This window comes from Carassius carassius, chromosome 37 (assembly GCF_963082965.1).
Source record: "Carassius carassius chromosome 37, fCarCar2.1, whole genome shotgun sequence".
Taxonomy (NCBI): Eukaryota; Metazoa; Chordata; class Actinopteri; order Cypriniformes; family Cyprinidae; genus Carassius; species Carassius carassius.
In genome coordinates, this window is record NC_081791.1 from 763,075 (window position 1) to 834,872 (window position 71,798).

General features: G+C 44.9%; 1 protein-coding gene, 3 non-coding genes and 4 pseudogenes across 4 annotated transcripts; 5 read left to right on the forward strand and 3 right to left on the reverse strand.

The window, feature by feature from the left end:
- Positions 1-22,727: 22,727 nt before the first annotated feature.
- Positions 22,728-22,891, reverse strand: LOC132118727 (U1 spliceosomal RNA). Its single transcript, XR_009425955.1, has one exon. It is a non-coding gene; the product is annotated as a U1 spliceosomal RNA (small nuclear RNA).
- A 352-nt stretch (positions 22,892-23,243) lies between these two features.
- Positions 23,244-23,414, reverse strand: LOC132118831 (U2 spliceosomal RNA; annotated as a pseudogene).
- Positions 23,415-33,723: 10,309 nt separating this feature from the next.
- LOC132118813 (U2 spliceosomal RNA) lies at positions 33,724-33,898 on the forward strand (annotated as a pseudogene).
- A 352-nt stretch (positions 33,899-34,250) lies between these two features.
- LOC132118760 (U1 spliceosomal RNA) lies at positions 34,251-34,376 on the forward strand (annotated as a pseudogene).
- A 3,152-nt stretch (positions 34,377-37,528) lies between these two features.
- Positions 37,529-40,128, reverse strand: LOC132118638 (uncharacterized). Its single transcript, XM_059528610.1, has 4 exons — positions 39,596-40,128; positions 39,329-39,498; positions 38,984-39,150; positions 37,529-38,248 (listed from the first exon to the last, which is right to left on the reverse strand). The coding sequence occupies exons 1-4, from the start codon at positions 40,126-40,128 to the stop codon at positions 37,529-37,531; spliced, it is 1,590 nt and encodes a 529-aa protein (XP_059384593.1).
- A 3,342-nt stretch (positions 40,129-43,470) lies between these two features.
- LOC132118766 (U1 spliceosomal RNA) lies at positions 43,471-43,635 on the forward strand. The gene has a single exon (XR_009425988.1). It is a non-coding gene; the product is annotated as a U1 spliceosomal RNA (small nuclear RNA).
- Positions 43,636-50,655: 7,020 nt separating this feature from the next.
- LOC132118856 (U2 spliceosomal RNA) lies at positions 50,656-50,828 on the forward strand (annotated as a pseudogene).
- Positions 50,829-51,180: 352 nt separating this feature from the next.
- On the forward strand, positions 51,181-51,344 carry LOC132118743 (U1 spliceosomal RNA). The gene has a single exon (XR_009425970.1). It is a non-coding gene; the product is annotated as a U1 spliceosomal RNA (small nuclear RNA).
- The last annotated feature ends 20,454 nt before the right edge of the window (positions 51,345-71,798 follow it).

The window sequence follows — 71,798 nt, forward strand, 5'->3', positions numbered from 1 at the left end:
AAAAAGTGGAAATTTCCATTCACCTTGGCGAGGGGATCTCAAAACGTGCCAAGGTGGTGTGGCCGAGGTGGCTCAAATGGCTATAACTCCAGGAAGGAGTGAGATCCCTTCACCCAAATCGGCACACCTGTGCAGGGGCTCAGTCAGCGGTCAGGTGTAAAAGGGCGCTGCGACAGGCCACTAGGTGGCGCTGTAAGCGGAAAAATAAGAAAAATGAAATGTAAAAGGACCATCAAACAAAGATGGAAACACCTGAAACGCTGTGTGATGGTAGTACCCTCCCCCGTCTGCAACGTCACCGGGCCTCGCCCCGATCGGCCTGACGCTGGCTCTGCAGCAACAGAGAGTACGGCATCGCTCGTAACTCCCAAACGGTTCGTCGCAAAGCCACGTGCCTTATGTCATCGGAATCCTTGGCTCGAGCCGAACGAAATGCAGGTCTCAGATTGGCTCGTCGCTCTGACGAAATTTTCGGGTATTTGGGATTTTGTCGAAAACCTTCTTTTGCAAACTAGCGGCAGGTATTTGGCCCAGTCCCACCCAGATCAGCACAGAATGCTTCTCTGGAGTCTGACTGTCAATAATCATCCAAAAAAAGTGGAAATTTCCATTCACCTTGGCGAGGGGACCTCAAAACGTGCCAAGGTGGTGTGGCCGAGGTGGCTCAAATGGCTATAACTCCAGGAAGGAGTGAGATCCCTTCACCCAAATCGGCACACCTGTGCAGGGGCTCAGTCAGCGGTCAGGTGTAAAAGGGCGCTGCGACAGGCCACTAGGTGGCGCTGTAAGCGGAAAAATAAGAAAAATGAAATGTAAAAGGACCATCAAACAAAGATGGAAACACCTGAAACGCTGTGTGATGGTAGTACCCTCCCCCGTCTGCAACGTCACCGGGCCTCGCCCCGATCGGCCTGACGCTGGCTCTGCAGCAACAGAGAGTACGGCATCGCTCGTAACTCCCAAACGGTTCGTCGCAAAGCCACGTGCCTTATGTCATCGGAATCCTTGGCTCGAGCCGAACGAGATGCAGGTCTCAGATTGGCTCGTCGCTCTGACGAAATTTTCGGGTATTTGGGATTTTGTTGAAAACCTTCTTTTGCAAACTAGCGGCAGGTATTTGGCCCAGTCCCACCCATATCAGCACAGAATGCTTCTCTGGAGTCTGACTGTCAATAATCATCCAAAAAAAGTGGAAATTTCCATTCACCTTGGCGAGGGGACCTCAAAACGTGCCAAGGTGGTGTGGCCGAGGTGGCTCAAATGGCTATAACTCCAGGAAGGAGTGAGATCCCTTCACCCAAATCGGCACACCTGTGCAGGGGCTCAGTCAGTGGTCAGGTGTAAAAGGGCGCTGCGACAGGCCACTAGGTGGCGCTGTAAGCGGAAAAATAAGAAAAATGAAATGTAAAAGGACCATCAAACAAAGATGGAAACACCTGAAACGCTGTGTGATGGTAGTACCCTCCCCCGTCTGCAACGTCACCGGGCCTCGCCCCGATCGGCCTGACGCTGGCTCTGCAGCAACAGAGAGTACGGCATCGCTCGTAACTCCCAAACGGTTCGTCGCAAAGCCACGTGCCTTATGTCATCGGAATCCTTGGCTCGAGCCGAACGAGATGCAGGTCTCAGATTGGCTCGTCGCTCTGACGAAATTTTCGGGTATTTGGGATTTTGTTGAAAACCTTCTTTTGCAAACTAGCGGCAGGTATTTGGCCCAGTCCCACCCAGATCAGCACAGAATGCTTCTCTGGAGTCTGACTGTCAATAATCATCCAAAAAAAGTGGAAATTTCCATTCACCTTGGCGAGGGGACCTCAAAACGTGCCAAGGTGGTGTGGCCGAGGTGGCTCAAATGGCTATAACTCCAGGAAGGAGTGAGATCCCTTCACCCAAATCGGCACACCTGTGCAGGGGCTCAGTCAGCGGTCAGGTGTAAAAGGGCGCTGCGACAGGCCACTAGGTGGCGCTGTAAGCGGAAAAATAAGAAAAATGAAATGTAAAAGGACCATCAAACAAAGATGGAAACACCTGAAACGCTGTGTGATGGTAGTACCCTCCCCCGTCTGCAACGTCACCGGGCCTCGCCCCGATCGGCCTGACGCTGGCTCTGCAGCAACAGAGAGTACGGCATCGCTTGTAACTCCCAAACGGTTCGTCGCAAAGCCACGTGCCTTATGTCATCGGAATCCTTGGCTCGAGCCGAACGAAATGCAGGTCTCAGATTGGCTCGTCGCTCTGACGAAATTTTCGGGTATTTGGGATTTTGTCGAAAACCTTCTTTTGCAAACTAGCGGCAGGTATTTGGCCCAGTCCCACCCAGATCAGCACAGAATGCTTCTCTGGAGTCTGACTGTCAATAATCATCCAAAAAAAGTGGAAATTTCCATTCACCTTGGCGAGGGGACCTCAAAACGTGCCAAGGTGGTGTGGCCGAGGTGGCTCAAATGGCTATAACTCCAGGAAGGAGTGAGATCCCTTCACCCAAATCGGCACACCTGTGCAGGGGCTCAGTCAGCGGTCAGGTGTAAAAGGGCGCTGCGACAGGCCACTAGGTGGCGCTGTAAGCGGAAAAATAAGAAAAATGAAATGTAAAAGGACCATCAAACAAAGATGGAAACACCTGAAACGCTGTGTGATGGTAGTACCCTCCCCCGTCTGCAACGTCACCGGGCCTCGCTCCGATCGGCCTGACGCTGGCTCTGCAGCAACAGAGAGTACGGCATCGCTCGTAACTCCCAAACGGTTCGTCGCAAAGCCACGTGCCTTATGTCATCGGAATCCTTGGCTCGAGCCGAACGAGATGCACGTCTCAGATTGGCTCGTCGCTCCGACGAAATTTTCGGGTACTTGGAATTGTGTCGAAAACCTTCTTTTGCAAACTAGCGGCAGGTATTTGGCCCAGTCCCACCCAGATCAGCACAGAATGCTTCTCTGGAGTCTGACTGTCAATAATCATCCAAAAAAAGTGGAAATTTCCATTCACCTTGGCGAGGGGACCTCAAAACGTGCCAAGGTGGTGTGGCCGAGGTGGCTCAAATGGCTATAACTCCAGGAAGGAGTGAGATCCCTTCACCCAAATCGGCACACCTGTGCAGGGGCTCAGTCAGCGGTCAGGTGTAAAAGGGCGCTGCGACAGGCCACTAGGTGGCGCTGTAAGCGGAAAAATAAGAAAAATGAAATGTAAAAGGACCATCAAACAAAGATGGAAACACCTGAAACGCTGTGTGATGGTAGTACCCTCCCCCGTCTGCAACGTCACCGGGCCTCGCCCCGATCGGCCTGACGCTGGCTCTGCAGCAACAGAGAGTACGGCATCGCTCGTAACTCCCAAACGGTTCGTCGCAAAGCCACGTGCCTTATGTCATCGGAATCCTTGGCTCGAGCCGAACGAGATGCAGGTCTCAGATTGGCTCGTCGCTCTGACGAAATTTTCGGGTATTTGGGATTTTGTCGAAAACCTTCTTTTGCAAACTAGCGGCAGGTATTTGGCCCAGTCCCACCCAGATCAGCACAGAATGCTTCTCTGGAGTCTGACTGTCAATAATCATCCAAAAAAAGTGGAAATTTCCATTCACCTTGGCGAGGGGACCTCAAAACGTGCCAAGGTGGTGTGGCCGAGGTGGCTCAAATGGCTATAACTCCAGGAAGGAGTGAGATCCCTTCACCCAAATCGGCACACCTGTGCAGGGGCTCAGTCAGCGGTCAGGTGTAAAAGGGCGCTGCGACAGGCCACTAGGTGGCGCTGTAAGCGGAAAAATAAGAAAAATGAAATGTAAAAGGACCATCAAACAAAGATGGAAACACCTGAAACGCTGTGTGATGGTAGTACCCTCCCCCGTCTGCAACGTCACCGGGCCTCGCCCCGATCGGCCTGACGCTGGCTCTGCAGCGACAGAGAGTACGGCATCGCTCGTAACTCCCAAACGGTTCGTCGCAAAGCCACGTGCCTTATGTCATCGGAATCCTTGGCTCGAGCCGAACGAGATGCAGGTCTCAGATTGGCTCGTCACTCTGACGAAATTTTCGGGTATTTGGGATTTTGTTGAAAACCTTCTTTTGCAAACTAGCGGCAGGTATTTGGCCCAGTCCCACCCAGATCAGCACAGAATGCTTCTCTGGAGTCTGACTGTCAATAATCATCCAAAAAAAGTGGAAATTTCCATTCACCTTGGCGAGGGGACCTCAAAACGTGCCAAGGTGGTGTGGCCGAGGTGGCTCAAATGGCTATAACTCCAGGAAGGAGTGAGATCCCTTCACCCAAATCGGCACACCTGTGCAGGGGCTCAGTCAGCGGTCAGGTGTAAAAGGGCGCTGCGACAGGCCACTAGGTGGCGCTGTAAGCGGAAAAATAAGAAAAATGAAATGTAAAAGGACCATCAAACAAAGATGGAAACACCTGAAACGCTGTGTGATGGTAGTACCCTCCCCCGTCTGCAACGTCACCGGGCCTCGCCCCGATCGGCCTGACGCTGGCTCTGCAGCGACAGAGAGTACGGCATCGCTCGTAACTCCCAAACGGTTCGTCGCAAAGCCACGTGCCTTATGTCATCGGAATCCTTGGCTCGAGCCGAACGAGATGCAGGTCTCAGATTGGCTCGTCACTCTGACGAAATTTTCGGGTATTTGGGATTTTGTTGAAAACCTTCTTTTGCAAACTAGCGGCAGGTATTTGGCCCAGTCCCACCCAGATCAGCACAGAATGCTTCTCTGGAGTCTGACTGTCAATAATCATCCAAAAAAAGTGGAAATTTCCATTCACCTTGGCGAGGGGACCTCAAAACGTGCCAAGGTGGTGTGGCCGAGGTGGCTCAAATGGCTATAACTCCAGGAAGGAGTGAGATCCCTTCACCCAAATCGGCACACCTGTGCAGGGGCTCAGTCAGCGGTCAGGTGTAAAAGGGCGCTGCGACAGGCCACTAGGTGGCGCTGTAAGCGGAAAAATAAGAAAAATGAAATGTAAAAGGACCATCAAACAAAGATGGAAACACCTGAAACGCTGTGTGATGGTAGTACCCTCCCCCGTCTGCAACGTCACCGGGCCTCGCCCCGATCGGCCTGACGCTGGCTCTGCAGCAACAGAGAGTACGGCATCGCTTGTAACTCCCAAACGGTTCGTCGCAAAGCCACGTGCCTTATGTCATCGGAATCCTTGGCTCGAGCCGAACGAAATGCAGGTCTCAGATTGGCTCGTCGCTCTGACGAAATTTTCGGGTATTTGGGATTTTGTCGAAAACCTTCTTTTGCAAACTAGCGGCAGGTATTTGGCCCAGTCCCACCCAGATCAGCACAGAATGCTTCTCTGGAGTCTGACTGTCAATAATCATCCAAAAAAAGTGGAAATTTCCATTCACCTTGGCGAGGGGACCTCAAAACGTGCCAAGGTGGTGTGGCCGAGGTGGCTCAAATGGCTATAACTCCAGGAAGGAGTGAGATCCCTTCACCCAAATCGGCACACCTGTGCAGGGGCTCAGTCAGCGGTCAGGTGTAAAAGGGCGCTGCGACAGGCCACTAGGTGGCGCTGTAAGCGGAAAAATAAGAAAAATGAAATGTAAAAGGACCATCAAACAAAGATGGAAACACCTGAAACGCTGTGTGATGGTAGTACCCTCCCCCGTCTGCAACGTCACCGGGCCTCGCCCCGATCGGCCTGACGCTGGCTCTGCAGCAACAGAGAGTACGGCATCGCTCGTAACTCCCAAACGGTTCGTCGCAAAGCCACGTGCCTTATGTCATCGGAATCCTTGGCTCGAGCCGAACGAGATGCAGGTCTCAGATTGGCTCGTCGCTCTGACGAAATTTTCGGGTATTTGGGATTTTGTTGAAAACCTTCTTTTGCAAACTAGCGGCAGGTATTTGGCCCAGTCCCACCCAGATCAGCACAGAATGCTTCTCTGGAGTCTGACTGTCAATAATCATCCAAAAAAAGTGGAAATTTCCATTCACCTTGGCGAGGGGACCTCAAAACGTGCCAAGGTGGTGTGGCCGAGGTGGCTCAAATGGCTATAACTCCAGGAAGGAGTGAGATCCCTTCACCCAAATCGGCACACCTGTGCAGGGGCTCAGTCAGCGGTCAGGTGTAAAAGGGCGCTGCGACAGGCCACTAGGTGGCGCTGTAAGCGGAAAAATAAGAAAAATGAAATGTAAAAGGACCATCAAATAAAGATGGAAACACCTGAAACGCTGTGTGATGGTAGTACCCTCCCCCGTCTGCAACGTCACCGGGCCTCGCTCCGATCGGCCTGACGCTGGCTCTGCAGCAACAGAGAGTACGGCATCGCTCGTAACTCCCAAACGGTTCGTCGCAAAGCCACGTGCCTTATGTCATCGGAATCCTTGGCTCGAGCCGAACGAGATGCACGTCTCAGATTGGCTCGTCGCTCCGACGAAATTTTCGGGTACTTGGAATTGTGTCGAAAACCTTCTTTTGCAAACTAGCGGCAGGTATTTGGCCCAGTCCCACCCAGATCAGCACAGAATGCTTCTCTGGAGTCTGACTGTCAATAATCATCCAAAAAAAGTGGAAATTTCCATTCACCTTGGCGAGGGGACCTCAAAACGTGCCAAGGTGGTGTGGCCGAGGTGGCTCAAATGGCTATAACTCCAGGAAGGAGTGAGATCCCTTCACCCAAATCGGCACACCTGTGCAGGGACGCAGTCAGCGGTCAGGTGTAAAAGGGCGCTGCGACAGGCCACTAGGTGGCGCTGTAAGCGGAAAAATAAGAAAAATGAAATGTAAAAGGACCATCAAACAAAGATGGAAACACCTGAAACGCTGTGTGATGGTAGTACCCTCCCCCGTCTGCAACGTCACCGGGCCTCGCCCCGATCGGCCTGACGCTGGCTCTGCAGCAACAGAGAGTACGGCATCGCTTGTAACTCCCAAACGGTTCGTCGCAAAGCCACGTGCCTTATGTCATCGGAATCCTTGGCTCGAGCCGAACGAAATGCAGGTCTCAGATTGGCTCGTCGCTCTGACGAAATTTTCGGGTATTTGGGATTTTGTCGAAAACCTTCTTTTGCAAACTAGCGGCAGGTATTTGGCCCAGTCCCACCCAGATCAGCACAGAATGCTTCTCTGGAGTCTGACTGTCAATAATCATCCAAAAAAAGTGGAAATTTCCATTCACCTTGGCGAGGGGACCTCAAAACGTGCCAAGGTGGTGTGGCCGAGGTGGCTCAAATGGCTATAACTCCAGGAAGGAGTGAGATCCCTTCACCCAAATCGGCACACCTGTGCAGGGGCTCAGTCAGCGGTCAGGTGTAAAAGGGCGCTGCGACAGGCCACTAGGTGGCGCTGTAAGCGGAAAAATAAGAAAAATGAAATGTAAAAGGACCATCAAACAAAGATGGAAACACCTGAAACGCTGTGTGATGGTAGTACCCTCCCCCGTCTGCAACGTCACCGGGCCTCGCCCCGATCGGCCTGACGCTGGCTCTGCAGCAACAGAGAGTACGGCATCGCTTGTAACTCCCAAACGGTTCGTCGCAAAGCCACGTGCCTTATGTCATCGGAATCCTTGGCTCGAGCCGAACGAAATGCAGGTCTCAGATTGGCTCGTCGCTCTGACGAAATTTTCGGGTATTTGGGATTTTGTCGAAAACCTTCTTTTGCAAACTAGCGGCAGGTATTTGGCCCAGTCCCACCCAGATCAGCACAGAATGCTTCTCTGGAGTCTGACTGTCAATAATCATCCAAAAAAAGTGGAAATTTCCATTCACCTTGGCGAGGGGACCTCAAAACGTGCCAAGGTGGTGTGGCCGAGGTGGCTCAAATGGCTATAACTCCAGGAAGGAGTGAGATCCCTTCACCCAAATCGGCACACCTGTGCAGGGGCTCAGTCAGCGGTCAGGTGTAAAAGGGCGCTGCGACAGGCCACTAGGTGGCGCTGTAAGCGGAAAAATAAGAAAAATGAAATGTAAAAGGACCATCAAACAAAGATGGAAACACCTGAAACGCTGTGTGATGGTAGTACCCTCCCCCGTCTGCAACGTCACCGGGCCTCGCCCCGATCGGCCTGACGCTGGCTCTGCAGCAACAGAGAGTACGGCATCGCTTGTAACTCCCAAACGGTTCGTCGCAAAGCCACGTGCCTTATGTCATCGGAATCCTTGGCTCGAGCCGAACGAAATGCAGGTCTCAGATTGGCTCGTCGCTCTGACGAAATTTTCGGGTATTTGGGATTTTGTCGAAAACCTTCTTTTGCAAACTAGCGGCAGGTATTTGGCCCAGTCCCACCCAGATCAGCACAGAATGCTTCTCTGGAGTCTGCCTGTCAATAATCATCCAAAAAAAGTGGAAATTTCCATTCACCTTGGCGAGGGGACCTCAAAACGTGCCAAGGTGGTGTGGCCGAGGTGGCTCAAATGGCTATAACTCCAGGAAGGAGTGAGATCCCTTCACCCAAATCGGCACACCTGTGCAGGGGCTCAGTCAGCGGTCAGGTGTAAAAGGGCGCTGCGACAGGCCACTAGGTGGCGCTGTAAGCGGAAAAATAAGAAAAATGAAATGTAAAAGGACCATCAAACAAAGATGGAAACACCTGAAACGCTGTGTGATGGTAGTACCCTCCCCCGTCTGCAACGTCACCGGGCCTCGCCCCGATCGGCCTGACGCTGGCTCTGCAGCAACAGAGAGTACGGCATCGCTTGTAACTCCCAAACGGTTCGTCGCAAAGCCACGTGCCTTATGTCATCGGAATCCTTGGCTCGAGCCGAACGAAATGCAGGTCTCAGATTGGCTCGTCGCTCTGACGAAATTTTCGGGTATTTGGGATTTTGTCGAAAACCTTCTTTTGCAAACTAGCGGCAGGTATTTGGCCCAGTCCCACCCAGATCAGCACAGAATGCTTCTCTGGAGTCTGACTGTCAATAATCATCCAAAAAAAGTGGAAATTTCCATTCACCTTGGCGAGGGGACCTCAAAACGTGCCAAGGTGGTGTGGCCGAGGTGGCTCAAATGGCTATAACTCCAGGAAGGAGTGAGATCCCTTCACCCAAATCGGCACACCTGTGCAGGGGCTCAGTCAGCGGTCAGGTGTAAAAGGGCGCTGCGACAGGCCACTAGGTGGCGCTGTAAGCGGAAAAATAAGAAAAATGAAATGTAAAAGGACCATCAAACAAAGATGGAAACACCTGAAACGCTGTGTGATGGTAGTACCCTCCCCCGTCTGCAACGTCACCGGGCCTCGCTCCGATCGGCCTGACGCTGGCTCTGCAGCAACAGAGAGTACGGCATCGCTCGTAACTCCCAAACGGTTCGTCGCAAAGCCACGTGCCTTATGTCATCGGAATCCTTGGCTCGAGCCGAACGAGATGCACGTCTCAGATTGGCTCGTCGCTCCGACGAAATTTTCGGGTACTTGGAATTGTGTCGAAAACCTTCTTTTGCAAACTAGCGGCAGGTATTTGGCCCAGTCCCACCCAGATCAGCACAGAATGCTTCTCTGGAGTCTGACTGTCAATAATCATCCAAAAAAAGTGGAAATTTCCATTCACCTTGGCGAGGGGACCTCAAAACGTGCCAAGGTGGTGTGGCCGAGGTGGCTCAAATGGCTATAACTCCAGGAAGGAGTGAGATCCCTTCACCCAAATCGGCACACCTGTGCAGGGACGCAGTCAGCGGTCAGGTGTAAAAGGGCGCTGCGACAGGCCACTAGGTGGCGCTGTAAGCGGAAAAATAAGAAAAATGAAATGTAAAAGGACCATCAAACAAAGATGGAAACACCTGAAACGCTGTGTGATGGTAGTACCCTCCCCCGTCTGCAACGTCACCGGGCCTCGCCCCGATCGGCCTGACGCTGGCTCTGCAGCGACAGAGAGTACGGCATCGCTCGTAACTCCCAAACGGTTCGTCGCAAAGCCACGTGCCTTATGTCATCGGAATCCTTGGCTCGAGCCGAACGAGATGCAGGTCTCAGATTGGCTCGTCGCTCTGAGGAAATTTTCGGGTATTTGGGATTTTGTCGAAAACCTTCTTTTGCAAACTAGCGGCAGGTATTTGGCCCAGTCCCACCCAGATCAGCACAGAATGCTTCTCTGGAGTCTGACTGTCAATAATCATCCAAAAAAAAAGTGGAAATTTCCATTCACCTTGGCGAGGGCACCTCAAAACGTGCCAAGGTGGTGTGGCCGAGGTGGCTCAAATGGCTATAACTCCAGGAAGGAGTGAGATCCCTTCACCCAAATCGGCACACCTGTGCAGGGGCTCAGTCAGCGGTCAGGTGTAAAAGGGCGCTGCGACAGGCCACTAGGTAACGCTGTAAGCGGAAAAATAAGAAAAATGAAATGTAAAAGGACCATCAAACAAAGATGGAAACACCTGAAACGCTGTGTGATGGTAGTACCCTCCCCCGTCTGCAACGTCACCGGGCCTCGCCCCGATCGGCCTGACGCTGGCTCTGCAGCGACAGAGAGTACGGCATCGCTCGTAACTCCCAAACGGTTCGTCGCAAAGCCACGTGCCTTATGTCATCGGAATCCTTGGCTCGAGCCGAACGAGATGCAGGTCTCAGATTGGCTCGTCGCTCTGAGGAAATTTTCGGGTATTTGGGATTTTGTCGAAAACCTTCTTTTGCAAACTAGCGGCAGGTATTTGGCCCAGTCCCACCCAGATCAGCACAGAATGCTTCTCTGGAGTCTGACTGTCAATAATCATCCAAAAAAAGTGGAAACTTCCATTCACCTTGGCGAGGGGACCTCAAAACGTGCCAAGGTGGTGTGGCCGAGGTGGCTCAAATGGCTATAACTCCAGGAAGGAGTGAGATCCCTTCACCCAAATCGGCACACCTGTGCAGGGACGCAGTCAGCGGTCAGGTGTAAAAGGGCGCTGCGACAGGCCACTAGGTGGCGCTGTAAGCTGAAAAATAAGAAAAATGAAATGTAAAAGGACCATCAAACAAAGATGGAAACACCTGAAACGCTGTGTGATGGTAGTACCCTCCCCCGTCTGCAACGTCACCGGGCCTCGCCCCGATCGGCCTGACGCTGGCTCTGCAGCAACAGAGAGTACGGCATCGCTTGTAACTCCCAAACGGTTCGTCGCAAAGCCACGTGCCTTATGTCATCGGAATCCTTGGCTCGAGCCGAACGAAATGCAGGTCTCAGATTGGCTCGTCGCTCTGACGAAATTTTCGGGTATTTGGGATTTTGTCGAAAACCTTCTTTTGCAAACTAGCGGCAGGTATTTGGCCCAGTCCCACCCAGATCAGCACAGAATGCTTCTCTGGAGTCTGACTGTCAATAATCATCCAAAAAAAGTGGAAATTTCCATTCACCTTGGCGAGGGGACCTCAAAACGTGCCAAGGTGGTGTGGCCGAGGTGGCTCAAATGGCTATAACTCCAGGAAGGAGTGAGATCCCTTCACCCAAATCGGCACACCTGTGCAGGGGCTCAGTCAGCGGTCAGGTGTAAAAGGGCGCTGCGACAGGCCACTAGGTGGCGCTGTAAGCGGAAAAATAAGAAAAATGAAATGTAAAAGGACCATCAAACAAAGATGGAAACACCTGAAACGCTGTGTGATGGTAGTACCCTCCCCCGTCTGCAACGTCACCGGGCCTCGCTCCGATCGGCCTGACGCTGGCTCTGCAGCAACAGAGAGTACGGCATCGCTCGTAACTCCCAAACGGTTCGTCGCAAAGCCACGTGCCTTATGTCATCGGAATCCTTGGCTCGAGCCGAACGAGATGCACGTCTCAGATTGGCTCGTCGCTCCGACGAAATTTTCGGGTACTTGGAATTGTGTCGAAAACCTTCTTTTGCAAACTAGCGGCAGGTATTTGGCCCAGTCCCACCCAGATCAGCACAGAATGCTTCTCTGGAGTCTGACTGTCAATAATCATCCAAAAAAAGTGGAAATTTCCATTCACCTTGGCGAGGGGACCTCAAAACGTGCCAAGGTGGTGTGGCCGAGGTGGCTCAAATGGCTATAACTCCAGGAAGGAGTGAGATCCCTTCACCCAAATCGGCACACCTGTGCAGGGACGCAGTCAGCGGTCAGGTGTAAAAGGGCGCTGCGACAGGCCACTAGGTGGCGCTGTAAGCGGAAAAATAAGAAAAATGAAATGTAAAAGGACCATCAAACAAAGATGGAAACACCTGAAACGCTGTGTGATGGTAGTACCCTCCCCCGTCTGCAACGTCACCGGGCCTCGCCCCGATCGGCCTGACGCTGGCTCTGCAGCAACAGAGAGTACGGCATCGCTTGTAACTCCCAAACGGTTCGTCGCAAAGCCACGTGCCTTATGTCATCGGAATCCTTGGCTCGAGCCGAACGAAATGCAGGTCTCAGATTGGCTCGTCGCTCTGACGAAATTTTCGGGTATTTGGGATTTTGTCGAAAACCTTCTTTTGCAAACTAGCGGCAGGTATTTGGCCCAGTCCCACCCAGATCAGCACAGAATGCTTCTCTGGAGTCTGACTGTCAATAATCATCCAAAAAAAGTGGAAATTTCCATTCACCTTGGCGAGGGGACCTCAAAACGTGCCAAGGTGGTGTGGCCGAGGTGGCTCAAATGGCTATAACTCCAGGAAGGAGTGAGATCCCTTCACCCAAATCGGCACACCTGTGCAGGGGCTCAGTCAGCGGTCAGGTGTAAAAGGGCGCTGCGACAGGCCACTAGGTGGCGCTGTAAGCGGAAAAATAAGAAAAATGAAATGTAAAAGGACCATCAAACAAAGATGGAAACACCTGAAACGCTGTGTGATGGTAGTACCCTCCCCCGTCTGCAACGTCACCGGGCCTCGCCCCGATCGGCCTGACGCTGGCTCTGCAGCAACAGAGAGTACGGCATCGCTTGTAACTCCCAAACGGTTCGTCGCAAAGCCACGTGCCTTATGTCATCGGAATCCTTGGCTCGAGCCGAACGAAATGCAGGTCTCAGATTGGCTCGTCGCTCTGACGAAATTTTCGGGTATTTGGGATTTTGTCGAAAACCTTCTTTTGCAAACTAGCGGCAGGTATTTGGCCCAGTCCCACCCAGATCAGCACAGAATGCTTCTCTGGAGTCTGACTGTCAATAATCATCCAAAAAAAGTGGAAATTTCCATTCACCTTGGCGAGGGGACCTCAAAACGTGCCAAGGTGGTGTGGCCGAGGTGGCTCAAATGGCTATAACTCCAGGAAGGAGTGAGATCCCTTCACCCAAATCGGCACACCTGTGCAGGGGCTCAGTCAGCGGTCAGGTGTAAAAGGGCGCTGCGACAGGCCACTAGGTGGCGCTGTAAGCGGAAAAATAAGAAAAATGAAATGTAAAAGGACCATCAAACAAAGATGGAAACACCTGAAACGCTGTGTGATGGTAGTACCCTCCCCCGTCTGCAACGTCACCGGGCCTCGCCCCGATCGGCCTGACGCTGGCTCTGCAGCAACAGAGAGTACGGCATCGCTTGTAACTCCCAAACGGTTCGTCGCAAAGCCACGTGCCTTATGTCATCGGAATCCTTGGCTCGAGCCGAACGAAATGCAGGTCTCAGATTGGCTCGTCGCTCTGACGAAATTTTCGGGTATTTGGGATTTTGTCGAAAACCTTCTTTTGCAAACTAGCGGCAGGTATTTGGCCCAGTCCCACCCAGATCAGCACAGAATGCTTCTCTGGAGTCTGACTGTCAATAATCATCCAAAAAAAGTGGAAATTTCCATTCACCTTGGCGAGGGGACCTCAAAACGTGCCAAGGTGGTGTGGCCGAGGTGGCTCAAATGGCTATAACTCCAGGAAGGAGTGAGATCCCTTCACCCAAATCGGCACACCTGTGCAGGGGCTCAGTCAGCGGTCAGGTGTAAAAGGGCGCTGCGACAGGCCACTAGGTGGCGCTGTAAGCGGAAAAATAAGAAAAATGAAATGTAAAAGGACCATCAAACAAAGATGGAAACACCTGAAACGCTGTGTGATGGTAGTACCCTCCCCCGTCTGCAACGTCACCGGGCCTCGCTCCGATCGGCCTGACGCTGGCTCTGCAGCAACAGAGAGTACGGCATCGCTCGTAACTCCCAAACGGTTCGTCGCAAAGCCACGTGCCTTATGTCATCGGAATCCTTGGCTCGAGCCGAACGAGATGCACGTCTCAGATTGGCTCGTCGCTCCGACGAAATTTTCGGGTACTTGGAATTGTGTCGAAAACCTTCTTTTGCAAACTAGCGGCAGGTATTTGGCCCAGTCCCACCCAGATCAGCACAGAATGCTTCTCTGGAGTCTGACTGTCAATAATCATCCAAAAAAAGTGGAAATTTCCATTCACCTTGGCGAGGGGACCTCAAAACGTGCCAAGGTGGTGTGGCCGAGGTGGCTCAAATGGCTATAACTCCAGGAAGGAGTGAGATCCCTTCACCCAAATCGGCACACCTGTGCAGGGACGCAGTCAGCGGTCAGGTGTAAAAGGGCGCTGCGACAGGCCACTAGGTGGCGCTGTAAGCGGAAAAATAAGAAAAATGAAATGTAAAAGGACCATCAAACAAAGATGGAAACACCTGAAACGCTGTGTGATGGTAGTACCCTCCCCCGTCTGCAACGTCACCGGGCCTCGCCCCGATCGGCCTGACGCTGGCTCTGCAGCGACAGAGAGTACGGCATCGCTCGTAACTCCCAAACGGTTCGTCGCAAAGCCACGTGCCTTATGTCATCGGAATCCTTGGCTCGAGCCGAACGAGATGCAGGTCTCAGATTGGCTCGTCGCTCTGAGGAAATTTTCGGGTATTTGGGATTTTGTCGAAAACCTTCTTTTGCAAACTAGCGGCAGGTATTTGGCCCAGTCCCACCCAGATCAGCACAGAATGCTTCTCTGGAGTCTGACTGTCAATAATCATCCAAAAAAAAAGTGGAAATTTCCATTCACCTTGGCGAGGGCACCTCAAAACGTGCCAAGGTGGTGTGGCCGAGGTGGCTCAAATGGCTATAACTCCAGGAAGGAGTGAGATCCCTTCACCCAAATCGGCACACCTGTGCAGGGGCTCAGTCAGCGGTCAGGTGTAAAAGGGCGCTGCGACAGGCCACTAGGTAACGCTGTAAGCGGAAAAATAAGAAAAATGAAATGTAAAAGGACCATCAAACAAAGATGGAAACACCTGAAACGCTGTGTGATGGTAGTACCCTCCCCCGTCTGCAACGTCACCGGGCCTCGCCCCGATCGGCCTGACGCTGGCTCTGCAGCGACAGAGAGTACGGCATCGCTCGTAACTCCCAAACGGTTCGTCGCAAAGCCACGTGCCTTATGTCATCGGAATCCTTGGCTCGAGCCGAACGAGATGCAGGTCTCAGATTGGCTCGTCGCTCTGAGGAAATTTTCGGGTATTTGGGATTTTGTCGAAAACCTTCTTTTGCAAACTAGCGGCAGGTATTTGGCCCAGTCCCACCCAGATCAGCACAGAATGCTTCTCTGGAGTCTGACTGTCAATAATCATCCAAAAAAAGTGGAAACTTCCATTCACCTTGGCGAGGGGACCTCAAAACGTGCCAAGGTGGTGTGGCCGAGGTGGCTCAAATGGCTATAACTCCAGGAAGGAGTGAGATCCCTTCACCCAAATCGGCACACCTGTGCAGGGACGCAGTCAGCGGTCAGGTGTAAAAGGGCGCTGCGACAGGCCACTAGGTGGCGCTGTAAGCTGAAAAATAAGAAAAATGAAATGTAAAAGGACCATCAAACAAAGATGGAAACACCTGAAACGCTGTGTGATGGTAGTACCCTCCCCCGTCTGCAACGTCACCGGGCCTCGCCCCGATCGGCCTGACGCTGGCTCTGCAGCAACAGAGAGTACGGCATCGCTTGTAACTCCCAAACGGTTCGTCGCAAAGCCACGTGCCTTATGTCATCGGAATCCTTGGCTCGAGCCGAACGAAATGCAGGTCTCAGATTGGCTCGTCGCTCTGACGAAATTTTCGGGTATTTGGGATTTTGTCGAAAACCTTCTTTTGCAAACTAGCGGCAGGTATTTGGCCCAGTCCCACCCAGATCAGCACAGAATGCTTCTCTGGAGTCTGACTGTCAATAATCATCCAAAAAAAGTGGAAATTTCCATTCACCTTGGCGAGGGGACCTCAAAACGTGCCAAGGTGGTGTGGCCGAGGTGGCTCAAATGGCTATAACTCCAGGAAGGAGTGAGATCCCTTCACCCAAATCGGCACACCTGTGCAGGGGCTCAGTCAGCGGTCAGGTGTAAAAGGGCGCTGCGACAGGCCACTAGGTGGCGCTGTAAGCGGAAAAATAAGAAAAATGAAATGTAAAAGGACCATCAAACAAAGATGGAAACACCTGAAACGCTGTGTGATGGTAGTACCCTCCCCCGTCTGCAACGTCACCGGGCCTCGCCCCGATCGGCCTGACGCTGGCTCTGCAGCAACAGAGAGTACGGCATCGCTTGTAACTCCCAAACGGTTCGTCGCAAAGCCACGTGCCTTATGTCATCGGAATCCTTGGCTCGAGCCGAACGAAATGCAGGTCTCAGATTGGCTCGTCGCTCTGACGAAATTTTCGGGTATTTGGGATTTTGTCGAAAACCTTCTTTTGCAAACTAGCGGCAGGTATTTGGCCCAGTCCCACCCAGATCAGCACAGAATGCTTCTCTGGAGTCTGACTGTCAATAATCATCCAAAAAAAGTGGAAATTTCCATTCACCTTGGCGAGGGGACCTCAAAACGTGCCAAGGTGGTGTGGCCGAGGTGGCTCAAATGGCTATAACTCCAGGAAGGAGTGAGATCCCTTCACCCAAATCGGCACACCTGTGCAGGGGCTCAGTCAGCGGTCAGGTGTAAAAGGGCGCTGCGACAGGCCACTAGGTGGCGCTGTAAGCGGAAAAATAAGAAAAATGAAATGTAAAAGGACCATCAAACAAAGATGGAAACACCTGAAACGCTGTGTGATGGTAGTACCCTCCCCCGTCTGCAACGTCACCGGGCCTCGCTCCGATCGGCCTGACGCTGGCTCTGCAGCAACAGAGAGTACGGCATCGCTCGTAACTCCCAAACGGTTCGTCGCAAAGCCACGTGCCTTATGTCATCGGAATCCTTGGCTCGAGCCGAACGAGATGCACGTCTCAGATTGGCTCGTCGCTCCGACGAAATTTTCGGGTACTTGGAATTGTGTCGAAAACCTTCTTTTGCAAACTAGCGGCAGGTATTTGGCCCAGTCCCACCCAGATCAGCACAGAATGCTTCTCTGGAGTCTGACTGTCAATAATCATCCAAAAAAAGTGGAAATTTCCATTCACCTTGGCGAGGGGACCTCAAAACGTGCCAAGGTGGTGTGGCCGAGGTGGCTCAAATGGCTATAACTCCAGGAAGGAGTGAGATCCCTTCACCCAAATCGGCACACCTGTGCAGGGACGCAGTCAGCGGTCAGGTGTAAAAGGGCGCTGCGACAGGCCACTAGGTGGCGCTGTAAGCGGAAAAATAAGAAAAATGAAATGTAAAAGGACCATCAAACAAAGATGGAAACACCTGAAACGCTGTGTGATGGTAGTACCCTCCCCCGTCTGCAACGTCACCGGGCCTCGCCCCGATCGGCCTGACGCTGGCTCTGCAGCGACAGAGAGTACGGCATCGCTCGTAACTCCCAAACGGTTCGTCGCAAAGCCACGTGCCTTATGTCATCGGAATCCTTGGCTCGAGCCGAACGAGATGCAGGTCTCAGATTGGCTCGTCGCTCTGAGGAAATTTTCGGGTATTTGGGATTTTGTCGAAAACCTTCTTTTGCAAACTAGCGGCAGGTATTTGGCCCAGTCCCACCCAGATCAGCACAGAATGCTTCTCTGGAGTCTGACTGTCAATAATCATCCAAAAAAAGTGGAAATTTCCATTCACCTTGGCGAGGGGACCTCAAAACGTGCCAAGGTGGTGTGGCCGAGGTGGCTCAAATGGCTATAACTCCAGGAAGGAGTGAGATCCCTTCACCCAAATCGGCACACCTGTGCAGGGACGCAGTCAGCGGTCAGTTGTAAAAGGGCGCTGCGACAGGCCACTAGGTGGCGCTGTAAGCGGAAAAATAAGAAAAATGAAATGTAAAAGGACCATCAAACAAAGATGGAAACACCTGAAACGCTGTGTGATGGTAGTACCCTCCCCCGTCTGCAACGTCACCGGGCCTCGCCCCGATCGGCCTGACGCTGGCTCTGCAGCAACAGAGAGTACGGCATCGCTCGTAACTCCCAAACGGTTCGTCGCAAAGCCACGTGCCTTATTTCATCGGAATCCTTGGCTCGAGCCGAACGAGATGCAGGTCTCAGATTGGCTCGTCGCTCTGACGAAATTTTCGGGTATTTGGGATTTTGTTGAAAACCTTCTTTTGCAAACTAGCGGCAGGTATTTGGCCCAGTCCCACCCATATCAGCACAGAATGCTTCTCTGGAGTCTGACTGTCAATAATCATCCAAAAAAAAAGTGGAAATTTCCATTCACCTTGGCGAGGGCACCTCAAAACGTGCCAAGGTGGTGTGGCCGAGGTGGCTCAAATGGCTATAACTCCAGGAAGGAGTGAGATCCCTTCACCCAAATCGGCACACCTGTGCAGGGGCTCAGTCAGCGGTCAGGTGTAAAAGGGCGCTGCGACAGGCCACTAGGTAACGCTGTAAGCGGAAAAATAAGAAAAATGAAATGTAAAAGGACCATCAAACAAAGATGGAAACACCTGAAACGCTGTGTGATGGTAGTACCCTCCCCCGTCTGCAACGTCACCGGGCCTCGCCCCGATCGGCCTGACGCTGGCTCTGCAGCGACAGAGAGTACGGCATCGCTCGTAACTCCCAAACGGTTCGTCGCAAAGCCACGTGCCTTATGTCATCGGAATCCTTGGCTCGAGCCGAACGAGATGCAGGTCTCAGATTGGCTCGTCGCTCTGAGGAAATTTTCGGGTATTTGGGATTTTGTCGAAAACCTTCTTTTGCAAACTAGCGGCAGGTATTTGGCCCAGTCCCACCCAGATCAGCACAGAATGCTTCTCTGGAGTCTGACTGTCAATAATCATCCAAAAAAAGTGGAAATTTCCATTCACCTTGGCGAGGGGACCTCAAAACGTGCCAAGGTGGTGTGGCCGAGGTGGCTCAAATGGCTATAACTCCAGGAAGGAGTGAGATCCCTTCACCCAAATCGGCACACCTGTGCAGGGACGCAGTCAGCGGTCAGGTGTAAAAGGGCGCTGCGACAGGCCACTAGGTGGCGCTGTAAGCGGAAAAATAAGAAAAATGAAATGTAAAAGGACCATCAAACAAAGATGGAAACACCTGAAACGCTGTGTGATGGTAGTACCCTCCCCCGTCTGCAACGTCACCGGGCCTCGCCCCGATCGGCCTGACGCTGGCTCTGCAGCAACAGAGAGTACGGCATTGCTCGTAACTCCCAAACGGTTCGTCGCAAAGCCACGTGCCTTATGTCATCGGAATCCTTGGCTCGAGCCGAACGAGATGCAGGTCTCAGATTGGCTCGTCGCTCTGACGAAATTTTCGGGTATTTGGGATTTTGTCGAAAACCTTCTTTTGCAAACTAGCGGCAGGTATTTGGCCCAGTCCCACCCAGATCAGCACAGAATGCTTCTCTGGAGTCTGACTGTCAATAATCATCCAAAAAAAGTGGAAATTTCCATTCACCTTGGCGAGGGGACCTCAAAACGTGCCAAGGTGGTGTGGCCGAGGTGGCTCAAATGGCTATAACTCCAGGAAGGAGTGAGATCCCTTCACCCAAATCGGCACACCTGTGCAGGGGCTCAGTCAGCGGTCAGGTGTAAAAGGGCGCTGCGACAGGCCACTAGGTGGCGCTGTAAGCGGAAAAATAAGAAAAATGAAATGTAAAAGGACCATCAAACAAAGATGGAAACACCTGAAACGCTGTGTGATGGTAGTACCCTCCCCCGTCTGCAACGTCACCGGGCCTCGCCCCGATCGGCCTGACGCTGGCTCTGCAGCAACAGAGAGTACGGCATCGCTCGTAACTCCCAAACGGTTCGTCGCAAAGCCACGTGCCTTATGTCATCGGAATCCTTGGCTCGAGCCGAACGAGATGCAGGTCTCAGATTGGCTCGTCGCTCTGACAAAATTTTCGGGTATTTGGGATTTTGTTGAAAACCTTCTTTTGCAAACTAGCGGCAGGTATTTGGCCCAGTCCCACCCATATCAGCACAGAATGCTTCTCTGGAGTCTGACTGTCAATAATCATCCAAAAAAAGTGGAAATTTCCATTCACCTTGGCGAGGGGACCTCAAAACGTGCCAAGGTGGTGTGGCCGAGGTGGCTCAAATGGCTATAACTCCAGGAAGGAGTGAGATCCCTTCACCCAAATCGGCACACCTGTGCAGGGACGCAGTCAGCGGTCAGGTGTAAAAGGGCGCTGCGACAGGCCACTAGGTGGCGCTGTAAGCGGAAAAATAAGAAAAATGAAATGTAAAAGGACCATCAAACAAAGATGGAAACACCTGAAACGCTGTGTGATGGTAGTACCCTCCCCCGTCTGCAACGTCACCGGGCCTCGCCCCGATCGGCCTGACGCTGGCTCTGCAGCAACAGAGAGTACGGCATCGCTCGTAACTCCCAAACGGTTCGTCGCAAAGCCACGTGCCTTATGTCATCGGAATCCTTGGCTCGAGCCGAACGAGATGCAGGTCTCAGATTGGCTCGTCGCTCTGACGAAATTTTCGGGTATTTGGGATTTTGTTGAAAACCTTCTTTTGCAAACTAGCGGCAGGTATTTGGCCCAGTCCCACCCATATCAGCACAGAATGCTTCTCTGGAGTCTGACTGTCAATAATCATCCAAAAAAAGTGGAAATTTCCATTCACCTTGGCGAGGGGACCTCAAAACGTGCCAAGGTGGTGTGGCCGAGGTGGCTCAAATGGCTATAACTCCAGGAAGGAGTGAGATCCCTTCACCCAAATCGGCACACCTGTGCAGGGACGCAGTCAGCGGTCAGGTGTAAAAGGGCGCTGCGACAGGCCACTAGGTGGCGCTGTAAGCGGAAAAATAAGAAAAATGAAATGTAAAAGGACCATCAAACAAAGATGGAAACACCTGAAACGCTGTGTGATGGTAGTACCCTTCCCCGTCTGCAACGTCACCGGGCCTCGCCCCGATCGGCCTGACGCTGGCTCTGCAGCAACAGAGAGTACGGCATCGCTTGTAACTCCCAAACGGTTCGTCGCAAAGCCACGTGCCTTATGTCATCGGAATCCTTGGCTCGAGCCGAACGAAATGCAGGTCTCAGATTGGCTCGTCGCTCTGACGAAATTTTCGGGTATTTGGGATTTTGTCGAAAACCTTCTTTTGCAAACTAGCGGCAGGTATTTGGCCCAGTCCCACCCAGATCAGCACAGAATGCTTCTCTGGAGTCTGACTGTCAATAATCATCCAAAAAAAGTGGAAATTTCCATTCACCTTGGCGAGGGGACCTCAAAACGTGCCAAGGTGGTGTGGCCGAGGTGGCTCAAATGGCTATAACTCCAGGAAGGAGTGAGATCCCTTCACCCAAATCGGCACACCTGTGCAGGGGCTCAGTCAGTGGTCAGGTGTAAAAGGGCGCTGCGACAGGCCACTAGGTGGCGCTGTAAGCGGAAAAATAAGAAAAATGAAATGTAAAAGGACCATCAAACAAAGATGGAAACACCTGAAACGCTGTGTGATGGTAGTACCCTCCCCCGTCTGCAACGTCACCGGGCCTCGCCCCGATCGGCCTGACGCTGGCTCTGCAGCAACAGAGAGTACGGCATCGCTCGTAACTCCCAAACGGTTCGTCGCAAAGCCACGTGCCTTATGTCATCGGAATCCTTGGCTCGAGCCGAACGAAATGCAGGTCTCAGATTGGCTCGTCACTCTGACGAAATTTTCGGGTATTTGGGATTTTGTCGAAAACCTTCTTTTGCAAACTAGCGGCAGGTATTTGGCCCAGTCCCACCCAGATCAGCACAGAATGCTTCTCTGGAGTCTGACTGTCAATAATCATCCAAAAAAAGTGGAAATTTCCATTCACCTTGGCGAGGGGACCTCAAAACGTGCCAAGGTGGTGTGGCCGAGGTGGCTCAAATGGCTATAACTCCAGGAAGGAGTGAGATCCCTTCACCCAAATCGGCACACCTGTGCAGGGGCTCAGTCAGCGGTCAGGTGTAAAAGGGCGCTGCGACAGGCCACTAGGTGGCGCTGTAAGCGGAAAAAAACTAATATGATTTGAAAAATCATAAATCGGGGGAAGTCGTGGCCTAATGGTTAGAGAGTCGGACTCCCAATCAAAAGGTTGTGAGTTCGAGTCCCGGGCCGGCAGGAATTGTGGGTGGGGGGAGTGCATGTACAGTTCTCTCTCCACCTTCAATACCACGACTTAGGTGCCCTTGAGCAAGGCATCGAACCCCCAACTGCTCCCCGGGCGCCGCAGCATAAATGGCTGCCCACTGCTCTGGGTCTGTGCTCACAGTGTGTGTGTGTGTTCACTGCTCTGTGTGTGTGCATTTCGGATGGGTTAAATGCAGAGCACAAATTCTGAGTATGGGTCACCATACTTGGCTGAATGTCACTTCACTTTCACTTTCACTTTCACAAAAGCACAACCAAAAACAAACATGGACTCAGCTACAGCTAGGCTGCAGTCAATCCAATCGACTTGCAAAGTGAGGTCTGTGCTAAACCACACACCAGGGACCGATATTTCAAGAGCGTAAGTGATTTTGTTTCATGAGCTCAAAACACATACCCAGCATGTGGCAGGACTCATCATTCTGAAACTAAAAAGTAACTGAGATAGATCTTTCTGCTTTGTTTCACCAGTTAATTCAGGGGAGAGCACGAACGCAGTCCCCCACTACCATAAATTATGCAGTCGAGATTCCCACATTTGGGGAATTCGCAGGGGTCAGCATGGCCGTAGTGCAATGGACAAGCCTCACCCTGGGTGAACCGCCTTCTTGATCATGGTGTCTCCCCTGCCAGGTAAGTATGAAGACCCAGGCGGCCAGCCAGAGGTACAATTTGCGTCTCTACCATCCTCACCAACGGTTAGCCCTCCGTAAACCCCAACAAAGGAAGGATGGGTGACTTCCATTACTGGCCTGGAAACTGCTTCCCAACGCTGGTTTTAGTTGACTCCCTTTAACCAAACACACCGAATTCGATACATCACCTCGTCAGTGAAAGACTCCGAGACCTCAGGTGGGAGCATCGTTAGTGGAAGAGTCCAACACCTCAGGGGGGTGCCTCAGAAGAGAGTCCGCAATAAACCACAGGACCTGCAAAGGCAGACCTCATTACTTGCTCTGCTATTCGTCACAATAAATGGCATTCCCGAAAAAGGGAAAGCACACCGTTCCTGGAGACACTGCAATACCAGGCCGATGCGTGGAATGGACGGAGCAAGCCCCGGCTCCAGCTCCGTGATCTAAAAATCCATTTAATATGTAGTCCCCGGATGGGGGACGTATCAGATATTAAACTGATAAGAACAGATTTTTCTTTCGAAAATGTTTTATTGTCACAATAATCTCTGGTTACATGCACACATTTTTTTTGTTAAAAAACATAGTACATTGGTTGCTTTGGAGACCTTTTTTTTTTTTTTTTTTTTTTTCAAAACAACAGTTAAATAAGTTGATACAAAAATAAAAACATTTTGTGTGGAGTGTTTGTTTGTGTTGTGTATCTGTAGTGTTAAAAAAAAAACAGTGTTATTAAAATCGAAAGACAGGTTTAAAACGTTTCTCTTCTGTTGTACAAAAACGGGTATGTCCTTTAAAAAAAATAAGAGGTTAAACCATTAACTCTGTTCCTCAAAAACAGTCCCAGAGACTTGAGCCAGAAGGGTCAAGTCTCTGGGACTGTTTTTGAGGAACAGAGGAGATCCTCTTAAACCGTGGCGCCGCTGCCCCACTTCAGGTGTTTGGGGGCATCTACGGGCAGCCAGGGCTCGTGGCTATGGGGACCTTTCCCGTGAAGCTCTAACCCTCCACATCCAAATGGCGACATGCGGTGTACTCCTGCAGCCTTGATTTAGCCAGCTGGATAGTGGCGTGGAGGGACCCCTGCATGCGCTTCCCTACCAGTAGGTTTCTGGAGGTCCATATGGCATCTTTGATGCAGATGATGGTGAGCCATAGCTTAGGGGGTGTTTTTGCTGCCATTTCTTCTTGGCTCACCCCTCCTCTTCCCATTGGGTAGTCTAGGACCCCCCCTACTGGCAGGCACGGGAATTGCTGGGGGCCAGCTGTTGCCCACAGGTCCCTCACAGCGCTGCACTCCCAGAAGGCGTGCTTCACGGTCTCGGGTGCGCCACATCCGGGCCGTGGGCAGATGGGGTTCTTTGACATGCCTCGGGAGTGCATCACGGCCCTGACCGGGAGGATCTCATGGGCAGCCATCCAAGCCAAGTCTCGGTGTCGGTTGTGAAGAGCTGAGTGGGATACATTCCGCCAAACTTTTTGGGCTTCACCTAGAGTGAGCCCGCGCACTGGACACACTTGTTCCCATTCCTGCACAAGAGAGAGTATGGAGCGATGATTAGTTAAAACGGTCACACTTTCTTTTTCCAAATTGAATTTCTTTAAAAACTTCTTTATGTGGGTGTATGCTGGGGGTTGGTCAAAGGCAACCGGTGTTGTCAAGTCAATCTGTAAAATGTTTTGAGTTCTTAAGTAGGACCCCATCCAAAACCGGGTCATTGCTGCTGTTTTGTCTTGTTTGGATGGGGTTCGGGCATGTTTCATATGTAGTGCAGTATAAAAAGCTCCTAAAAACAAGTAGGGGTCTGGCACTCCTTTTCCTCCATTTTGGGGTGCTTTCTTCATGGTTGCTCTTTTAAGTCTCTCCCACTTGGACCCCCACACAAAATAAAACATTGCACGTTCCAGGGATGCAAGAAAGAGTCTGGGTGGAAATAAAACAGAACACAACAATAAAACCAGGGGTAAAATCACAGCTTTTATGATTAAAACCTTTCCTTCAAATGTCAAACGTCTCAGTCCCCAGAAACCTATTTTTTTCCGCACTTTAACCAACACGTCATGCCAGTTTCCACTCCCTCCCCCTTCTCTGTCAAATTTAATGCCCAATATTTTTAACTCTGTCTTTTTAAAAGTAGTGTCCAGTCCAGTAAGCTCGCTAGGTTTCCAGGGACCGTAAAACTGTGCCTGTGTTTTATCTCGGTTCAGTCTGGCTCCCGATGCTTTCCCAAACCAGTCTGTCAGGTCCATTGTCCTCTGTGTTGATAAAACGTCAGTACATAAAAGGTTGACATCATCCATATATAAAACGGTCTTTGCAGTCAGTCCTCCTGTCCCGGGTATAGTCAGTCCATTGATCCATTTATCCCTTCTCAATACCTGCGCTAAGGGTTCGATACAAGCCACATACAGGAGAGGAGATAACGGACAGCCCTGACGGACCCCGCTGCGTATATCTATCGCTTTTGAAAGATTCCCGTTAACTAGGATTTTGCTGGTTATATCTTTATACAGCAATCCCACCCAAGCTAAAAACCTCCTGGGAAACCCCATTTTTTCCAAAACTTGAAACAAGTAGTGGTGCGAGACTCGGTCAAATGCTTTTTCAAAGTCTAAATTTAAAACTATCAGCCGAATATTTCTGTCTCTCGCATAACATATGGCGTCTCTTATCAGTATGAGGCTGTCTGTGATCTTTCTCCCAGGGACAGCGCAGGCTTGATCCGGGTGGATCAGATCTGCTAAAACTGTTGACATTCGTGTTGTTAAAAGTTTACTAAAAAGTTTACAATCAAAGTTTAAAAGGGTTATAGGACGCCAGTTTTTTAGGTCGGTCTTGTCATCTTTTTTGTGTAGTAGGGTCATTATTCCTATCCTAAAACTGTCAGGGAGCTGGTCGATCTTTTCAAAGTCATTAAAAACAGCCAGTAAGTCTTGTCTTAGAATGTCCCAAAAGGTCAAATAAAATTCAAGAGGGAGTCCATCAACTCCAGGAGTTTTCCCTTTTTTGAATTTTTTAACACTTTTGTCTATCTCAGAAATGTTGAAGTCTTTTGTCAGACTGGTATTTTCTTTTACTGTTTTCTCTATGCTTGTTAAAATTTCACTTAAAATACTATTGTCACTTGCCTTTTCTTCATAGAGTTCTTCATAAAAGCTTTCTACTACTGATAAAATACCCTTTGTGTCGGTCACTGTTTCTCCTTCTTTATTTCTCAGTTTAAATATTGCTCTACCTCCGTCCATGACTTTCTTAAAAAAGTATCTTGTGCATTTCTCGCCTTCTTCTATTTCCCTTTCTTTGCTCCTGAAGATAACACCTCTACTTTTGACTTCTGCTAATTCTGACATTTCTTTCTTAACTTCCTTAATTTCTTCGTTAAAATCGAAACCCAGACTAAGAAGATAAAAGTAACGTTGTAGCCTCTTTTGCAGTCCCACCATTCGTCTTTTTTCCTTTAATTTTTTCTTTTTCCCTGCCCATCTAAAAAAGGTCTTGGTCTTTCCCTTTACCATCTCCCACCACTGTGCTCGTGAATCATAAAAGTCTTGTAAAGTCTGCCATTGGCTGTACTTTTCAACTTCCAAATCCCACCACCTTTCGTCAAACCTGTGGGAAAAGAAAGGGTGCAAGAAAGCATAACGTGGTCTGAAAAGAAAACAGGTGTTAGTTTAGCATCTACTGGTGTAAGGTCTCGCGTAAAGATATAATCTATACGGGAGGCTTTAGTGCCATCACCACTAAACCAGGTGAATCCTTTTTCCCCAGGATGCATGGTTCTAAAACAGTCAGTCAATTTAAAATCCTTTATAATGTTCTGTAATAAAATTGACGTTTTATCCATTTTAAAATCCCCTCTCTCTCCTTTTCTATCATTTTTACTTAAGATGCAATTAAAATCTCCTGCTAAAATAAATGGGGTCTTGCCTAAAAGGTGGGACTGCACGTCTTCTAAAAGGTCGTTCCTTTCATTTTTATCTGTGAAGGCATACATATTTAAAATATTAAAATCATGTCCTATAAAGGACAGATTTATTAAAAGAGCTCTCCCATCTCTCACCACTGTGCTACCCTTCACCAAGAGCTGAGGATTTTTAATTAAAATGGCTACTCCATCTGCTCTGTTAAAATTTGATCCACTCCACACAGATACATGAGGCCATTGTTCTTCCCATCTCCTATAATTGGACAAAAAAGGTAAAGCACATTCTTGTAAAAGCAGGATATCGCTATTTTGGGTTTGTAAAAAGGATAAAACCGTTTGAGCTCTCAACTGTGACCTCACACTTCTTACATTTAAGGTAGAGAGTGTGAGTGTCATGATAAAAACAGTTAAAAGGGATAAATACGACATTTTAGAAAATAACTAAAATTTCAATTAAAAAAGATATCTGTATCTTGTGAAACCAGCTTTTCCTTTTTTTCCCTATTTGGGGAATCCGGAGATTGAAGCTGTTTCCCCCCTGAGCTAGCTCTAGGGGTTGATGTTTGGAGATCTATTGACAAAAAGGATATTTCGTTTGGGGAACTGAGTGGGAAAAGCTGGTTCAGATCCTCTGATGAGGAGGAATCTGATTGCCATCCCATTCGATCTCTTTTCTCAGTTTTCTCCTCAATGGGAGATCGGGCAATCCTTTTTTTCTCTCTCAGTATAACTCCTTGAAGATCATTACTTACCTCTATCTCTCGTTTCTCCTCCACTACCTTTTCCTGTTCTTGGTTGTCTTGTTCACTATCCCCATCCTTGCTCTGTTCATCTGACCCCATTCTTTCTCTATTAGGGATTGATGGAGTTCCATCTCCTCCTTTTCATCTTCTCCAATAGTATGGTTTGGCGGGAAGTTTGAAATTTGCTCAGCCCCCACTCTCTCCTTGCCTCTATCGTCCACTTTCTCTCCACCAACCACAGGGTTTGGCGGGAGATTTGAATTTGGCCCCGCCTCCTCGTTAACTTGTTGCATTTGCTCCTCAACTGCCATTTTGTGTGATTTAACTTTGTTGGCAAACGATTTGGGGCAATCTCTGTAAAGATGAGACAGGTCTCCACAAAGATTACACCTTCTGCCATTTGGACATTCTTCAAAGGAATGTCCAATTTCTCTACACTTGTTACAAAACACTTTCTGGCATGCTTCGACAAGATGTCCAAACTCCCCACAACGCCGGCAGAGTTTGGGCATTCCCTGGTAATGGATGTAGCCCCTGTTTTCTCCCAGAACTATCATTTGTGGTAAATGCCTCAGACCTTGGAAGCCCTGGGGGTCTTCCCATTGCTTAATGGGGACCCTCCAGGAACAATTCCAAATGCCGTCTTCATCATAAACCTTCATAGCCTGGCCCCTTACAGTGCAAAATCTACCCAGCCATATACAAATATCTTCTCCATTCACAGTCTCATTGAACATTCTAACGATAACCATTTTTTGTGTGTTATCAGTTAGTTTCTCAACTTTAAACATGGAAAACTGGGTCTTGTGTGTGTCAAAGCGCTGCCAGAAGTCATTTAACAGTGCTGCATTTTTAAAACTCACATCAAAGCCTTTATTAAAAGGCAGGGTTAGAATGCAATTTAAATCAGCAGGGTTAAAACCTAGAAGTTTTTGCATCATTTTCCTTGAAAAATCCAACCTAGACATTTCCATTAACTTACCATCTTTTTCTAAAAACAGGAATCGAGTGCTGTGGTGCCTCCGCATGCCAGCACGGGCAGCCGACATGTTGGAAGCACCCACAGCTAAAAGAGATTAAACAAACTAAAATATTACTACAACAATAAAAGACAACTTAAAACAGAAATAACTTACCTTAAGACCAGTTTCTCAATAAAAAAACTCCTCCTAAAAAAACAAGCACAACACAATATGAAGGACAAGAAATAATAAAAAAGTATGCTCAAAGCAATACAATATACCTCTCGGAAGGTGTAGGACGTGCTATGGCAAAGCACAACCTAAGTACCTCCAAGAGGCGATCGCTGTCTCTTCCTCCAAGCCAGACACTTGATCTTAGCTAAAAGGCCGAGAAGCGATGTTGATTTGATTCAGCGGGGAAGAAGCCGGACACGACGATGCCCATCTCGGCTTTGGTAAGTCTGGGAGACCTGAAACGCTGTGTGATGGTAGTACCCTCCCCCATCTGCAACGTCACCGGGCCTCGCCCCGATCGGCCTGACGCTGGCTCTGCAGCGACAGAGAGTACGGCATCGCTCGTAACTCCCAAACGGTTCGTCGCAGAGCCACTTGCCTTATGTCATCGGAATCCTTGGATCGCTTCTCGGCCTTTTGGCTAAGATCACGTATCTTGTCGGACGGTTGAGACTGCGATCGCCTCTTGGAGGTTTCCTGACTCGAGATCTTTTTATATCTTGAGTCACACAACTTCGAGAGGTACATTGAACTCTGCTGCTTCGGGCTCCAACAAGTTTTAAGGTAAGGTCTTTTAATTATTTATTTGGTTATTTATTGTTGTATTTATTGTTGTTTTAAGTTTTTAGGCTGTTGGTGCCTCCATCATGTCGGCTGCCCGTGCCGGCGTGCGGAGGCACCACAGCGTGCGTTTTTTATTCAGGCAGGTTGAGGGGAAGCTCCTTGGAATGTCCCGTATGGACTTTTCAAGGAAGCTGATCCAAAAGACCTTAGCTTTTAGATCTGACGACCTGAATTGTTTGATGACTCTGCCCTTGAACAAAGGATTTGATGTCAGTTTTAAAACCGCTTCCCTGCTTAATGACTTTTGGCAAAGGTTTGATTCAGTTAAAGCCCAGTTCTCCATGTTCACTGTCGAGAAACTTTCGGATAACACACTTAAAACTGTGATTGTCAGGATGTTCAATGAAACAGTGACTGGAGATGATATTTGTGTTTGGTTGGGTAGATTTTGCACTGTTCGAGGCCAGCCTGTCAAAGTGTTGGATGAAGATGGCATTTGGACATGCTCCTGGCGAATTCCCATTAAACAATGGGAAGACGCTGGGGGCTACCAGGGCCTGAAACATCTGCCTTCCATGATTGTGCTCGGAGAGAACAGAGACTACATACATTATCAAGGAATGGCCAAACTCTGCAGGAAGTGTTGCAGGTTTGGTCATCTCGCTGAAGCATGCCAAGAGTTAATATGTGGGAAGTGTAGAGAAATTGGTCACAGTTTTGATGATTGTACCAATGGCAGACGGTGTAATCTTTGTGGAGAAACAAACCATCTCTACAGAGACTGCCCTAAAAGTTTTGCCAACAAGCTCAAAATGGCCGCCCCACATGGGCAACAAACGAATGAACAAAGGAAAGAGGAGGCGGTCCCTGAGGTTTTGGCGGGAATTTCAAATCCCCAGCCGGCCTCAGGGATTGGGCAGGAAGGAGGAAGTGGGGCGGCCACAGGGGCGGAGTCAGATATTGAACTGGAAAAAGTCACGAAAGGAGAAGTGAGCGAGGAAGAAACAAGCTCTTCCCTAGAAACAGTGTCAGATTTGGTGCAGGAATCCAGTGGGAGTGAATTTGAGTGTTCACTCCCAAATGCTAAAGTGCAAAAAAAACCTGCGGGATCTCCTCTGGTGGAAACAGAGGAGAAAAAAGCTAGGGCAGCACAGCGGCTCGATAGTTCCGATTTGGCAGATCAAGAACGCATGTGGCCCCTAGAATCCCCAAATGAGGTTTCCTTTTTGCACATCAAGCTAAGAACATCGTCGCCTAGGGAGTTACAAGAGGGTTTCTCTGTAGCACCCGATGTGTCGAGCACCTGCTCTCCGGGCCCCAATTCATCTGGGAGAAAGGAAGAGCAGGTGAAACAAGATAAAACATGATTTTAAGCATATTTTTGTAGTCTTTTAGTCTTCTGTTTAAATGTCTCATACTGTTTTAACCATACTGCTCATGGCCCTCACTATCTCTACCATAAATGTAAGAAGTGTGAGGTCCACCTTGCGAGCACAGAGCATTTTATCACTTTTAAAGTCTTTTAAGTCAGATTTGTTTTTACTGCAAGAGTGTGCTCTGCCCTTTTTAAGTAACCACAGGAAGTTGGAGGAGATGTGGACCATGGGGCCCTCAATATGGAGTGGCTCCAACTTCAACAAGAATGATGGTGTCGCTATTTTAATAAAAAATTCAAACATCACGGTGAAGGATAGCACTGTGGTGAGGGAAGGGCGGGCTCTTTTAGCAAACCTGACTTTTTTAGGGAGAGATTTTAAGGTTCTTAACGTGTATGGTTTTACAGAAAAAAATGACAGGTATGAGCTTTTAGAAGACCTGCAGCCCCACATGTTAGGCAGGGCTCCCCTAATAGTAGCAGGGGATTTTAACTGTGTTTTATCAAAAACAGATAGGAAGAGAGTAGGAGAAGATTTTAAGGTCGATAAGACATCGGTTTTATTACAAAATTTAGTCAAGGATTTTAAGTTAGTTGACTGTTTTAAACAACTGCATCAAAGAGAGGAGGGCTTCACCTGGTTCAGTGGTGATGGCACCAGAGCCTCTCGAATTGACTATGTTTTTACAAGGGACTGCCCGCCAACCGATGCAACATTGACCCCTCTCTTTTTTTCTGATCACATGATGCTGTCTTGCACCCTTTCACTTTCCCCGGGTGTGACGGTAGGAGGAGGGATGTGGAAGCTGAACTGTTCCCTATTGGTGGATGAAGAAGTGGTTAGAGAATATAGGGAGCAGTTCAGCCAATGGCAGACCCTCCAAGACTTTTATGAGACACGTGCACAGTGGTGGGAAATGGTAAAGGACCGGACAAGACAGTTTTTTAGGAAGGTAGGGAAAGATAAAAAGAATAGGGAAAAGAGATGCATGATGGGGTTGCAAAAAAGATTACAAAGATATTTTAATCTTTTAAATAATGGTTTTGATTTTAGCCAAGAAATAACAGATGTAAAAAAAGAAATGTCAGTTTTATCTCGTATCCAAAGTAAAGGTGTTATTTTAAGAAGCAAAGAAAGAGAAATAGAGGAAGGTGAAAAGTGTACAAGTTACTTTTTTAAAAAGATAATAACAAGGGGAGGGGCAATAACCAGGGTTAAGGTAGGAGGGAGGGATGCAAACACAACAGAAGAGATTTTAAAAAATGTAGAGGGATTTTATGAGGATTTGTATTGTAAAAAAGATGTACACGACGATACGGCAAGGGAAGTTTTAAATTTTTTAATCAAGAATGTTAATGGCCAAAATAAGTTTTTATCCCAAGATTTTACTATTTTAGAATTACATAAAGCTCTTAAAGGTTTTAAAAAGGGGAAGTCCCCAGGAGCAGATGGACTTCCCCTAGAGTTTTATCTTACTTTTTGGGATATTTTAGCACATGAATTATTGGCTGTTTTTAACAACTTTGAGACTCTTGACAGACTACCCGACAGTTTTAGGATAGGGATAGTGTCTTTACTGTACAAAAAAGGGGACAGGACTGACTTAAAAAATTGGAGACCAATCACGCTTTTAAATTTCGATGGTAAACTTTTTAGTAAGATTTTAGCAACACGCATGTCGACTGTTTTAGAGGACGTGATCCACCCGGATCAAGCTTGTGCTGTGCCCGGAAGAAAGATAACAGACAACCTAGTGCTGATTAGAGACGCCATCTGTTACGCGAGAGACAGAAATATTCGGCTAGTAGTCCTAAATTTAGATTTTGAAAAAGCATTTGATCGAGTCTCGCACCAGTACCTCTTCCAGGTACTGGAGAAAATGGGGTTTCCAGAGAGGTTTATAGCCTGGGTGGGACTGCTGTCACCATTTTAACTAAACACAAGTCTCACATTTCTGTTGTGCAGGACCGGGAACCGGTGAGTCCACACTAGGTGAGGCCAAACAAGTTTGGAGGAACGCTGCTCACCCCGCTCTCCAGAACAGGCACAAGGATTTATCATGGATGGTGGCTCATGAGATCCTCCCGGTCAGGGCGGTTATGCACTCCAGAGGCATGGCCAAAAACCCCATCTGCCCTCGGTCCGGCTGCAATTCCCCGGAGACCGTCCACCACCTACTCTGGGAGTGCGGTGCTGCGCGGGACCTGTGGGCCAAGACCGGCCCCTTGTATTTCCCGTGCCTACCAGCAGGTGGGGCCCAGTTCGGGTACCAGCTCGCCATCCTTGGGGTGGGCCGGGGCTTGAAGGAAATGACAGCACAGGAATTCACCTCGCTCTGGCTCACCCTCAACGTCATCAAGGATGCCATCTGGGCCACCAGAAACCTGCTGGTGGGGAAACGCGTTACGGTAACCCTCCATGCATGCGAGCTAAAGGTAACATCAATGCTGCAGGGGTACCGGACGACGATATTTGGACGGGAGGGCCAGGGCCGCACAGAGAGGGTCCGGGCAGGCACCGACCCTGGCTGCCCGTAGATGCACCCTCACCATTCTGGCTACGGGAACAGCGGGCCAGCGGGCCGGAGGAGAGGGGATCTCCGCTGAGCCTGTAAAGCAGCATCTCATGTCCCTGTTCTGGAGAGTGGGGTGAAGACCGACTTGATAAGGACTCACCCCCGGTCTTGCACAACAGATGTTTTTTTTTTTTTATTGGTTTTTATCCAATAAATTGGTTTTTATTGTGTTTTATTAATGAAATTGGTTTTATTAACATGCATATGAGGCTTGTTTGCTTTTTAAATTTGTATTTTACTTTTGAAACCGATCGCACCTTTTAAACACACCTCAAATATGGACTTTTAAAAACAAGCAAAACACTGTGGTTTAATCAATTTTTTTTTAACAATGATTGTTTCTTTCATTTTACCATGTGTATTTATTATATATTATATGGCTTGTTTTAATGTGTGCTTGAAAAAAAAATGTGTGTGAAAGTAAAAATGCAAATGGAAAAAATGTAAATGGTGACAATAAAACTTTTTCGAAAAAAAAAATCTGTTCTTATCAGTTTAATATCTGATACGTCCCCCATCCGGGGACTACATATTAAATGGATTTTTAGATCACGGAGCTGGAGCCGGGGCTTGCTCCGTCCATTCCACGCATCGGCCTGGTATTGCAGTGTCTCCAGGTACGGTGTGCTTTCCCTTTTTCGGGAATTCCATTTATTGTGACGAATAGCAGAGCAAGTAATGAGGTCTGCCTTTGCAGGTCCTGTGGTTTATTGCGGACTCTCTTCTGAGGCACCCCCCTGAGGTGTTGGACTCTTCCACTAACGATGCTCCCACCTGAGGTCTCGGAGTCTTTCACTGACGAGGTGATGTATCGAATTCGGTGTGTTTGGTTAAAGGGAGTCAACTAAAACCAGCGTTGGGAAGCAGTTTCCAGGCCAGTAATGGAAGTCGCCCATCCTTCCTTTGTTGGGGTTTACGGAGGGCTAACCGTTGGTGAGGATGGTAGAGACGCAAATTGTACCTCTGGCTGGCCGCCTGGGTCTTCATACTTACCTGGCAGGGGAGACACCATGATCAAGAAGGCAGTTCACCCAGGGCGAGGCTTGTCCATTGCACTACGGCCATGCTGACCCCTGCGAATTCCCCAAATGTGGGAATCTCGACTGCGTTCGCGCTCTCCCCTGAATTAACTGGTGAAACAAAGCAGAAAGATCTATCTCAGTTACTTTTTAGTTTCAGAATGATGAGTCCTGCCACATGCTGGGTATGTGTTTTGAGCTCATGAAACAAAATCACTTACGCTCTTGAAATATCGGTCCCTGGTGTGTGGTTTAGTTTGAATTTTGCACAGACCTCACTTTGCAAGTCGATTGGATTGACTGCAGCCTAGGGTCCTGGGACCGTACGAAGTGCAAATTTTCATCTGGACATTTAGACACACGTGGGACGGGATTGGTGGAATGGCTACAGCCAAATTATGAATGAAGTGAGGTCACACGCGTAGGTCCTCCCACACCCTTTTGTGCTTACCTCATCAAAACAACCATCGTAGAGTGATTGTTAGTGCTTTCTAAACACGTTCTTTGTTTTGGGGCCAAAAATAGTTCATGTTGAGTGATGATCATATGTTAGTAAACCTAGTTTACAAACCCCATCCCAAAAAAAAGTTTGGACACTGTACAGAGAATTTTGGGAAAAAAATCTGTCACTTTTGTGGCTTTACAGCTTGTAATATGATCTACCACACCCCAATTTGTAAGTGATACATATGCAAACAATGTATATAGTTTTTTTGTTGTTGTTTTTTTTTTTTTTTTACTCCATAATAACCAAGTGTTATGTGTGTGTTGCAGGTGGAGCTTGATTGTTGAGTGCGGTTGTGGGAGAAATCCAATGGCATCCCTTTTGACAACATTAGGACAAAGGTGTCTTTGACGACACTGCATGCAGGCTTGGAACAATGCACAGGAGCCAAGTCAGAAGCCATTGACGTTTCAACCACCTGTGCCAGACTTACTGGGGGACATTATTATAAAAATGGACTGCATATTATTATGTCATGGATTTTGATGATGTGTGGCTGAATTAAAATAAAGATCAGAGGAAGTCAGAAAATACAAGTTGTACAAGTTAATTTATTAGTCATTCCCACATTTAGAAAAACAAACATCACACTGTTCTCAATTATCTGAACTCACTTTGTTAAAAGTGCAAAGGAAAAAGGTTCTGAACGTGTTGTTTGACCTGCTCGAAACAAAAGCTTACACAATAGTTTGTAATCAATATCTCCATATTATCAAAAGTTATATTAATATAGATGCTAGTAACAGTTAGAGTAATGGTGATCTATTTATAATAAACATTATGCCAGGTCAAGTATTCCAGGTCAGTCATTCAAGTAAAAAAAAAACCTTGAAACATACTTTTTACCCTTAAAATAAAATAAAAGACATCAGTATTATAAAACAAGTAAAGTGCTGTAAACCATTATTAAACGGCAATTAACTGTAAAACTGTCACAACCACAACATAAACAGTAAAACAATCAACTATGTAACATTTTATAAAAAAAAAAAAAATAACACTGATAAAAGTCGAGTGGTATGTAGAGCAAAAAGCACTTGGCTTAGACAAACTCTGAAGCCTGAGATTGAGAGCCCAGGAGAATGTCCACTGCTTTTTTAAAGTCTTCAAAATTCTCAAAAGTTTGTCCAGCAAGGTCTTTGGACGTGGATGCTTTAGAACTTTCACAATAGGTCTTTTTCCTGTATTTTTTGTGGCCTTGAGTGGGTTGGCCACACATTGCACAGATGTATACTTTTACAGTGGCTGGATGTTCCATGCCACTGCGCTCTGCTTTCTTTCTCTTGTAGAACGTCGATCTTGATGCCGACGGTGGCGGAATGGATGCCTGCGGCAGGGAAACTGCAGGAGGTCCTGTTAGGGGTGCACCCATCAGCTGAGTTGGCGTGGATATGCGCATGGTCTGGACTGGTGCAGGTAACAGCTGAGGGGGAGGAGCGGGGGCCAGAGAGGAGACATGTGGTAGTCTTGGTTTAAGCTTTCTGGTCCCTGCCAAAGATTCAGTGGCCTGATACTGTACTGTAGGTCGGCTGGTGTGTGGTCTTTCGTCAGGAAGCTCGATCGCTGGGGGCTGGCTGGTGCTAGAAACACTCTGATGACGACGGAGGACAGCCAAACCTTGATCCGTCACATTTGTGGCTGACAAGGCCTCCTGCCTCCTGATGAACTCGCTAACACATTTTGAATTTATTTTTAGTATTGGAATGCCAAGTTTGCTGAGTTCAGCGTCATCCACAGTCACTCTCTGCTGCACACGCTGGTACATTTTTGTGATGTGATGCTTCAGTGGTGACCCCTGACCCTTTCCTCCAGAACCAGGATGAAGCCATAGCTGTTTAATAAGGCAGTACATCAGGCGGTTCTTTCTGGAGTCAACCAAGTGGGCGGCCGAGTAACGCTTGCTGAACTTCAGCTTTTGCACCAAAGATGCCTCAGATGGATCTCCACTTGTTCGGCCGAACAGAGCATTGCCCCAGCGTGCCGAGTAAAGGCTGTCAAACTGCTGGATGCTGCGATCGTGGAGGTCAAGTTTGTTCCAGGCCCTGATGACCCTCTGCCTGTTAGAGTCACTCATCGCAAGCTTTCCCTCCTCCAAGGCGATCTCTACAAGGACATTGCACAGATCCTCTACGTGTTGGTATCCAGGGAGATGATTGGGACCGCACACATCCTCCACACAGGGATCAAACTCCGCAGCCGCTACCTGGTCAGTGAGGCACAGACTGTTCCTCAGAGGAGTAAGACGATCACCCTCACTGTCGGAGTTGTATCCCACATCATCCTCCTCCTCCTCCTCCTCTGCCGCAGCAACAGAGACCTCATCCTCTTCATCCTCACCCGCTCGAAGTGTCTCTCTGGTCTGAGCGTAATGGTCTGGAGCACTGAAAGGCTCTGATGACTGAGAGAACAGATACTCCAAACCGATCCGCTCATCCCCTGCGGGAACTGGAGGCCTGTAGTTTGCCTCCTCCACCTCCCCAAACAGTTCCTGACACCTTTCATTCAGCCTATGCACCAGAGGGGAGACGTACACCATGTGCTTTCTCCCTTTTTGGCCTTTGACGCTGGCTGACTCCCTGTCTGAGTTCCAGCGTGCAATGCCAGCCAGGAGATACACCTGGAAGGGGACAGCAGCACAGTGGGGCCCAGGGATCATGCTGGGCAAAAAAGAATGAAAGCCTTCCAGGCTGTTGCTCCCTCTCACTGTGCTGTATCGTGGGAGACGCACACCGTTACGGGTCACATACTTTGTGATGGTGTACATGTTTCTCCCCGGCGGATCCTGGATGCATTCGAGGTGCTTCTGCTGGTTCCCCATATGTGGTCAATGGCCGCAGCGTCCTTGAACAGGTGGACCTGGTTCTCATCCATACCAGCTGCTCCCTTCAAGATGCCGATGGCACTCTGGACACGTGCACAGGTTTCCTGGGCACCCAACGTGATCCTCCTGACATGATGGCTGAGGTCTGACTTGCTTACATGTAGTTCAACGATCTGGCTGTCAGTCAGGGAAGCATAGCATGTTGGGTGACCGGCACGTATCGCCTGTACCAGGAGAGCCACATCGTCCTTGTTGTAGGCGAAGACCGCAGCGGATAGGGCGGACTTAAACAGGGCGTACTTCGGATGGTGATCCGTCCGTAAGGCTGCATCAAATCGATGGATCCAATGAAAGATGTCCAGCCGTACCAGCATACCCCTGTCAGTCCACTCGCTGAAGAGCTGCTCCACAGAAGACACGCCGTGGATGCGACAGCAGCCGCGATCCACATACATGAGCTCGGGAGGTGCCTTGTCAGCTCTTCTGTACCTCTCCATGAGGCCATCAGCCATTGGCCGCATTTTGTCCAGCGACTCCTCACAAGTCAGGACTGACATGAGGATCTGGCCCAGCTCGTTGGCCACATTGGTGCACCATTCCGCCGTGCCCTTTCCATCCCCGGAAAGTTTCTTGCAGATCTGATAACGAAAAAACAAAGAGATTCAAACATCCGTTATTATTTTTCATTCATTCCTCGTTTTTTTCAGTGTTGGGTTATTAGTTTCGTCAGGGGCCAGTTGTTCATAAGTGATCTGATCAGATTTTTTCCATCAGAGTGGAACAAATCTTGAAAATGGGCTGCCAAAAAGAAAAGGATTCTGAATTCGGATTAGATAAAAAAAATCCAATCTTGGTTTTGATCTGGATTAAGATCAAACATCATCTTCAATTTGTGTTTAAAATGTTTTCATAAAATTTGATTACTTTTGTTCCAAAAAAAAAACTGGATTATTCTGATCCCAGCACAGAAAGTTATAGAACTTTAAGACTGGTCCCAAAAATACATCCTATGTAACATGCAATATATCTCCAAACAGCCATCAATATCAAACCAAAATATTATATTTAAAGTGAAAAAGTGAAAGTGACGTGACATTCAGCCAATATGGTGACCCATACTCAGAATTCGTGCTCTGCATTTAACCCATCCATAGTGCACACACAAACAGAGCAGTGAACAGTGAACCGAGACTCGAACTCACAACCCTTCGATTGCGACTCTCTAACCATTAGGCCACGACATTCCCCCATACTAGTTATTACTACGATTTATTGACTCAAATTTCCCATTGATGTAAAAATGGACAATCCTGTATGTTTACAATCAGACTGCTGTTTGTTTGTTTACATTTGTCAGACTGTGTTTAATTTACCTTTTTGGTGGAGTCGTACTTGAGGACTTTGCCAAAAGTAGACATAATCTGTGTGCGGTAGTCCTCGATGTTATCTGCTTCTGCGATGAGAAAGGCCTTTCTCAACAGCTTTGGACATGGCAGCTCTCTCCTCGCTGGTGGTCGCTGGAATTGTTGGCAAAAATTCCCTAAAAGCAGAAAAAACACACAGATGCAGACTTCATTATTGGTGGTGAAAACAAACAAACCTTAAGAGTTGGATGGAGGGGAGATTTGTTCCTATTATAGTGAGGTCTCCTGCTGTGCTGAAATCAGATGGAAATCTGCAGTAATATGCGACACGAAAACAATTAGCTCTTAACTTACGTGTGATCTTCCCAGGTTTTTTGTACTGGCTGAGGAGGGTGGTGTACAAGTCCTTTCTTTGGAGGTACTCCTCGCAGTGGCTCTCCAGGACCTGCCTCCATACCTTGGCCATGGTGTTGCCCTCGGTGCGATCCCTCATCAGGCGGATAACCTGCTTGTCCACGCCACGCCTAAAATTATAGCACAGTGTTAGGATTCCTGTAAATCTCAGAATTTCATTTTTTAGGGTTAGGTTTAAATCATTGTGGAATTATGCAGAGAACTCACCGTAATGTCAAGACAGCAGGGAACACCGCTCTGTGTGCTGGACTGAGCTGGTTAAGGATGCACGCATCCCATGAGAGGAACCGACCGATGGAGTGTTCCTCAGACTCCTTTGCAGCCTTTCTGCAAGCGTTGCATGCCAGGACTTCTGTCAGCATGGAGTACCAGCCAGACATGTGGCAGATCTGCCTGACAGTTTTTGAATACCCACAACGGTAGAGAAAGGCCTTCTGACTAGGACGTGCCGGGCAGCCAGACCTTGGGCATCGAAGACTGTACCGCCACACTCCGACTGGTCTCCAGAAGAAAACGGAGCCATGAAAAAAGGAGTCTGCTGAGGGGACTTTCCCTTCCACCACTCCAGGAAATTCAGGAGGGTGAAACCACATTCTGTTTTCTTTCAGGACTTTCCTCCACCTTGTGCTGCCGTGCTTGTCTTTATAAGACTTTGCCCTCTGAAAAAGTCCCCTTTCAGCATCCTCCTTCAGCCATGTTATGTCTGCGCTGGTGAGCCCATAAGGACCAGACTCCCACATTTTGTGCTAACCCTCAAGCGTCACCTGGTAGTATAACAGAGACAAATTCTTATGTAATAAACACCTAAACAGTTTCCTTGTCTAACAACCACTGACTACTTAGACCGTTACCTCAGGATGTGCTGTGTCTGCTGGAGGAGCTGCTGGAGGAGCTGATGCATGAGCTGCTGTAGGAGCTGCTGGAGGAGCAGATGCAGGAGCTGCTGGAGGAGCTGCTGGAGGAGCTGATGCATGAGCTGCTGTAGGAGCTGCTGGAGGAGCAGATGCAGGAGCAGATGCAGGAGCTGCTGGAGGAGCTGCTGGAGGAGCAGATGCAGGAGCAGATGCAGGAGCTGCTGGAGGAGCTGCTGGAGGAGCAGATGCAGGAGCAGATGCAGGAGCTGCTGGAGGAGCTGCTGGAGGAGCAGATGCAGGAGCAGATGCAGGAGCTGCTGGAGGAGCTGATGCAGGAGCAGATGCAGGAGCTGCTGCAGGAGCCTTTAACGTAAGTGTATTAGTGAAAACCTTTTTCATTTACCTAAGCATACTTTTGCATGCCCCTACCCATTTATGGTGTCCCACCTGGAATCAGGGAGGTAACAGGTAATTGTGATGTACAGTACAAACTAGGGACTTACAGCATACGGTGAAATGTAGCCTGTGGATGGCTTCTTTGGAGGATCCGGATGGGTCTCTTTTTCAGGAGACCTTTTTCTACCCACAGCTTCCCCAGCTGCTAAATGTGGACAGTTGTCGTCATCAGCACACACAGTGTTTTTGGACTTTGCATTAATTAATACAAGGTTCATGACATGACATGAATAATTCAAGACATTAATAAAGCGATATAAACCTTGTCTTTCAAAGGAGGTGAGAGCTTCCACCAGCAGAGCGTCATCCGCCCAGCCACTATCACCTTTGGACCCTGATGAGCTGGAGCTGGCAGCTGCTGCGGGAGGGTCCCTGTCCTGTGGAGGTTTCTGTGATGTACGGGTGGGTGACATTTGCATTAAATGTTGTGGCTTGTTTTTTCTTAAAGGCACCATAAAAAAAGCCTACCTCTTTGTCGAGAATGTACTGCCTGAAGCACTTCAGTGACTTGGTGGTGATGTCCTCCACCTTCATCACCAGCCACTGCTGCACAGAGCAGTGTGCCTCCTTTGCCATTTTCCTTTCGTGGTCGGTCCCGGCTTGTGGGTCAGCCTGAAGAGACTTGTGCAGGCTGTACCACTGCCACATCTCCTGGAATGTGAATGACCTGAAGCGGCCCTGCCCATAAATGGCCCTGTCCACATTAATCTCGAGGTGGCAGGAGACCTGTGGAAACAGCTGCACATACCTCAGCAGGAGATCCTTTACCCACTCGTCAGGGCTTGCTTTTCTTTCATGATGGCGACGTTCTTTTATGTGCATATCAAGCAGACTAAAACATCACATAATTAATTGGTTATTATTGGTTATTCATTAACGTTATTTCTGTTAAGTACAGCATACTACTTAATGTAGCCAACATCGTTCTCCATCAGCCATTTAAAACTTTGGCCGTTGTATTTTCCAAATGTAATCTGGAGCTGACCAAGGTACTGCACCTCTGATGGAGTCAAGGTAAGGGGCTGACATCTCTTTTTGGCTGAAGACAGATAAATTGTAATGACTTTTTTTTTTTTAATGATAGGCTCAAAAAAACAGTTTATGCTGCAGTGTAAACATAGGGTGGAAACACATCGATTGCATATTACCTTCCTCACAAGCTGTCTTTTTATCCTGGCCTGTCTTTCTATTATAGCATGTGTTGCGAGATGCCAGTGCCTTGGCCTCCTTTGAAGCCTTAAGAAGGCATTGTTGCCTATTTTGTGGCACACTTGTGTCTAAAATGCACAAGGTGGGAAACAAGGGATCCATGTCTAACACACCTGTAGGAAACAGTCTCTTATAATCACCATGATGATACAGGGAAAAATTTGTCCACAAGCAAGTATTGAATAAATTTGAAGGTGTTCAATACTTCGTTTCCTTTCCATTTTTTTTACACTCCTCTTTATTAATGGACTTAGATTTTTTTCATGTCTTCATGTACATTACACTTTACTGTTCATTACTTTGAGTACGAAATGTGCTATATAAATAAACTTGCCTTGCCTTACACAACGATATATATGGGTCATTCTACAGAAACATCCACTTTTGGAATGGCAAAAAGTGTTAAAATGCATTTATTTTTCTAACACTTAAACTTAGACAAGATTATAAGATTACCTGTTGACTTTATGAATGCATATAAATGACAGCTTAATTATTTGTCTTTTTAGCTTTTTTGTGCAATTATTTCAAGACCACATGTACCATTTTTGTCTTTTTTTTCTGAATATGTATTCAGAGTCAGAAAAATAATGAAAATGCAAGAAATCAGGAGATTGTTTTATTTATTTTGTGTGAAAGACGAAAACAAGGTAACACCAGTGACAATTTTCATTAAAAAATGCATTTTACAAATGTCTGAATTTCTGATAACTGAATATGAATACATTATTGTATTTTAAAGGTAGAAAAACTGGTTTGTACTTAAAAATAAAGCAATTTCCCTCTGTACATGGCTGTGGGGGCAAGCAGTTTTGTGATGCTTGGAATTATTTATAATTAGTTAAAAACACAGTGCTACATTGATGGCGCAAGAAGGTCTTTTATTTTGTTTTATTTTTAAATATTAAAAACAAATTGTAATATTCCTGTAAAGGCTAGGGACATAAAAATACAAATTTCTGTAGAATGACACATTCACACATAATACATTTACACACACACACACACACACACACATATATATATATATATATATATATATATATATATATAAATATAAATACACACGCACACGTCTATGTGTATAATGACAATCATGCGTTTGGCAGACGCTTTTATATAAAACAAGTGACTTAAAGTGCATTCATTTTTTTCTATCAGTATTTTTGGCAAAATGATCTAACAACTACTAATACTAATCATCGCGATAAATATAATTATATATAAAAGAGTATGTATTTATTTATTAGCATTGCTAATTGTAAAGGAAATAAGGTTTTTTTTCCCCAAAATCGACCTTCACAACGGACACGAGCGGCGCGACACCACCCCAAACGCGATCATATTTCTGACTTGATGTGAATAAAACCAACTTTGCGTGGATATTCTAACATTATAATAACTTACCAAACAAACTAACTTCGGATGACGGACGAGGAGCGCTAGCGCAACATCCCCAAGCTTTAGACAGCCCGGCCTTCCGATTGGCTCGCGCCGTTGAACTTTAGACAGTGCGGCCTTCTGAATGGCTCGCGCCGTCTGAACTTTAGACAGCGCGGCCCTCTGATTGGCTCACTGTGGACTCGCGACCAATCGGCAGGCCGCGCTGTCTAAAGTCTAAAGCGGCCATTGCACGGCGCTCGGGCTCGCGTCTGCGAATTCCCCAAATGTGGGAATCTCGACTGCATAATTTATGGTAGTGGGGGACTGCGTTCGCGCTCTCCCCTGAATTAACTGGTGAAACAAAGCAGAAAGATCTATCTCAGTTACTTTTTAGTTTCAGAATGATGAGTCCTGCCACATGCTGGGTATGTGTTTTGAGCTCATGAAACAAAATCACTTACGCTCTTGAAATATCGGTCCCTGGTGTGTGGTTTAGTTCGAATTTTGCACAGACCTCACTTTGCAAGTCGATTGGATTGACTGCAGCCTAGCTGTAGCTGTCTCCATGTTTGTTTTTCGTTGTGCTTTTTCAAATCATATTAGTTTTTTTCCGCTTACAGCGCCACCTAGTGGCCTGTCGCAGCGCCCTTTTACACCTGACCGCTGACTGAGCCCCCTGCACAGGTTTGCCGATTTGGGTGAAGGGATCTCACTCCTTCCTGGAGTTATAGCCATTTGAGCCACCTCGGCCACACCACCTTGGCACGTTTTGAGGTCCCCTCGCCAAGGTGAATGGAAATTTCCACTTTTTTTGGATGATTATTGACAGTCAGACTACAGAGAAGCATTCTGTGCTGATCTGGGTGGGACTGGGCCAAATACCTGCCGCTAGTTTGCAAAAGAAGGTTTTCGACAAAATCCCAAATACCCGAAAATTTTGTCAGAGCGACGAGCCAATCTGAGACCTGCATCTCGTTCGGCTCGAGCCAAGGATTCCGATGACATAAGGCACGTGGCTCTGCGACGAACCGTTTGGGAGTTACGAGCGATGCCGTACTCTCTGTCGCTGCAGAGCCAGCGTCAGGCCGATCGGGGCGAGGCCCGGTGACGTTGCAGACGGGGGAGGGTACTACCATCACACAGCGTTTCAGGTGTTTCCATCTTTGTTTGATGGTCCTTTTACATTTCATTTTTCGTATTTTTCCGCTTACAGCGCCACCTAGTGGCCTGTCGCAGCGCCCTTTTACACCTGACCGCTGACTGAGCCCCTGCACAGGTGTGCCGATTTGGGTGAAGGGATCTCACTCCTTCCTGGAGTTATAGCCATTTGAGCCACCTCGGCCACACCACCTTGGCACGTTTTGAGGTCCCCTCGCCAAGGTGAATGGAAATTTCCACTTTTTTTGGATGATTATTGAAAGTCAGACTCCAGAGAAGCATTCTGTGCTGATCTGGGTGGGACTGGGCCAAATACCTGCCGCTAGTTTGCAAAAGAAGGTTTTCGACAAAATCCCAAATACCCGAAAATTTCGTCAGAGCGACGAGCCAATCTGAGACCTGCATCTCGTTCGGCTCGAGCCAAGGATTCCGATGACATAAGGCACGTGGCTTTGCGACGAACCGTTTGGGAGTTACGAGCGATGCCGTACTCTCTGTCGCTGCAGAGCCAGCGTCAGGCCGATCGGCTCGAGGCCCGGTGACGTTGCAGACGGGGGAGGGTACTACCATCACACAGCGTTTCAGGTCTCCCAGACTTACCAAAGCCGAGATGGGCATCGTCGTGTCCGGCTTCTTCCCCGCTGCATCAAATCAACATCGCTTCTCGGCCTTTTGGCTAAGATCACGTATCTTGTCGGATGGTTGAGACTGCGATCGCCTCTTGGAGGTTTCCTGACTCGAGATCTTTTTATATCTTGAGTCACACAACTTCGAGAGGTACATTGAACTCTGCTGCTTTGGGCTCCAACAAGTTTTAAGGTAAGGTCTTTTAATTATTTATTTGGTTATTTATTTTTGTATTTATTGTTGTTTTAAGTTTTTAGGCTGTGGGTGCCTCCACCATGTCGGCTGCCCATGCCGGCGTGCGGAGGCACCACAGCGTGCGTTTTTTATTCAGACAGGTTGAGGGGAAGCTCCTTGGAATGTCCCGTATGGACTTTTCCAGGAAGCTGATCCAAAAGACCTTAGCTTTTAGATCTGACGACCTGAATTGTTTAATGACTCTGCCCTTGAACAAAGGATTTGATGTCAGTTTTAAAACCGCTTCCCTGCTTAATGACTTTTGGCAAAGGTTTGATTCAGTTAAAGCCCAGTTCTCCATGTTCACTGTCGAGAAACTTTCTGATAACACTCTTAAAACTGTGATTGTAAGGATTTTCAATGAAACAGTGACTGGAGATGATATTTGTGTTTGGTTGGGTAGATTTTACACTGTTCGAGGCCAGCCTGTCAAAGTGTTAGATGAAGATGGCATTTGGACATGCTCCTGGCGAATTCCCATTAAACAATGGGAAGACGCTGGGGGCTACCACGGCCTGAAACATCTGCCTTCCATGATTGTGCTCGGAGAGAACAGAGGCTATATACATTATCAAGGAATGCCCAATTTCTGCAGGAAGTGTTGCAGGTTTGGTCATCTCGCTGAAGCATGCCAAGAGTTAGTATGTGGGAAGTGTAGAGAAATTGGTCACAGTTTTGATGATTGTACCAATGGCAGACGGTGTAATCTTTGTGGAGAAACAAACCATCTCTACAGAGACTGCCCTAAAAGTTTTGCCAACAAGCCTAAAAATGGCCGCCCCAAATGGGCAACAAACGAATGAACAAAGGAAAGAGGAGGCGGTCCCTGAGGTTTTGGCGGGAATTTCAAATCCCCAGCCGGCCTCAGGGATTGGGCAGGAAGGAGGAAGTGGGGCGGCCACAGGGGCGGAGTCAGATATTGAACTGGAAAAAGTCACGGAAGGAGAAGTGAGCGAGGAAGAAACAAGCTCTTCCCTAGAAACGGTGTCAGATTTGGTGCAGGAATCCAGTGGGAGTGAATTTGAGTGTTCACTCCCAAATGCTCAAGTGCAAAAAAGACCTGCGGGATCTCCTCTGGTGGAAACAGAGGAAAAAAAAGCTAGGGCAGCACAGCGGCTTGATAGTTCCGATTTGGAAGATCAAGAACGCATGTGGCCCCTAGAATCCCCAAATGAGGTTTCCTTTTTGCACATCAAGCTAAGAACATCGTCGCCTAGGGAGTTACAAGAGGGTTTCTCTGTAGCACCCGATGTGTCGAGCACCTGCTCTCTGGGCCCCAGTTCATCTGGGAGAAAGGAAGAGCAGGTGAAACAAGATAAAACATGATTTTAAGCATATTTTTGTAGTCTTTTAGTCTTCTGTTTAAATGTCTCATACTGTTTTAACCATACTGCTCATGGCCCTCACTATCTCTACCATAAATGTAAGAAGTGTGAGGTCCACCTTGCGAGCACAGAGCATTTTATCCCTTTTAAAGTCTTTTAAGTCAGATTTGTTTTTACTGCAAGAGTGTGCTCTGCCCTTTTTAAGTAACCACAGGAAGTTGGAGGAGATGTGGACCATGGGGCCCTCAATATGGAGTGGCTCCAACTTCAACAAGAATGATGGTGTCGCTATTTTAATAAAAAATTCAAACATCACGGTGAAGGATAGCACTGTGGTGAGGGAAGGGCGGGCTCTTTTAGCAAACTTGACTTTTTTAGGGAGAGATTTTAAGGTTCTTAACGTGTATGGTTTTACAGAAAAAAATGACAGGTATGAGCTTTTAGAAGACCTGCAGCCCCACATGTTAGGCAGGGCTCCCCTAATAGTAGCAGGGGATTTTAACTGTGTTTTATCAAAAACAGATAGAAAGAGAGTAGGAGAAGATTTTAAGGTCGATAAGACATCGGTTTTATTACAAAATTTAGTCAAGGATTTTAAGTTAGTTGACTGTTTTAAACAACTGCATCAAAGAGAGGAGGGCTTCACCTGGTTCAGTGGTGATGGCGCCAGAGCCTCTCGAATTGACTATGTTTTTACAAGGGACTGCCCGCCAACCGATGCAACATTGACCCCTCTCTTTTTTTCTGATCACATGATGCTGTCTTGCACCCTTTCACTTTCCCCGGGTGTGACGGTAGGAGGAGGGATGTGGAAGCTGAACTGTTCCCTATTAGTGGATGAAGAAGTGGTTAGAGAATATAGGGAGCAGTTCAGCCAATGGCAGACCCTCCAAGACTTTTATGAGACACGTGCACAGTGGTGGGAAATGGTAAAGGGCCGGACAAGACAGTTTTTTAGGAAGGTAGGGAAAGATAAAAAGAATAGGGAAAAGAGATGCATGATGGGGTTGCAAAAAAGATTACAAAGATATTTTAATCTTTTAAATAATGGTTTTGATTTTAGCCAAGAAATAACAGATGTAAAAAAAGAAATGTCAGTTTTATCTCGTATCCAAAGTAAAGGTGTTATTTTAAGAAGCAAAGAAAGAGAAATAGAGGAAGGTGAAAAGTGTACAAGTTACTTTTTTTAAAAAGATAATAACAAGGGGAGGGGCAATAACCAGGGTTAAGGTAGGAGGGAGGGATGCAAACACAACAGAAGAGATTTTAAAAAATGTAGAGGGATTTTATGAGGATTTGTATTGTAAAAAAGATGTACACGACGATACGGCAAGGGAAGTTTTAAATTTTTTAGTCAAGAATGTTAATGGCCAAAATAAGTTTTTATCCCAAGATTTTACTATTTTAGAATTACATAAAGCTCTTAAAGGTTTTAAAAAGGGGAAGTCCCCAGGAGCAGATGGACTTCCCCTAGAGTTTTATCTTACTTTTTGGGATATTTTAGCACATGAATTATTGGCTGTTTTTAACAACTTTGAGACTCTTGACAGACTACCCGACAGTTTTAGGATAGGGATAGTGTCTTTACTGTACAAAAAAGGGGACAGGACTGACTTAAAAAATTGGAGACCAATCACGCTTTTAAATTTCGATGGTAAACTTTTTAGTAAGATTTTAGCGACACGCATGTCGACTGTTTTAGAGGACGTGATCCACCCGGATCAAGCTTGTGCAGTGCCCGGAAGAAAGATAACAGACAACCTAGTGCTGATTAGAGACGCCATCTGTTACGCGAGAGACAGAAATATTCGGCTAGTAGTCCTAAATTTAGATTTTGAAAAAGCATTTGATCGAGTCTCGCACCAGTACCTCTTCCAGGTACTGGAGAAAATGGGGTTTCCAGAGAGTTTTATAGCCTGGGTGGGACTGCTGTACAAGGGAATAGTCAGCAAAATTCTAATAAATGGGCATCTTTCCAAAGCTGTGAACATACACAGTGGTGTCCGTCAGGGATGTCCTTTATCTCCTCTTCTGTATGTGGCTTGCATCGAGCCACTGGCACAGATCTTGAGAAGGGACAAATGGATCAAAGGACTGGACGTTCCTGGGACGGGTGGACTGACGGCGACCTGTGCTTTATACATGGACGACGTAACTCTTTTAGCCACGGACGTTTTATCCATACGAAGAGCACTGGACTTGACTGACTGGTACGGTCGGGCCTCGGGCGCCAAACTCAATAGAAACAAGTCCGAGGTCCAGCTCTTCGGGCCGTGGGGAGACGTGGACACAGGAGGACTTGATTTGGTTTTTAAAGACAATGATTTTACGATTTTAGGCGTTAAATTTGATAAAGACGGAGGTGGACGAGACAACTGGACTGACTTGCTAGGGAAAGCTAGGAAAAGACTGGGGTTTTGGGGACTAAGACAGTTGACAATTGAAGGTAAAATTTTAATTTTTAAATCTGTGATTTTACCTCTGATTTTACTTGTCTGTTCTGTTTTTAGCCCCCCTCGGCGGTTCCTGGTGAGACTGGAGAGGGCGGTGTTTTATTTCCTGTGGGGGTCCAAGTGGGAGCGCCTGAAGAGGGAGACCATCAAGAAAAGGCCAGAGAACGGTGGAAAAGGCCTCCCAGACCCCCACCTGTTTTTAGGCAGCCGCTTCACCGCCCTGCACATTAGTTATGCCATGACCCCATCCAAAGAAAACAAGACGGCTGCAATGGTGCGATTTTGGATGGGGTCTTACCTAAGAACATTGAAAATTTTACCAGTAGACTTGAAAACCCCAGTGTCTTTTAACTTGCCTAAAGAGTACAGTTTTATAAAAATTTTTTTAAAGAAATATCTTTTAGAGAGTGAAGATGTCACCATTTTAACTAAACACAAGTCTCTCATTTCTGTTGTGCAGGACCGGGAACCGGTGAGTCCAGTTCCAGGCCTCACACTAGGTGAGGCCAAACAAGTTTGGAGGAACGCTGCTCACCCCGCTCTCCAAAACAGGCACAAGGATTTATCATGGATGGTGGCTCATGAGATCCTCCCGGTCAGGGCGGTTATGCACTCCAGAGGCATGGCCAAAAACCCCATCTGCCCTCGGTCCGGCTGACCGGAGAGACCGTCCGGGAGACCGTCCACCACCTACTCTGGGAGTGCGGCGCTGCGCGGGACCTGTGGGCCAAGACCGGCCCCTTGTATTTCCCGTGCCTACCAGCAGGTGGGGCCCAGTTCGGGTACCAGCTCGCCATCCTTGGGGTGGGCCGGGGCTTGAAGGACATGACAGCACAGGAATTCACCTCGCTCTGGCTCACCCTCAACGTCATCAAGGATGCCATCTGGGCCACCAGAAACCTGCTGGTGGGGAAACGCGTTACGGTAACCCTCCATGCATGCGAGCTAAAGGTAACATCAATGCTGCAGGGGTACCGGACGACGATATTCGGAAGGGGGGGCCGGGGCCGCACAGAGAGGGTCCCGGCAGGCACCGACCCTGGCTGCCCGTAGATGCACCCTCACCATTCTGGCTACGGGAACAGCGGGCCAGCGGGCCGGAGGAGAGGGGATCTCCGCTGAGCCTGTAAAGCAGCATCTCATGTCCCTGTTCTGGAGAGTGGGGTGAAGACCGACTTGATAAGGACTCACCCCCGGTCTTGCACAACAGATGTTTTTTTTTTTTTTTTTTTTTTTTTTTTTATTGGTTTTTATCCAATTAATTGGTTTTTATTGTGTTTTATCAATGAAATTGGTTTTATTAACATGCATATGAGGCTTGTTTGCTTTGTTAAATTTGTATTTTACTTTTGAAACCGATCACACCTTTTAAACACACCTCAAATATGGACTTTTAAAAACAAGTAAAACACTGTGGTTTAATCAAAAATTTTTTAACAATGATTGTTTCTTTCATTTTACCATGTGTATTTATTATATATTATATGGCTTGTTTTAATGTGTGCTTGGAAAAAAAAATGTGTGTGAAAATAAAAAATGCAAATGGAAAAAATGTAAATGGTGACAATAAAACTTTTTCGAAAGGGGATCTGTTCTTATCAGTTTAATATCTGATACGTCCCCCATCCGGGGCCTACATATTAAATGGATTTTTAGATCACGGAGCTGGAGCCGGGGCTTGCTCCGTCCATTCCACGCATCGGCCTGGTATTGCAGTATCTCCAGGAACGGTGTGCTTTCCCTTTTTCGGGAATGCCATTTATTGTGACGAATAGCAGAGCAAGTAATGAGGTCTGCCTTTGCAGGTCCTGTGGTTTATTGCGGACTCTCTTCTGAGGCACCCCCCTGAGGTGTTGGACTCTTCCACTAACGATGCTCCCACCTGAGGTCTCGGAGTCTTTCACTGACGAGGTAATGTATCGAATTCGGTGTGTTTGGTTAAAGGGAGTCAACTAAAACCAGCGTTGGGAAGCAGTTTCCAGGCCAGTAATGGAAGTCGCCCATCCTTCCTTTGTTGGGGTTTACGGAGGGCTAACCGTTGGTGAGGATGGTAGAGACGCAAATTGTACCTCTGGCTGGCCGCCTGGGTCTTCATACTTACCTGGCAGGGGAGACACCATGATCAAGAAGGCGGTTCACCCAGGGCGAGGCATGTCCATTGCACTACGGCCATGCTGATCCCTGCGAATTCCCCAAATGTGGGAATCTCGACTGCATAATTTATGGTAGTGGGGGACTGCGTTCGCACTCTCCCCTGAATTAAGTGGTGAAACAAAGCAGAAAGATCTATCTCAGTTACTTTTTAGTTTCAGAATGATGAGTCCTGCCACATGCTGGGTATGTGTTTTGAGCTCATGAAACAAAATCACTTACGCTCTTGAAATATCGGTCCCTGGTGTGTGGTTTAGTTTGAATTTTGCACAGACCTCACTTTGCAAGTCGATTGGATTGACTGCATCCTAGGGCCCTGGGACCATACAACGTGCAAAATATGACCTGGACATATAGACACTTTTAGAATAATAGAGAACTATCAAATTAATCAGATTAGTTTCATATGTAATATAATATGAGATAAGGATGGGAGTTAAGTTATATTTAATCACTGTATTTTAGCACTGTCTTAGTAAGATAGAGTTTAATCAGTAAAGTCAAGTCACCTTTATTTATATAGCGCTTTAAACCAAACAGATTGCGTCAAAGCAACTGAACAACATTAATTAGGAAAACAGTGTGTCAATAATGCAAAATGACAGTTAAAGGCAGTTCATCATTGACTTCATCATTCATCTCAGTTCAGTTTAAATAGTATCTGTGCAATCATTTGCAATCAAGTCAACGATATCGCTGTAAATGAAGTGTCCCTAGCAAGCCAGAGGTGACAGCGGCAAGGAACTTAAATTCCATCGGTGACAGAATGGAGAGAAAATCTTGGAAGAAACCAGGCTCAGAAAAGCGAAGCTACACAGAGCTACAATCACAAACCACTCAGCAGCATTGTAGACAGGAACAGGAAGCCAACAGGGTAAGGAACGAGACACTGTGTCCTCTAGGGGTCGCTATGGGGAACACCTCGTCGTGACCCGTGTCTGAAGCATACATTGAAAAATCAACGAGTTGGACATCGACAGCCCCTGATGTCACTACTGGCGCGACTATAAATAGGCGCCAGGAGAACACGTCATCCACTTCTTTGTGTGAAGCTTGCATCCGAAGCATGGCAGGGAGCTAGAGGACGCAATGTCTCGTTCCCTACTAAGGGAACCATAGTTACATTCGTAACCTGAGATGTTTCCTTTTAAGGGAACTTCGAACTGCATCCTCTAGGGGTCGCTATGGGGAACAGTATACCCACTCCACCATGCTGAGGGGAGTGCAGGCCAGGATCATGGCAAACACTAAGTACCAACTCTAGCATTTCCATGGGAGTTGCCCAGATATGGCTAAGAACCCAGTATTTATACTAAGTCTTGCAGGTCACACATGGGCTACCACTTACTCTTGCATAACGTTTCTAAAGGAGCTGTCTCAACAGATCCCTAGTAGCAACACCCTGTTTAGATAGGTATCCGAGGATACATAAGTGGAGTGGCGCCCAAGATGAACAGGGCCTTTACCAACTCAAGAAAGGGCACGAAGCAACCGCGTGGAGCCCTCACCATATAGGATTTTAGAAAGAACGCAGGGCACTAGCGTGCGAACTTACCACAGTGTGGGTTTCAGAAAGTGCGCAATGACTTTACGTGCACACTTACCATAGCATCTTAATACACATAAGTATATACAGAAAGGGTTACGTACTCACCCACCCTCCTGCGCTGGAGTCCCGCTCAAGGGGTGCCTCCTTATAACTGTCCTCCTCTTCTTAAAAGGCACAGCTACTGATCATTTTTAAGGGAGGGGCCAACCAACCACATTTAATAAAAGCCCCTAAATTGCTGATCACTCACATGTCAACCAAGATTAGAAATAAAGTTTGTACCAACACAGATAGAAGAGTTATACCAAATGATTATTGCATATTAAGAATGGGCAAAAACAACAGACAGGGAAAAATAAAGTAAACTAAATCAGCATACTCATTTCAAGAAGACTGGAAAGTGCTATCAACACAACCCGTAAGCATAAAGACAAACATCATAGCAAACCAAAGTGTTTTTTGGTATGAAAAACCTTATACGACCATTGTCCAGTTAGAATCTCAACTGTCCTTTGGAGACTGTCTGTTAAACCCAACGTAGAGGACGTATAGGATGATGATGATGCTGACAATGTCTTTTTCAGTAAGCAATAAACAATAAACCAACCCGATCCCCATCCACCATGTGCTTCCCAACTGAGGCTTTAGTCGTTGTGGAACGAATATTCCCAGAAGATCCACTATAGGTTTATGTGAAGTTGTCACAGTGGAAATGCTCCTCACATCCCCATTGTACATATTAGTAGTGATTCTACCAATACTAAAGAGTCCTTCTAAAAAGAATGTACAAAAAAGTGAGTTAGCTTGCTAACAACCCCATATTACACAGAGCAACCATGCTAAACAAAATTACCATACATGAATAAAGTCTTTTAGTTAGAGAAATACAAGACTTTAATAAACAGAAAATCACTTACATGATTGAGCTTGAAACACATTTCTCAATCTGGACTCTACTGCATTGATTACTTGAGGAGAAAACCATGCTTCCTCTTCACCAAACAGATCTCTCCTTCCTCTACTACCTCACTGGGATTTAAGATAGAAGAGAAGAGCCACTTAGGGTCCCTAGAGGACAGAAGTAGTACTACAGTCATGGCCAAAAGTTTTGAGAATTACATAAATATTGGAAATGGGAAAAGTTGCTGCTTAAGTTTTTATAATAGCAATTTGCATATACTCCAGAATGTTATGAAGAGTGATCAGATGAATTGCATAGTCCTTCTTTGCCATGAAAATTAACTTAATCCCAAAAAAACCTTTCCACTGCATTTCATTGCTGTCATTAAAGGACCTCCTGAGATCATTTCAGTAATCCTCTTGTTAACTCAGGTGAGAAAGTTGACGAGCACAAGGCTGGAGATCATTATGTCAGGCTGATTGGGTTAGAATGGCAGACTTGACATGTTAAAAGGAGGGTGATGCTTGAAATCATTGTTCTTCCATTGTTAACCATGGTGACCTGCAAAGAAACGCGTGCATCCATCATTGCGTTGCATAAAAATGGCTTCACAGGCAAGGATATTGTGGCTACTAAGATTGCACCTAAATCAACAATTTATATGATCATCAAGAACTTCAAGGAAAGAGGTTCAATTCTTGTAAAAAAGGCTTCAGGTCGTCCAAGAAAGTCCAGCAAGCGCCAGGATGGTCTCCTAAAGAGGATTCAGCTGCGGGATCGGAGTGCCACCAGTGCAGAGCTTGCTCAGGAATGGCAGCAGGCAGGTGTGAGCGCATCTGCACGCACAGTGAGGCCAAGACTTCTGGAAGATGGCCTGGTGTCAAGAAGGGCAGCAAAGAAGCCACTTCTCTCCAAAAAAAACATCAGGGACAGATTGATCTTCTGCAGAAAGTATAGTGAATGGACTGCTGAGGACTGGGGCAAAGTCATATTCACCAATGAAGCCCCTTTCCGATTGTTTGGGCCATCTGGAAAAAGGCTTGTCCGGAGAAGAAAAGGTGAGCGCTACCATCAGTCCTGTGTCATGCCAACAGTAAAGCATCCTGACACCGTTCATGTGTGGGGTTGCTTCTCATCACTTACAATTCTGCCCAAAAACACAGCCATGAATAAAGAATGGTACCAAAACACCCTCCAACAGCAACTTCTTCCAACAATCCAACAACAGTTTGGTGAAGAACAATGCATTTTCCAGCACGATGGAGCACCGTGCCATAAGGCAAAAGTGATAACTAAGTGGCTCGGGGACCAGAATGTTGAAATTTTGGGTCCATGGCCTGGAAACTCCCCAGATCTTAATCCCATTGAGAACTTGTGGTCAATCCTCAAGAGGCGGGTGGACAAACAAAAACCCACTGATTCTGACAAACTCCAAGAAGTGATTATGAAAGAATGGGTTGCTATCAGTCAGGATTTTGCCCAGAAGTTGATTGAGAGTCGAATTGCAGAGGTCCTGAAAAAGAAGGGCCAACACTGCAAATACTGACTCTTTGCATAAATGTCATGTAATTGTCGATAAAAGCCTTTGAAACGTATGAAGTGCTTTGTAATTATATTTCAGTACATCACAGAAACAACTGAAACAAAGATCTAAAAGCAGTTTAGCAGAAAACTTTTTGAAAACTAATATTTATGTAATTCTCAGAACTTTTGGCCACGACTGTACAACCTACTAAAACCATAGTAACAGAACTATGAACTGTTACATCCTTTTAGTCCGGACCATCAGTAAGGTGGCTGCTATGAACAGAGAACCAGCCAAAAACATCATAGGTCCAGCATAGGAGACTGTTATGCGTGAAGTTTCCACCTAACCTCGATCAGGTGGAGAGCTGGTGGTGACAGGGGAATTAGGAAGGGGAGGATAAAAGCAGAAGCTAAAAAAAACCCAAAGGGAATGAGTAGATACCTAGGTATCGCTCTGATTGGCACGAGAACGCTGTATCACATCTGATACAGATGATTCACCGTCTTACCTTCATCACGGGTGAATTATGGTTGTTCGGGAGACCTTGGATTAGCGCTGAATGAGGTGTTGATTTTGAAAAGTGAATCAACGCCGATAACACAATGTTGTTTCACTGTTGTACCTTGCACCATGTACAAATACATCACTGTATGTTCAATTCGAGCCTAGTTTGCATTTAGATCAACACTGCACATCATAAAGGCTAAAAATCAAATGACTGGCAGCAATGGCTTTACAGTCAACTTAAGAAAACTACCACATGCTCAAAATTGTAAAACGGCAGTTTTATTTTGGAAACATACAGTATAAAAAAGATTAAAATAATACCAAACTTTATTTTGCAGAGTATGCATGGATGTATTATTAAAAACATGCAGAAGAACAATACAAATACAATAATATTTAAAGGTTTTTGTAAAAATAATTTGGCATATTTTTGCATTTTGTGCAGCACTTGCAAGAGAAACCCTTGTACCTTTATCACTGAAACCAGAAGATCTTTTATTTTGGTGGAAAACTACAGTTTTTGTCAAAAACATTTAGTAATGTTTTAGTAATGTGTCTCATTACAAGAGATGGGTACATTTGTGCAGTGAAAATGTAAAAAGGACGCTGTAAGGTAAGGCAAGATTAGGACAATAGTGCATAGAGGTGTGGTTGTGCTTCGGGTGATCCTTGAAAGAGTCCCAGCTCTGGGTCCTTTCTGACACCGTCCCCTCCACTCTCTCCCACTTGTGCGCTTTCTGTACTGTCCTGTATAAACAAACACAAAAACACCACACATAAATCCTCATAAAATATAAACTTTGATATTGTGAAATATATTTCACTGAAAACTGAATGCAAAACAAATCACACAATATTTCACTTTACAGTTCAGCAACAGTGAGGTTGGAAACAAAGAGCACCCCATTATTCATGAAACACTTATTTAATGTATTCAGATGAAAGTTTACAATATTAACAAATTATTCACAAGCAGTGTTTTTTTCAGAGCCCCCAGTTACACTGATTTAACCCTCTGTAGTCGATTAACACGTATACGCGTTATGAGTCATTTTCTCCTGATAACCCCGAAAAGAACTTAAATTACACTTTCAGTTTTAATCGTACAGATAAGATGAATACATCAATCGAATCTGTAAAGGGTCTACTTTTTTTGGATACAGACATAATAACAACAAAACTTTGTGCACTTATAAAATAAAGATAACAAACAAGGTGTGCTGTCTGCTTGAATACGCCCACACAGAAGAAAAAGCAGCCAGACTGTTCTTCAAGTTCTTTTATTTTACTGTTTGCATCGCGATGAGAGGAATAAGACATAAATCACCCCAAAAAGATGTTATGTGGTTGAGGATTTGAGAAATGGATTTCCTCAGAAAAAAAGAATGAAGCACTTCATTCAGCAGAGATCATAAACATGAGTAAGTCTCTTTTTATTTATTTATATACATTATGAAGTTTCAATAACAATATACAATATATACCATTCAAAAGCTTGATGTAAATAATGTAAATGTAACAAATAAATGTAACTGTAACAAATGTAACACAATGTTGTTCTTTTAATTTATCCCCCCTAAAAAACCAGAAAAATATTTTGTAGAAAATAAGATTGTTAAAAGGATTTCTGAAGGAATGTGTGAGGATTGTAATGATGCAAAAAAAAAAATTAGTTTGAAAGTCAGCTTTGATTGTTCCTGATAAACTGTTTAACTGCTCCCCCAAGTGGATATTAAATTATGTTGTGGGATAATTAAATATATTCTAAATAAACTACAAACATAAAATTATATACATTTATTTTGTCTTCACATTCTTTCTTGTAACTCTTCCCTCACAGTGGCACAGATGACTGAAAGGCTCATTATGCAGCTCATTATGCAGCTCATTATGCAGCTCATTATGAAGTTCATTATGCAGCTCATTATGCAGGCCTTTGTCTTCTCAGGTGTAAATCACAATGATATTCATGATAGTTGACGCCTACTCGCATATGACTTTTACCAACAAAAAGTGTCTTAGAAAATGTAAATCAATATATTGTTCTCTGTGAGTGAGTAAACAAGATGATTTTCACATAATTTAAAAATAAAAATTCTAGGCTACAAGCTCCAGTTCTCAAAAGTCCCGGGAACTATTGTTCTGTATGTGTTTTTTTGCCTTATTCAAGTGTTTTAACATTTTTAGTTTTTCACTAACCACGCATAAATTTTTTTTTCTCAAAAATACAATCATGTACATACATGTATTTCACAAATTATTACAGCCCAGTTTGTGCTGATTACAGTGAGATTAGACTTTACCCATTTAGATATTTATAAGAAACTGAAAAAAGCACAAATGTCAGGGCATGACAAAACTTCTCCAGGCCCCACAAATACCCTTAGACTCCAGAGGGAACACTAGCAATACAATGTAGTAAAACAAGTAAAATCAAATTAAGTACATTTTTATTTAACTAAGTAAAATCAAAACCTATCACAAAAGGACAATGTATCTCTAGCAGAAGTGACAGTGCAGTGTAGCAGATGAACAATTTCTTACCAATGTTTCAAGAACAAGCTGGATCCTTGATGACTCTACAAGGGGAAAGAAGAAATGTTTTACTGAAGAGTTCTTAAAAAGCAGGATTTCATTTTATACCATTTCCTTTCATACCAAGTACCACTAGAAAACATTTGTCTCTCACCATAATGACCAAAATTAAATTTCAGCATTGTATTAGGCCAAACTATTCAGCTACAGCTCTACAGTTAAAAAATGAGGCAGTTTTATTCCTAATAAGAAAATGTATTGTTATCAGCCACTTTAACATTGTAAATACAGTTTGAACATTAACACTACACTGTGCTTACATACAGGTAACGTAAATGAAAGACTTAAAGTTTAAATTAAAATGTGTTATAACAAAAGTAACATAACTGTACTGTACTTAAATGTAAAAAAAAAAAAAAAAAAACCTTACTCAGATTAAATTAAAATGTATTAACAATTTATTGATTCCCCGGCGTAAGAACTAGAGGGGGCCTGACACTTTGAGAACCACTGCTTTAAACAATGAAAATGAATTAAAAAATAAATTAGGATAAACTCATTTAAATTGTACCAACATTTGTTTCAGAAAACACTTTGAGACTATTATAAGAATTAAAACATATATAACAAACCCAATGCATGGGATTCATATAAAAAAAAAGTGGAAAAATCCCTAAAGGACAGACATTAACACAATTAACCAGCAACACAACAACAGATGAGCATCTGTGATAAAGCAATACAAAAAAACCAACACAAAAGTATTTATTTATCTTCTGCAGGATACATATCCTTTAAGCTACTGATTTGTAAACTCTGGTAACGTAACATTATACTTTACTATTTTCAAAAGATAATAAACATTTTGCCTCATTTTGCCAGTATGTTTGCAGGACCTCGCAGAACACATGTAAGGGAAACAGGTTAATTTATCTCAAAGGGAATCATTTAAGATTTTAAAGGGAATTTGAACAGAATCACTGTTTTACGGCTGATCACAGACAGCCAGCGATTAACTGAACGAGCCGTTTAACATCAAATCTGCGCTGGATATTAATATCCAAAGTATAGTGAAAACACTATAAATTAGCACAGTAACAAGATTAGGCCCAGGCTCTGTTCTGAAGTATATAATACTTATAATTACTGTTAACCCAGAGTAACAATTTTAATGGATTAATCGCCTTTTTTCATTTGCTGCATGTTTTCTTTATTTATTTATTTTAAACACGCTAAAAAATAAACTAAGTTTTTGAGAGAAAAAGAAATATATGAGTCGTGTATAGGTTTCATTTTAACTAGGGCTGGGATAAACGATTATTTTTTAAACGATTAATCTAGCGATTATTTTTTCGATGCATCGATTAATCTAACGATTAACTTTTTCAGACCGATTCGATTTCGATTATCTCCCCATTAATTGACTACTAACAATTTATACATGTTGATTTACATATCTGAATGAAAAAAACATGAATTCCTTAACATTGCAATATATGTTTATTGCTCTTAAAATTACAAAATAAAAGACTGACTAAGAATGCATTACTTTGCACTTGTATAGAGATAGCATTCAATAAAACCTTGAAGCCTTGAAAACACATAGCTTACTGAACACATAGGGCCTAGCTTACTGAAAAAAAGTTCTTCTTTCAGATGAAAATAACAACAACTTGATGTCTAGCATTCAATAAAAAAGGTCACCCAAAATACTTGTTTAGAGCAATTGAAAGAATACAGTAACCAATGTAAACTTTAGGGCTTTAAGCTAATACAGAGTGCTTTTCCCAAAAAAAAAAAAAAAAAAATTAACAGTGGGAGCCAGCAGCCTGTCATGGAGAAAAAAAAATCTCCGAATGCTCCACGTGAAACTTTGCCGTTTCGCCCTTTTTCTATCGTGTCTAATGATTTTGGTTAATATGCACAAGGGAGAGAGAGAGAGAGAGAGAGAGAGCAAGACAGCGCTCGTGTAGTTTGAAGACTGTGAGTGCGCGAGCGCGCGTGAAACTTTGGTGTTTTGCCCTTTTTCTATCGTGTTTAATGATTTTGATTAATATGCACGAGAGAGAGAGAGAGCAAGAAGCGCTCGTGTTGTTTGAAGACTGTGAGTGCGCGCGCACAGCCGGGGCTCTCGCTCGTACGCGCCCTGTCAGGCGCAGCACAGTCATTCTATTCTACATCACTCACCGATCAAATAAGGCTTTGACAGCCGCCAAAAAAAAAGATCAATGCAGAAAAACCCCTGGATTGGTTATATAACGTTGGACAGAATGTTGATCCGGCCATCGCGTATATTCAGCGCACATAAGGTAAACGTTTTGCAAACGTTTTTTAGAGAAATAAAAACAGGTCGACGAATCGATGCGCATATTTTGCGTCGACGTATTTTTTGCGTCAACGTCATCGATGACCTCGACGCGTTGTCCCAGCCCTAATTTTAACGGATTAATCACCTATTTTCGTTTGCTGCATGTTTTATTTTTTTTGATATTATATAATTCATGTATAAATTGCATTTTATTACATTTAGAAATAAAAATGGCTGGCCTAACAATGTTATAATGTACCAACAGGATATATTTAGTTCCCTTCACTTTACAACAAATTCTTCAAATTATATTTAACAAATATATCAGAACAAAACAAGAATTCAAATTATAGAATTCTAATGGATAAATATATTTGCAGTATATAATAATATAGGCTTAGCTATAAACAAACAAAAAATAATAATAATTTAAAGCTAAGCATAAAGTAATGTTGGGCTTTCTCATTCTTTCACTCCAGAGAAATCTGTTTCCATATTCGTGATGTTGCCCATTTGAAGCTTAACTATTATTCGTGAGGCAAAATAGGCTTTGTAGTTCACGCGTGTTTCAGTATCGATGGAAAAAAATCATAATTAACAATATGTGGAGTAAGTGGATCGCTGCTAACACTGAATGTCTGGTGAACTGCTGTCTCCAGTGAATATGTGCATGAGGCACCAGCGCGATCAAACAACTGAAATAAAAAATACTAAATTTTTGGACACACATAAGGCATAATTCAAAAATACGAAGTGTTAGCTGTTAGAAAAATCAAGAATAATAACAGAGTTAATAATAATTATTGCTAAATGTTGCAACGTTCTCATTTCGCTCTGCATATGGAACCTGAAGATTTTTTTTTTAAAAACAAGAATGAACCAAAATGAAAATGAAATGAAAACATTTAGCTTTTTATCCGTATATATATATATATTAGAGATCGACCGATATGGGTTTTTCTATAGCCGATGCCGATGTTCAGAGGTCAGGGTCAGCCGATATGATTTGCCGATTTTTAGGGCCGATATCTTGAAGTTTTCCCCTTCATTTGCATGGTAAAATATCACACCAATAATAAGTGGATGCACAACATTTCTAAACTTATCATCATTTATTGAGCACTGACTTGAACCATCTCTCGAATCTTAATTTTGTGCACTGCACGGTATTAAAATAAAAAATGTATCCAAAGTTAACCAAACAAAATCAATAAACCGACCAAGTATTAAATATATAAAACAGGTAATATATATATCAATCATTTACATAAAAGTTTTAGAGCATTTATCAAGTAGAATTTTTCAGGTTTGTTGGAACATAAATGTAAACTTAAATATACATTTAAATAAATACAATTTTAGAAATAAAAATCAATTAAACTGAAAAATATAAAAAATTTAATATATAAAAAATAAATAACAGTAGTTCTGCAAACACACTAGCAACCAGAAACATTTGTGTTTGGTATAAATGACACAGAACATCTAAAGTGCATTCTAATTTTGAGAGGCCTGCTGAGAGGGAGCAAAATGCCAAAACCGACAAAAATAGAGACGAAGCGGGACTATGTAAGCCTCAGTCGAGTCACGGAACTCATGGAGCAGCAGAGGGTCATGTTCAGGGAATTAATTCAACAACAGCAGGAAAACTTCAAAGGATTCATAAAACTCATCATGGAATCAACAAACACCCGCATGGATTCACAGTTAAAAGACATTCAAGAGCTAAAAACAAGCAAGGTGAGGTGGACACTATAAAAGAAGAGAAAAGGAAACTCACTGAGCGCACGGACACAATACAAACCGATTTTTATAAAGTATGTGACAATCTGCACGTCATCACGGATAAACTGGAGTATCTGGAGGGACAGAGCCGCAGAGACTGAGACTGGCCGAGACCTATCATCGCCAAACTACTGCGTTGGAAGGTTCGAGAAGCAATCCTGCAGCGCGCTAAACAACTCAAAGGAACGAAAATCTACATAAACGAGGACTACACGGACTCCTCCATTAAAAGGAAACGAAAAGAGCTGATGCCGGAGCTGAGAGCTGCCAGGGAACGGGGGGACATAGCCTTCTTGCGATATGATAAACTCATTGTACGTCCGCGAACCAGTACACCAAATCAAGTTTAAACACCGGGAAAACGTATGGATTTTGGTATGTAAAAACACATAATTTCACATGTCCTGTAATATACTGTATATACTCATACAATGAAGTCCAATCATACTTCATATGCTACTGATGGCAGTGACCTAGGATTACAGCAAAGGATTTTGGACTGTGAGCTCTTAGAGCTGAAAGCTTCAGAGTACACCGAACATAATGCACTGGACTTGGAAGATCAGTTAGATCCAGATAACCTGTTCTTAACATCTAACGCAATTAATTGCAAATACTACACTGAGAATGAATTTAACATCTCTGTTAAAACAGAAGGGAAATTCTCAATTATCCATTTCAATAGTAGAAGCATGTACGCGAATTTTGACGCAATCAAAGAATACTTAAAACAGTTTGAGCAACCATTTAGTATCATTGCATTATCAGAAACATGGTTTAATGAGGATAGAGGCATTGTTTTTTAGTTAAACAATTATACGTAAACAGAACTAATAAAGGGGGAGGAGGAGTTGCTATATATGTCCTCAAGAAATTTAAATTTAAAATATTGGAAAACATGACAGCATCAATAAACAATTTGCTTGAATGCTTATCAATAGAAATTATCAATGAAAAAAAGAAAAACATAATAGTTAGTTGTTTATACAGGTCACCAGGCTCATGCGTGGAAATATTTACAAATTGGACAGAAAAAAACATTCTCAGAATTGAGTAATAAGGTATTATTTATCTGTGGGGATTATAACATCGATTTGATAAATCCAAATAAACATAAGACAACTGATGAGTATTATTAATAGGATGTACAGTATGAGTTTATACCCGACTATCACAAGACCTAGTAGAATAACAACGCACAGTGCCTCCCCTAATTGACAACATTTTCACTAATAATATGAAGTTCACAAATACCAGCGGTCTAATGGTTTGTGATATAACGGATCATCTGCCCGTATTCACGGTGTATGATGGTAATGAGTTAGATCAAAAATCACCTCAAAAATATTTTTATAAACGAGCAAGAACTGAGGACTCAATTTACTCACTCTATAGGGACTTAACAAAACAAGATTGGAATGAGGTATATAACAAGAATGATGTAGATAGTGCTTACAATACTTTCGTGGAAATTTTCAGTGTAGTATACAATAAAAACTGTCCAATTCAGCAATACAGTAAAAACAGAAAAACGACAAAATGTCCGTGGCTAACCAAGGGTTTACAAAATGCTTGTAAGAAGAAAAACACTCTATATAGACAATTCATTAGACTAAGAACCGAGGATTCTGAAAGTAGATATAAAACATATAAAAATAAACTGACCAATATATTAAGGAAGGCTAAGAAACTACATTATGCCGATCTGTTGTATAAAAGCAAGAACAACATGAAAGGGGTATGGGGAACACTAAACACTATAATCAAGGGTAATGCAACAAATAATTCATATCCAAACTATTTCACTAATGGGATCAATGACAATCATAATATGAATGATATTGTGGAAAATTTTAATAGTTTTTTTGTAAATGTTGGACCGGATCTGGCAGCAGAGATTCCGGAGTGTAGTAACAACGAAATGGAGTCATTGATAGACATTAATTCAAAAACGATGTTTTTGTCTGGAGTAACTGAAACAGAAGTAATAGATGTTGTTAACGGGTGTAAGAACAAATCGTCTACATATTGTTTTGATATAGATATGACACTAGTTAAACAAATTATATATAGTATCGTGAAACCATTAACCTACATATGCAACTTATCGTTTCAAATAGGAACATTTCCAAATAAAATGGAAATTGCAAAAGTTATACCTATACATAAAAATGGGAACAAACACATCTTCACCAACTATAGACCTGTCTCTCTGCTCCCCCAGTTTTCCAAAATCTTAGAGAAACTTTATAACAGTAGAATGGATAATTTCATAGATAAGCATAAACTAATTAATGAAGGTCAGTACGGGTTTCGAGCAACAAGGTCAACTACAATGGCCATCATCGATGCAATAGAAGAGATTACTAATAGCTTAGAGGGAAAGAAACATGCAGCTGGAATATTCATTGACTTGAAAAAAGCATTTGATACACTTAATCATTCTATATTATTAAAAAAATTAGGCAGATATGGCATAAGGGGAGTGGCTTTGAGCTGGATTCAAAGCTATTTAACTGGGAGACAACAGTATGTGAAGATGGGGGAGTTTACATCAGGTTATTTGGACATTGGTTGTGGGGTCCCACAGGGATCTGTCTTAGGCCCAAAATTGTTCAATTTATATATAAATGACATTTTTAATGTGTCTAAATTATTAAAATTAGTGATTTTCGCAGATGACATAAACGTCTTCTATTCCAATGACAATTATAGTACTTTAGTAACTAACATAAACTGTGAACTAAGGAAATTAAAAACATGGATGGACATTAACAAATTGTCCCTCAACCTAAATAAAACAAAAGTAATGTTTTTCGGTAATTATAATAGAAAACCAGACTCAGTAAATATAGACGGTGTGGTTTTAGATACAGTATTAGAAATTAAATTCTTAGGAGTCACCATTGACAGTAAATTAAGCTGGAAACCACACATAAGACACATACAAGGTAAAGTCTCCAAAAGTATCTCAATCATTAATAAAGCAAAGTTTTTCTTAAATTACAATGCATTATTTTTGTTATATAGTTCATTAGTTTTGCCATATCTAAACTACTGTGTAGAAGTTTGGGGCAATAACTATAAAAGCTCATTACACCCCCTTGTTATACTCCAAAAACGGGCTGTAAGAATTATACATAAAGTAGGATATTGTGATCACACTAATATATTATTTCTGCAGTCTAAACTATTAAAAATGCACGACTTAGTTGATTTCTCTACTGCCCAACTTCTGTTTAAAGCAAACAAAAATGTGCTACCTTCAAGGATACAAATGCTTTTTGCACGCACAGAAGGGGGGTATAACCTGAGGGGGCGTGATAACTTTAAGGTTCAAGCAGTGTCTTCCACTAGGAAAAGTATGTGTGTGTCTGTATGTGGAGTTAAACTCTGGAACAAATTGGGGGCAGAATATAAACAATGTCCAAATATTCATCATTTCAAATCAAGATATAAAAAAATGGTATGGTCAAAGTACCAGAAGGAGGAAATGGGTACTTGATTGCTAATGGGTGTTACAAAGTGTTGTGTACTTTAAAGGTCAGATCTAATTAATAATGAAGTATATTGTGGTTGTTACTATTATACTATTGCAGTTATTACTGCCACTGTTATTGATATTGCTGTTGTGTTGTTATCATCACTATTTTAACTTTAAACTTCAAATGTAAAAGTCTAGGATTAATACCTAACAATCTGTGGATTATTCTTAGAATCAAACTCAATCAATTCAGACAGAGGTATTGCTATTGATGCTGATGGTAATATAAAGGAATTAAATTCTTAGAAGTAAAACATGCACATATTTATGTACTCCGCATTCAACATAACCCGTAGTATAGGGCAGACATGTGGGGGCCGGCAGCTCGAGGAAACCCTCTTCTGGCAGCAGACTCCTAAAATTTGTCTCTTTTAATACATAGTATAGGACACTTAACAAATGATGGTCTGGTTGCTCGGGGGCTGCTCCCCTCTGGCAGCAGGTCCAGTCACAGAAAAGAAGGAAAAGCCCTGAATCCCTTTTAACACATATCATTAAGACTATTCTTGTTAACATGAGCATCAATCGGTCTGAGATTACTGTACCTTTCATGAATAAAAGTGGAGTATTTTATGTATCATTCAAACACTTTGATACAGAGTAATGCTATATGGGTTGTAATGGTGATGATGAATAACGGTAATGCCAACATGGTAATGAATTCTGTATGGGAGACAGAAATAATACACTGGTTGTAGCGTGTGAGATACTGTAAATGTTGACCTGGTATAATGCAGTGTCGCATTTGTTAATATGTAACCAACTCGGTTGATAGTTGTTTTGTAAAATGGTAAGAAATATGCAGTGTTGTTGTCTATTGTTATTTGGGTTTATGAACAGGGGTGGGAGTCAATAAGCTTGTCTTCTTCCCACTCCTTTTCGAGCTGTAATGTAAATTATTTTGTCTTTTTTTCTCTTTTACTATTTATATATATATTTCTGTTTTTCTTTTCTTTAGCTCGAAATAAAATATTCAAATCAAATTTCAAACTTACATCGCAGTCTGTTCATTATTAAAATAAAGTACAGTCAACCAAACATTTAAAACTCGTCAGTTTAAATAGACCGTATTATACCGGTCCGATGTTATGCACGTTTTTGCTCATGTGAAGAGGATGATATTTTCCGTCTAGTTTACATAAAAAAAAAATATATATATTATAGTTTAACATTCAGATACATAGCGAATATGGAAACATTTGGATATGTGCAGAACGAGACGTGAGCAATAACCTCCAAATACATCTAGTCAAACCCGCGCTCGCTCGTCCTTGTATGGATCGAATCTTTTTTCGGATCAGCAAGAAAAAAAAAAAAGGCCAAGACAAATAAACATACGTTTTGTCTTTTTTTATTAACATTAAATTATTAAATTAAAATATATAAAATCAACTTAAAGTGCACATGGCATAATATCTTCTTTTTAACATAATAGCCCGACTTCTCATCTCCCAGTGTGCTGTGATGAAGTGAGCAGTTATCATCACAGAGCTCTCCGTCCCCCTGGACGTCCACCCTTCGTCGTGAGGGCAACAGAGGATGCTCGGGATAGTTCATCCACAACTGTTTTCTTCTCCTGTTCATAAAGATCTGGCACAATCTTTTTGCTGAAGTGGGTGCGCGCCGGGATGTTGTAACGTGGCTCTACGCACCGTCACGGTTTTACACTCTAACCTCTTTTCTTCATCATTATATCTGACAGGGATGCCAAAATGCGCGGGGTGTTCAAGCTCATCCGTTCCTCCACTCGCCATGACCACTGAGTGTGGACTGAACGTGCGCAACTTTTTTTTTTTTCTTTCATAAATCAATCCGTGGGTTACATGTGTGCCGAACCGAAGAAATTGATCCGAACGGATCACGGATCAATGATGATCCGTTGCACCACTACTCTAGTGTCATTTGAAAACATTGCAGTTGCGTTTTAAAATACAACAACGAGCACCACGAAACCATTTAAAGAGGCGCATTCAGCGGTCTCCTTGACGAGAAACAGTCAGTCATTTGAAAACATTGCAGTTGCGTTTTAAAATACAACAACGAGCACCACGAAACCATTTAAAGAGGCGCATTCAGCGGTCTCCTTGACGAGAAACAGTCAACCAAGTAAAATGATCTCCAACGTATGGCGCGCTCTCTTCATTTTATCAAATGATCATAATCACATCTATTCATTTTACAGTCCTGCTACTAGCATTTTATTCAGACTAAAACCCCTTTAATTCGGGTGAGAAAGCTTTTTTTCCAAGTGGCTTTTGCACATAATAATAATACCGCTGCAGACGCATTTTGCAGCATTAAGGTTATTAATTGATCGTTAATTTAAACAACGATCGATCATGGAAATTATCGAATATTGCCATCCCTAAATACAAATGAGTTGGATGTAAAACTGGTTCTTGTCTGCATCAAACCATGCTTCCGAACAAATGTGATTCACGGTTATGGGCAGCTCCAGCACAGCTGTCTCTCCGAGCGCGGTGCTGTCTGTGAGCGGCGGAGTAACGGAGCCCTCAATCACGCTGCAGTGTTTGTAAGAGCTGCCAACTTCTCCACCCCATTTACAGAGTGAAATTCTCTGACTACCTTTATCTCCCAGGACTGTTGTTGAATCTTCCAAAAGTTTTAGCTTGGGGTGCTTCACATGCGCAGCAGCACTTTCCACCGCGCCAATAACACAGGGCTGCCCGCCGACATGCCTGACTTTAAATCGGCGCTAATAAACACGGATATCGGCCGATGCCGATATATTAAAAAATGACAAATATTGGCCCGATATATCGGCCAAGCGATATATCGGTCGACCTCTAATATATATATATATATATATATATATATATATATACACACATATACATAGGCCTTATATAGCATGCATATGATCCTTGGTGTAAAGGTCTTCTTTAAACTTTTGATGAGTAGACTGTAGCCTAAGACTATCCTATGTTTTGAAATTAACTCACTGTTATATTTTTTAAAGATGTTACAATGTTATATCATAATGTTATTGTTGTTTTACTTTCTCCTTTTATCTCATTTTACAATTACATTAATTTCGTAATCCGTCCCTTTGAGCCACCTGGTGGTAGTTTCGCGAATTATTTTAACACGCGACTGAATTACAGTTACCGCCGTGGCGGTAATCCCCATTTAGGTTGTCCACCTACTGTATATATCTATATATCTATATATATATCTGTTTAGATATACTGTATATATCTAAACAGACAAGGTAAATACAAAAACAAATGTCCCAAAATTTATTAAAACAGCCACACACTTCTTTCATTTTACATCGCAATATATTTTTAAACACATTCAAAGAAGGAATTCTTTCTAGCAATAATTTGAAATTCATTCCACAGCCAAGGAGCAGAGTAGGAGAAAGCTGATTTTCCATGTTCGGAGTGTATCCTAGGTACTTCTAATTTAATGCCAATCAATGATCTAGTGCTATAATTCTTTTTATACAGGCATAAAAGCCTTGTAATGTAATTTAATGGTAATGTTATGTAATTTAACGGCAATGTAATGAACCATGCTCAAAGAACGCTATAAGTGGTGCCTAAAAGCATGACTAATAGCAAAAGCTAAGAAGCAAACGCTACAAGCAAAATTTGATGGTGTCCTGAGTATTTAAACTGGCCTTTTGGCCACACCTCTGTAGGATTATCCTTGAACAGTCCATTTCATTAAAAGAACCCAACACCACATTCCACAGTTCAGAACGAATCCCCATCGAACCATTAGTGAACCAATAGACTTGTGGCATTAGGAATTGATTTACAACATCCTGTTGCCTTTCTGAGGAATTTGGCTCCTCATGTTTCAACCATGGTCCTGATCGAATCTTTAATTTGTCTGGTTCGGATCTGATACGCTGCACACATCTGACCCTTCTTGTTCTCCATTGACATGTCACGACTCAAATTCGCTCAAAAAATAAAATAAAATTAACACCCAAATATTAAATAATTCGGGACCGACCGAGCAGTTACAACGAGCAGCAGCTCATAGTCATCCGCCTCACTCACAGAAAGACATATTTTCAAATGTAGAAAGGCGTGAACATTTCATTGTCCAGTTTCCTGGATGACAGCAAGATTAACCAATCATGATCAAAGTAATAAAGTAAAACAACCAATAGGAATTGTTTCAGTGTGATAAAGCAGCAAAATGTATTTAGTTTTATTGTTGTCAATGATGATAATATTTAACATATACCTTTAGATTTTAGAATAGGTATCATGATTAAAATATTGTAAAATGCTATTCAAATAATAATAATAGTCTTAAATAATTTAATATAAATAATTTTAAAGTTTGTTAACCTTTTTCAACCATTTAGCATTAAACATTTTCAACGTTGTTTCAAAGTTAAAACAACTGACCTTATTTCAATCGTATTTCAACGTTGAAGATTGGTCGTGTGTCGGCTGTTTTTCAATCATTCAGTTTTAAACGTTGATTCAACATTTTAACAACAACGGTCATACCATTTTTCAACATTTCAACCATATTTCAATGTTGAAAGTTGATCATGTGCCGGCTGGGTTAGGTCCTGCTTACCTCCTATTGACCCATGATTCCTCTTACCCCTGCCCGCAGGTGGGGGAGGAGCGCGAGTCGCGACACTAGCCTTTTGTGCCCGTCTTTGATCCTCAGATCGAGATGGGCCAGGGCCCCTATGTTGTTCGGGCTCGAACCTGGAGCTTCGTGAAATGAAGGATTTGAAGGCAGCTGAGCGCGCCCTCGCCTCCCTGAACTTCTCGACTACCATCTCAACGGAGGTACCGAAAAGATCGGAAGGCGAAACTGGAGCATCGAGAAGAAAGCCCCCGATGTCTCTCTACGTTACCACCATGGCCACTATAGACCTGCCCATGGTGGAGGCGGCCTGCTTGGTTACATGGAGAGAGAGATCTGTGGTGCGGCGCAGCTTGGCTACCTGGTCAGCTGAAAGGCCTTCGCATTTATCCAGGTCCTTCAGCACATCAGCCTTATAAGCCTGAAGCACTACCATTGTGTACAACGAAGACACAGCCTTACCTTCTGCCGCATATGCTTTGCCATTTAAGCGGGATGACCAGGTAGCCAAGCTGAGGGAAGTCGTGGCCTAATGGTTAGAGAGTCGGACTCCCAATCGAAAGGTTGTGAGTTCGAGTCCCGGGCCGGCAGGAATTGTGGGTGGGGGGAGTGCATGTACAGTTCTCTCTCCACCTTCAATACCACGACTTAGGTGTCCTTGAGCAAGGCATCGAACCCCCAACTGCTCCCCGGGCGCCGCAGCATAAATGGCTGCCCACTGCTCCGGGTGTATGCTCGCAGTGTGTGTGTGTGTGTTCACTGCTCTGTGTGTGTGTGTGCATTTCGGATGGGTTAAATGCAGAGCACAAATTCTGAGTATGGGTCACCATACTTGGCTGAATGTCACTTCACTCACTCACTCACTTCACTTGTATCCTGGAGGGGCTTAGATCGCAAAGAGGGAGATTTCACTCTGTTTTTTTAAAGTGATACTTAATTCACACCATATTTCTGATATTATCGATCAATCTTTACAGATTAATTTTGATCGTTCACTTTTATTTTATATCCGTGAGTGCAGTACAATTGCATTGCATTAGCACTCGTTAGCTTGTCGTTAGCGTTTTCACTCGAACCTATCGCTGTTTTCTTTTCTCCTCTCCTCTCTCTCTCTCTCTAGTTTTTCACAAGTTCATCAAACAACTGTGTTAAGAATATTTCATCAAGCACGGTGAGTAATGGCTTCTCCTGCTATTGCTATTTGCACCTCTTGCCACATGTACAGTTTATCTATCTCTGTTGCAGATGAGGGATTCACATGTGATAAATGCAGGGAAATAGTTAGGCTGACAGAGAAGATTTCAGAATTAGAGACA

What these genes read in the sequence shown, in the direction of transcription:
- LOC132118638 (XM_059528610.1), bottom strand. Translation starts at nt 40,128, where the DNA reads ATGTGGGAGTCTGGTCCTTATGGGCTCACCAGCGCAGACATAACATGG. An exon ending in CCTGCTGTCTTGACATTACG is followed by an intron (nt 39,499 to 39,595) that starts GTGAGTTCTCTG and finishes CTATAATTTTAG; the next exon opens with GCGTGGCGTGGACAAGCAGG. An exon ending in AGTACGACTCCACCAAAAAG is followed by an intron (nt 38,249 to 38,983) that starts GTAAATTAAACA and finishes TTTCGTTATCAG; the next exon opens with ATCTGCAAGAAACTTTCCGG.